Below are 72,089 nucleotides of genomic sequence, written 5' to 3' on the forward strand. Positions count from 1 at the left end.
TCTCTTTGAGCCCAGGAGAATGTAGGATACATAGTAAGAAATGAGAAAATGTTTGTTAAATGAGCTTATTAAATAGTAAAACTAACTATGACCCAGTATTTATCAGTTTTACCTAACTTTTAAACAAGGGTTTTCATTAAAATACTACAAATAATAAACTAATGAAGATACACTTAGAAAGCTAAGGCTGGTGGCCCACACCTTATAATCCTAGCACATGGAAGGCTGAGGAAGGAAAACAGTATGCTGGTCTACATAGCAACTTGGAGGCCAAAAAACTATAGATCAAAACCTGATCTTGAAAACAAACAAAATAAATCTACTTAGATATTTATGGTTATGTTCAAATGTCACGGCTTTCTCTTTGCCAGCATTAACCACACCTCTCTTTATAATTGTACAGCGGTATTTGAGACAGGCTCTCACGATGCACCCCTGGCAGGCCTGGACTTCTCAAACAAGACTGGACTCGCAGAGATCCACCTGCCTCTGCCTCCTACGTGCTGAGATAATAGGTGTGTTCCATCAAGTCCTTATAACTTAATGTAACAAATAAAACCAGGAGATAGAAAGCAAACTTATGAAGTAGCATTTGAAGAAAACATAAATGATTGTATAAAAGTATGTCTTCTTCACAAGTTCCCCTCTGGTGTGATCCAAAGCCGCCACCATTGATATACAAATTTAATTGAAATAACTCAAAGGATCTGACAAAAGACAAATACATTAGAGCCATAACTGGAGTTCTCAGGCCTTAACAGCTGTGGTATAAAAGGAAGCTTGATTTGAGTTACTAGTGTCAATACTCTTGCTTGCACACCTGGTTCTCAGCCATCCCCATCCTGTTCTCTCATCCCCAGAAAGCCCCATTGTTGTTGGGTCTTCAAGGGCATCTTGGACCTTTCCTAATTAATACCATCCTTTCAACTCCTATGATAACTTAAGCTTCGCTGCAAAAACTAACATTTTGAAAGAAACTGTCCCATATCAATCAACATCTCAGTCCCGTTTTGCTTTGGGAGATAGACTTTTCAAGAACTGTGCTTATGTCTTAGAGCTTACGGAATCACTCATGCACACACACATCACCACTTATCACACACATCAGACATAGTGCACATACTTCACACTCCGTCCACATGTCATACGTCACCCCTGCCACACGTCACATATCACATACCTAATTATTCACACACCACACACATATCCCACATCTCACATGTCCATATCACACACAAGCATCATGCATCTTACATTTACATCACGTACATATCACACGTGTCACCTATCACATATCAATACATCACATATCACACACATACACCACATATCACACCCACCCATCAAGCATGTTACACTCAAATACATCACATATAGTATATGCACAACCATCCCCACATATGTATGCCATTCCTTAAAACTCCAGTACCACTTCCGACCTCCACAGAGCTTAAGCATCTTCCAGAAAGGCTGGAAGATTGCTCCAGGTGGCCGACACCATGGTGCATTCTGATCTAGCTCAGCCGTTGAAACCTAAGGCTCCTTGCCACAAGCTTGTGCAGCCCGCTCTCTCTCTCTTCTCCCAGGGCATTCCTCCATGCTCCTACAAGCATGCTTCCAGCAAACATAATATAAAAATAAAAGTCTCATTTGAGACCAGATTCACATATGAAAAACTCAGAAGTGAAGTATTCACATGGTATTATCCACCAGCATTTTCATGAGTATTAGACTTAGATTTAAATCAGATTCAGGGAGTCCACAACAGGGAGCAATTCTTAGAATGACAGGGCTCATCATTTGATGATGGAGTTGGGGGGGGGGGGCATATGAAGGCAAAAATATTAAGAGCTGGAGATACTCCCAGCAAATGAAACCCAGAACCCAGCTGCCGTCCAGGCAGGAACACCTGGCTACAGAGCGGCGAACAGACGGAAGACCTAGACACAAACGTGTCTAGTCGAGGGTCTTCTGACACTCCATCTTAGAAACAAGTAATCATCTTTCCCAGTGAAATTCCATACAGAGGTTTCTTTTCATGGGTTGGTTATTAGTCTTTCCTGTGGCTGGCTGTGTTTCATCTTTAGCCAGTCATAACATGAGTCTGCATGATACTAAACAACCAAGCCAATGCAGCCATTATCAAAGCGCCGGCGACCTAGACAGATGTTTTTTTGTACTGAACACAAACAACAACTGGAGGAACTTCATGCCAGGATTAACGTGGATGGCCAGATGTCTTGGCATGGTGTGAATGTTAGGTGCCAATTGAAATCAGGACTGTTAGCTGTCCCTTTGCATACACTCATAAAATGAGCACTTGCACTTTTCTTGTGACTGGGCCACAACTTCAACAAAGATCCCAGATATGCACAGGCAAACACATATGCATACATGCACTGAAAATGGCAGGAAAGGGGTATGTGTAGAAGGTCACACCACATAGGAGGGAGTGTCACAATTAACCGCTGTGCTGTTTTTTAAAGGTGTGTTTGTTTGTTTGTTTATTCATTTTCTCTCTCTCTCTCATACACACACACACACACACATTCACACATACTCACACGTGTGTGTGTGTGTGTCTATGTGTGAATTTATGTGTATCATGTGTGTGCAACATGCCTGAAGAGGGTGAGACTCATCTGGAATCCAGATCCTCTGCAAGAGCAGTAAGTGTTCTCATAACTCCTGGGCCCACTCTGTAGCTCCTTTTCTGCTTGAGCTTGATTCCATTAAATGTATTCAATATTGCTGTGTCTGCCCAGTGTGTGCTCTTCCAGCCTTTCTTTGCTCTACCCTCAACATGAGGGTGATTCTTTCATACTTTTGCCTGACTGCTTGGGGATATGGGATATATCGCTGCAAGATTAATATCAGAACAGAGAAAATAAATAGATTTAAGAGATTTGCACCTCTTTCTTTGTCTTTTATCATAGATCAGGAAGGTGCGGCCCCTGCCAGGTAGCCCTTCCTTTTTGATGTCTGATTCCCATCCGGAAACCACACTGTAGCCCCTCTTTATCACCAGTATAATTTATTCCCTGGAATGAATACTAGGAGGCCTGGCATCATTATATCTCTGGTGCAATAATGTACCTACTAGCCCTAGGCTCCGGGGAAATCTGGGACTTATTAAAGAGCAGGCCAGATGCTGAGCCTCAAAGGCAGGGAGCAGAGTTCTTCTTCCCTCTCCTCCCTATGTCAAGTCTTCCAACGAGCAGGAAAAAAGAAGAAAAGTGGCTTAATCCTTGCCTCAGCAACACACAGAGAAAAACTGGAATGTCACAGGAAAAAGGATGGGCAGATTCATTCATAGAGACCCATATTTTTCTTAACTATGTGCCTCATAACCTTGAGAATGTGAAAATAAAACCGATTTTTAAATGATTCATCAAAACCAACATCCAATTTTTTTCTAGTGACTCTTATAAGACAGAACACCCAAATAAAGTGACCTGGAGCACTTTCCGAAATCAGCAATGTTCCCTTTTCCTCACCTCCATCCTGAGTGTGAACAGACTTTATAAAGTGGCTCTGTCATTAAGTTGTCTGTTTGTTTGCAGTCTGGAAGAGATCAATAATTACCTCAAATGGCTCTGCAAGTAACAATTTGGAATTAACAGCTTTTCACATTTAATACTGTCATTTATACATTTAGCCAATTGATACATCTTTTAAAATATGACTTTATACTTTTTCTTAATATTTAGTTTTCTCATAACACTTTAATAAATAACATTCACATATTCCCTTAGAATTAATATTGATGGGGGTAATAAACTATCAAAGGAAAAGAGACTTTACTAGTATTACCTTGATATCAAAACCAAATAAAGGAAAAAAACAACAAAAAAGGAAAGAAAGAATGAATGAATAATGAATGGAAAAGAAAGTGGTAGGCCAATCTCATGAGGTTTGAAACTAAACTCAAAAACACAGGAAAAACATCCTTTGCCAGGATCAATCAACACTACTTTGTTTAAAAAATGTAGGGATGATTCAATGTATGCAACTAAATAAATGTAAACCATCATATAAAAAGATAAAAATCACATGATTATCTCAAAATATGAAGAAAAGTCTTGACAAAATTAAACATTCTTTCATAGTAAAATCCATGAAGAAAACAAGAATAAAAGGAAATTATCTCAGCATAATAAAAGCTACATACGTCAAACCTACAGTCAACATTAACTGAGAAAAAATTCAAATCACACTAAAATCAAGGAAAAAAACACAAGGGTATCCACTTTCTTCACCCCTTTTCAACATAGTATTTGAAGTGTTGGCTATAACACAACAATTAGAGCAGAAATAAAAGTGATGCAAATAAGAAAAGTCCTGCAGCAGGCAGGTGAGCCGGTCCGAAGGGCATGAGAACTGGAGAGCTGGCCCCATACCACACCTGGGCAACACAGTAGAGCGGGACCTGGTGGCACAGGTGCAAGAGAGCTGGTGGACTGACCAACTCAGGTTCCACTCAGGCCCAGAGCCAAGGTTCTAAGTTGGCCCCCTGCGTCTGTGAACTGCTGGAGTGTGTGAAATGGCTGGTCCTGCAGATGCAAAGCTGCAGGATCTCCATGACACAGGGCAACAACAACATATCTGAGAGGAGTCCCAGTGACGATCTAGTATTGATTGTATAGCAGAAGCCAGAGGCCTTGAACTAAACCAATGACACACTGTAATGAAAATTTACAAGTAGAGCTGTGTGGCAAGATTTTGTTTTGGGGGTGGGGGTTCAATGAAGGGGAGATGAGTGAGATTGGGTACATGGTGTGAAATTGACAAAAAACCAAAAAATTTTTTAAAGTAAAAGAATCAAAAAAAATTAAGACAAATGCTCATTTTTTGGGTTAAAAAAATTCCAAAATTGTGATGATGAGGGGAAAAAAAAAGAAATCAAAGTATCCTTGTTTACAGATTCTATATATAACAAACATTAAAGAATTTACCAAGAAATTCTTTGATGATAAACATGCTCAGCAAAGTGGCAAGAAACCAAAATAATATTCAAAAATCAGTTGTCTTCCTATATATGATAACAAACAGTGAAAGAATCCATTCACAATTTCCCCCTTCAACATGCAGAAAACACACAATGAAACTAGCCAAGGAAATAAAAGACCTCGATGATGAAAACTTTACAGCACTGAAAAAAGAAATCAAGGAACACACTTGCCCTAGTTACTGTCCTATTGCTCTGATGAGACACAATGACCGAGGCAACATACAAAAGGAAGCATTTAATTGGGGACTTGCTCACAGTTCCTGAGGGTTAGTCCATGACCATCATGGCAGGGAGCACGGTAGTAGCTATGCACTGAATGGAGCAATGGGTGGGAGCTTATATCCTGATCTGTAAGCTGGAGGCAGAAAAAGCAAGACGGGGCCTGGTGTTGGTTTTTGAAACCTCAAAGACCCACCCACCACCTCCACCCCCACCTCCCCCACCCACACCCCCCCCCCTCCCCCCCTCGCCCTTCCCCCCGCTTCCCTCCCCACTCCTAGCCCCAGTGACATACTCTTCCAATAAGACCTCACCTACTCCAACAATATCATACTTTTAGTCCTTCCCAAGCACTTCCACCAACTGGAACCACATTCAAATTATATGAACCTATGGGCCCATTTTCATTCAAACAACCATGACACTAAAAGATGGAAAGACTTCCCGTGCTTCTGCGTTAGAAGAATTTATATTACAAAAATGGCAACACTGTCCAACGCAGTCCATAGATTCAACGCTGCCACATCAATATTTGGATGACAGTATGCAGTCTTTCATGAGAAAACTCCCCAGTTGGCTTGTGTATTTAAGTACTTGGTGGAATGTTGTGAAGAAGTTATAGATAGAGCTTCTAGGTTGTGGAGTTTTGCTGGAGGAAGTATATCACTGAGGGATAGCCCTTAAAAGTTTATAAACCCTGAAATTTACAATGGTGACCCGCTTGCATAATACCCTGGTGCAATAGTGGTACAACTGTTTAGGAAATAACCAACCGCTTTCTAATTGTATTTAAGGCTCATTCCATGAGACAGAGTATGCCTGACATTGATCAAGTGGCCGAGAATTCGAGACTAGATAGGTCATGGGCCTAGGTAAAAAACAAACATTATCGTCCTGCTAAAGAAGCATAGCATTAAAATGACTCCTATTGACATTCTACTATATTCATAGATCAGTGTCTTGCTCAGTCATTATCAGAGAAGCTTTCTCCTGCAGCACATGGGAACTAACAGAGCCCCACAACTGGACAATGTGCAGAGAGTAAAAGACATTGGAACACTAAGTCTTACAACACACACACACACACACACACACACACACACACACACACACACACACCTCAGGGGATATGGAGCTATGTAAAAGGGGAGGAAGAAAGATTGTAAGAGCCAGACGGGGTGGAGTGACACCAAGGAAACAAGGCCTTCTAGACACAACAGGACTGATGTACATGTGAACGTGCAGAGACTATGGGAGCATGCACAGGGCTAAATGTGGTCCCAGAACTGAGATGGGAAAGTGGGCACAAACCCCACTCCTAACCAAGAAGCTATCTTTAATTGACAACTTCTTGCAAAGAAAAATTAGTTTTCCCCAACTGGGTTTCACTGCGTATATAAACCATTGAGTAGGCTCAACGTCAAGCAGTAAATGGACTACACAAAACAAACTCAGTCTTGTTTTATGGATTCTTTATTGTCTCATACTGCTTTATTGGAGCATTTTAAAAAGCCATTTCTTACTTTTTTGTATTTTACTTTTTATCTGTGTCTTTTTAGCTGGTCTGTGGTGAAACTTTTGGTTTCGTCAGAAACCCAATTGGGAGCTGAGCATGGTGGCATGCACTTGTGATCCCAGCACTCAGTGAGGCAGAGGTAGGCAGTTTGTTGTAAGTTTGAGGCCAGCCTGGTCTACAAAGCGAGTCCAGGACAGCCAAGGCTACACAGAGAAACCCTGTCTTGAAACAACAACAACAAAGCCAAAAACAATTATGTTGTGTGAACATGTTTTAATACCAGTGTAGGATATGGGGTTGTTTCAGATTGTCCACAGATGCTAACTGTCTTGCCTTGTGTTCTAGGAGGGGCGTGATTTTTTGCCAGCTGCGGATATTTGGAATTCTGTGGTCTCTTTAAAGGATATAAATTTGAGAGCCCCAAGAGGGCTGTTGGTCCCTGCTACTGCTAGTTCCCACTGCTGATTTTGCTGTTGCCGGATTGTTGGGTTGCTAGATTCCTAGATTGCTGGTATTCTGACAATGATGATTGTATTTGCCTCAAACAGGAAGACGGAAGCGAGAAGACATGAAAAAAGGAGCCCCAATATACCCAAAAAGCATTTTAACGTTTTGTTATAGTTTTAATTCATGAGTGTTTGCCTCCATGTACGTATATGCACTATGTGCATGCCTGTTGCCAATGGAAGTTGAAAGAGGGTGTTAGAGCCCCTGAAACTAAGGGTACATACAGATGGTAAGCTGTCATGTGGATTACAGGAACTGGATTCAAGTTCTCTGCAAGAGTAGCAAATGCTCTCAACCACAGAGCCATCTCTCCAGCCTCCACAAACATTTAAAGATTATTTCTACAACTGAGGGAGCGTTTGGTCTGAAGTATGATGAAAACATAGAAAATCAAGAGCAAAGTGGTAATTAAACAAAAATTCAAGGATGAAATACGACTTTAGAATGATTATAATACAGAAGCAAACTAACCTATGAGTGATTAAATAGCCCTAAAAGTATTAACTCTCTACTGGATTAATTTTAGCTGCCATATAGCCATTCTGAGAGGTGGGTGAGACTAGAAATAGACTGAGTATGATTGAGAAAAGAATCGAAAAGGGCTAATTAAAGTGTCTTCCTCCATTGTGTTAAGTCAAAACATCATTCTCCATCTCCAGGTCTCTCCTCAATGACGTTGTAAATGTCCACACTCCTTCTATATTTTTGCAGACAACAGAGAATATTGAGAATGTGTGCCAAATAAAGTATTTGACTGCTAAACCAGTTGATTAACTACTTAACTGAAGATGAGATATATATATATATATATATTACTTAGGAAATATGACAATATTTGCCCCCTGGTTTCATGTGAAAGGATACTTAGAAGTAGTTTTAGAGTAAAAAGTATTTTTGAAACTATACATAAGATTTTTGAATTAAGTCATGCAGAGGTGATGCGTGCTTTTAATCCCAGCACTAGGGAGGCAGAGGGAGGCATAACCAAAGCACCGGCATTGTCTACAGAGCAAGTTTCAGGACAGACATGGCTACAGAGGGAAACACTGTCTCAAAAAATGTTTAATTAAAATTTACAATTCGGTTTGCAGCAGAAAGAATATAATGTAGTATATAAAAATGCAAGCTATAAATATAATTAAGATAGCAAATCATTTTTATAATATATATATAGTTATAGTTATAATTATAGTTATGTAGTTATCCCCTAAATTCACAGGAAATGCTTATGTGGTTTGCTGTCATAGCTGATGGCATTTTCTCATGGATGGTCAATTAAAGAGTGAAATCCGTTAGCCACAAGCAATTTAAAATACCTAGGAGTGACGCTAACCAAGCAAGTGAAAGACTTGTTTGAAAAAAACTTTAAGTCCCTAAAGAAAGAGATTGAAGGTGACTTGAGAAAATGGAGGGATCTCCCTTGTTCGTGGATTGGGAGAATCAACATAGTAAAAATGGCCATTTTACCAAAAGCAATTTACAGATTCAATGCAATCCCTATCAAAATACCTACACAATTTTTTAAAGACATTGAAAGGTCAATTCTCAACTTTATATGGAAAAACAAAAAACCCAGGATAGCTAAAACAATATTATACAATAAAAGATCCTCAGGAGGAATCTCCATACCTGATCTCAAGCTGTACTATAGAGCAATAGTAATTAAAACAGCATGGTACTGGCACAGCAACAGGCTGGTTGATCAGTGGAATCGAATCGAAGACCCAGATATGAATCCACACACATATAGTCACCTGATTTTTGACAAAGAAGCCAAATCTATTCAATGGAAAAAGGATAGCATCTTCAACAAATGGTGCTGGTCTAACTGGATTTCCACATGTAGAAAAATGCAATTGGACCCATACTTGTCACCATGCACAAAGCTCAAGTCCAAATGGATTAAAGACCTCAATATAAAACCAGAGACACTAAATCAGTTAGAAGAAAAAGTGGGGAAGAGCCTGGAACACAATGGCACCGGAGACAACTTCCTGAACAGAACACCAACAGCCCAGGCCTTAATGTCAACAATTAATAAGTGGGACCTCATGAGGCTGAGAAGCTTCTGTAAGGCAGGAGACACTGTCAAAAGAACAAAGCGACCGCCTACAGACTGGGAAATAATCTTCACCAACCCTTCATCTGACAAAGGTCTAATATCCAAATTATATAAAGAACTCAAGAAATTAAACACCACCAAACCAAATAACCCAATTGAGAAATGGGGCTCAGAATTAAACAGAGAATTCTAAATAGAGGAATATCAAATGGCTGAGAAACACTTAAAGAAATGCTCAACATCTCTAGTCATCAGAGAAATGCAAATCAAAACAACTCTGAGATTCCATCTTACACCCATCAGAGTGGCTAAAATCAAACATTCACGTGATAACACATGCTGGCGAGGATGTGGAGAGAGAGGAACACTCCTTCATTGCTGGTGGGAATGCAAACTAGTACAGCCACTTTGGAAATCTATCTGGTGCTACCTTAGAAAACTGGGAATAGGGCTTCCTCAAGACCCAGCTATTGCTCTCCTTGGAATATACCCAGAAGATGCTCCAGCACACAACAAGAAAATTTGTTCAACCATGTTCATAGCAGCCTTATTCATAATAGCCAGAACATGGAAACAGCCTAAGTGTCCATCAGTAGAAGAATGGATAAAGAAACTGTGGTACATATACACTATGGAATACTATTCAGCTATTAAAAACAAGGAATTCCCGAAATTTGTGGACAAATGGATTGAACTAGAAATGATCATAATGAGTGAGCTAACCCAGAAGCAGAAAGACTCAAATGGTATATACTCATAACTGGACATAACTAGCCCAAGGGGCAGGTCCCATCAAAATCTGCACCTACCAGGAAAGTGGGATAGAGGTGAGAACATCCTATTGAGACTCTAGGTGAGAAAAATATAGGGGATAGGGAAGTAGGTGGATCCAGAGGGTCCTAGAAACCTACAAGAGGAACATTATGATGGGTGGATCTGAGCCCAGGGGTTCTGCTTGATCAAAGGCACCAACCAAGGACAAAACATGCAACCATCATCAAACCCCTACCCAGATCTAACCAAGGGACAGAACATTCTCCACAGTTAAGTGGAGACTGGGGACTGACTTTCACAGGATCTCTGGTGCCCCATATTTGGCCATGTCCCTTTGTTGGGGAGGCCCAATGGCACTCGGAGGAAGGATAGCAGACTACCAAGAAGAGACTTGATACCCTAGCACCATATTCAGGGGAGGAGGTCCCCCTCGGTCACAGTCATAGGGAAGGGGGATTGGGGTGAAAGTGGGAGGGAGGGAGGAATGGGAGGATGTATGGGATGGGATAGAAAATGAGATGTAATATGAATTATTTTATCTTTCAATAAAAATGTGTTAAAAAAAAAAAAGAAGAAGAGTGAAATCAGTACAACAACCAAGGACAATGACAGTGCTCTCTCTCCTTAGAATTGTTTCTTTTTCTTAATCATGCCAGAACATCTTCGCCTTTCCCTGTGTGCTAGCCTACAGCGCATCATCAATCATCAGGAAGAGCTTCTGGTGAGGATGGAGAGGCACAGCCTACACAGTGGGATACCGAGTGCGGACGCCAGCTCAGTCATTTCTGTTTCTCCTTCTGTAAGCCCTTCCCCGTGTTCTCTCCATGCCCTAGAGCTTCTGAAGTTGTCCCTTAGCAAATGAAGAGTCTCCAGAAATTTGAGAAAAGGAGAAGAAGAAGTAGAAATCTCATCAAAGTAAGAGCGAGTGTCCTCCTGACATCCTGTTTGGAGAGCAGTGGCATCTGGAGAAGCGAAAAGTCTCTCCTTGCTCATTCATTTTTTATAATAAGCCTGTAATTGGGCCATTTGGCTTTAACTGCTTCTTTGATTCAGAGATGCAGATTTGTTATAATTGGCATTTAAAAATTTATGTCAAGGGGAATTTTATTAAGAATCATGGCTAATATTTGTGATTGCTAATACAAGAAATATGTTCTACTAATCTCTACTATTCTTCTAAAAAACTTCATTATTTAAGATATAGTAACTAGGAGGTTTAGAACATTTTTAAAGATACTTTAAACTGTCACAAAAAGAAAAAAATATCCCCATTATTCCCATATATCCAGCCTATTAGAAACCTGCAGAAACCAACAGAAACAGAGGGGAATCTGCATTTCATAACCCAGAAAATACTTCTAAGTGCACAAAATTGGGAGTAATCTTATTTGAAAGTTCAAGATACTGTAAAAGACTAATGAAAAAAGAATGTTAAAGTTATTATCCTTTATAGAGCTGTATGAATATATTCATGTGTATATGTTTATATTATACCTTAATAGCATTGCTGTGCTCATAAAAATGCAGCATGTTTTTTTTTTTTTTTTTAAAGAAAGATTTAGTTACTCAATTCTGTGGTGAATATCTTGAGATTTGCGTCAAAGCTAAAGGAATGTGTCAGGGAAGTTTTATAGCAAAAGCTGGTTTTACACAAAAATGAGTTGAAAGGAAATAATGTGTTATTAGGAATTTAAACATTTGACCTCCTAACATGAAGTGAGAAGACTCAAGTTTGTCTTTCATTTACACCCACCATTAAGGCAATTGGCAGAGCTCCTCTTTGGCCCTTCCTGCTAACTGACTCAGAGAGAAAGATGATGACCTGTCTGAGCAGCCACCATTGCATCTGAAATGATGTTTTATAAAATTCTAAAATGTTCTAGAGACTCAAGAAGACAGAGACTCCATTTTATGATATTGCCCACTCTTTCTCATTCTGCAGGCCTCTGTGGCACTTCTTTTTGTCATTACCTAGAAATTACTGATGTGCTTATACATGCATTAGGCTAAACTTACTACGCATGGTTTTTATCATATATTTTGAGGTGTTTTCTTAGTCTTCATAAGCAAAATAGCAAGAATCAGTGTCTTCTACCAAAATGGAGTTTAAAAGGATGGATTTCGCACACTCACACCACACTCTATAGGAAACCATGGTTTGCAGACATTGGAGTAGAAGCCTTGAAAGACCACAAGGCTGAAAGGATGAAAGCTCGACATGCACCAGCTCACCTCCCATAGGCAGTTTCCAGGCAACAAGACAGAGTCAGGCATCTTCTAAGTCAGGAAAGCAGGAAACAGAAGATAGGGAGAGTAAGAAAGAAAAGGTGCAAAATATAGTATCACACAGGAGGGAAATGCACAAAGGGAAAGCCCTAGAGCTTTGCCATGAAATCCACATGACATTACTGGCTGAGTCCTGAGCTAGGTATACATGACAGGAAATGACCCAAACTAGACAGGTAACCACAAGAAAGAAGTCGGGGGCAGGGGGAAATCTCTGGCAGGCATACAGGGCCAGAAATAGTTCTGGTTCTCACCAGCAACTAGTGAACAACAAAACTGTGGCAGGCATTAAGCTAAAATGCTCAAAAGGATCTGGTATTCCAAAGCACCACATATTCAACACGCTAAAAACGCGTGACAAAATGAGACTCTTACACTCACGTGAGAGAAGGAGACAGCGTGATACGCTAACTAATACGGGAAAGAGAACGACTCTTTGCCAAAACTATGAAAGCTGAAGGTATTTAAAGGAAAAACAAGTGTTTACCTAATAATTCTTAACCAAAAAGATCTTTCAAACAGAATACCAAAAAGAAGAAGAAGAAGAAGAAGAAGAAGAAGAAGAAGAAGAAGAAGAAGAAGAAGAAGAAAAGAAGAAGAAGAAGACGAAGAAGAAGAAGAAAAGAAGAAAGAAGAGAAAGAAGAAAGAAGAAGAAGAAGAAAAGAAGAAGAAGAAAAAGAAGAAGAAAAGAGAAAGAAAGAAGAAGAAGAAGAAGAAGAAGAAGAAGAAGAAGAAGAAGAAAATTCAAGGAAAAACAAGTGTTTACCTAATAATCCTTAACCAAAAAGATCTTTCAAACAGAATACCAGAAAGAAGAAGAAGAAGAAGAAGAAGAAGAAGAAGAAGAAAGAAGAAGAAGAAGAAGAAGAAGAAGAAGAAGAAGAAGAAGAAGAAGAAAAACAACAACAACAACAACAACAAGAAAAAGCATTGCCAATAGAACTGCCCTCAATAAGGTTAAAGGATGTTCCTTGGACAGAGGCAAGACAGTAATAAGTGGACAGTTAAGCCTCAGAAAAAACTGAGAACCAGAAGAAACAGTAAATATATAGGAGGGAGGTTTTTTTTTTTTATCTCACTTTTAAAACTACTCTCAGAATACAAATGGGCATTTAAAATAAAAATAAATACAATATAGTAGTGCAATATTTATGGTATATGTACAAATAAAATCCATAGCAAAAGCGCTAAGAGATAGATGTAGGATGCTATAAAGTTCATATACTGCATAGAAACAATCATAGTATTGAAAGTTGACTGTGCTAAGTCAAATGTGTGTATTCCCAACCCAGAAAAATCAGTTAAGAAAATAAGGAGGTATAAACTATCAAAATAAATAAAATGGGATTAAAAATAGTTCATGAGTTTCCCCCATTACAGCAAGAAATGAAGAGAGCCAGGAAAAAGTAGTAAAGAACTGTGAGGATTTTTTTTTTAAGGACAGCAAATTGGTGGATTTAAACCCAGCCATATGCACAGCGGCACTAATACACATATCTAAAGATTCTAAAGATTCGATATAACAGACAAATACCTGAGACTCTTTAAAAAAAGATCCATATATATGGATCAGCAAGATGGATCAGAGACTAAAGAAGTCTGTCACCATGTCTGATGACTTGGGTTGGTTCTCTGGGACACACACATGGTAGAGGGAGAAAACACTCTCACTAGCTGTCCTCTGGCCTCCACACTTACACATATGTACATATACAAACACATGCGCACACACAATAATAGAAGCCAAATTCAGTTACCATCCAATGCCCTCTTATGGTCTCTGTGGGCACCTACATTACTGTGCACATACCCACACACAAAAACAGACACATAGTTAAAAATAATAAAATTTTAACTACATAAAAAGTTAGAAATATATTTATCACCATGCATTTATCACAAGAAAATTTGAGTGACGTTATTAGTATCAAACAAAGTACACGAGAACGAGGAATATTATTGTGAAATGGGACTTTCCATTGTGATAAAGAGATTAATTCTACAAGAAGACATACTAATTCTAGGTGTCTATTTACCTGCAAGGAACTGACTTGTGGCCCCAAATTCATATGGTGAAATCATGTACGGCATTTGTGTGATTACAGTGACCAAACAAACTATTAAGATGGTGATTAGGATTAAATAAAATCATAGAGATTGAGCACTTAATTGTTGCCTAGTAGTCTGTGTTACTTGGCACAGAAGCCTGAGCAGAATACCTACTAAAAGAACTACAAGGTTACAATATCTAAAAGTGGCCAATTAAGAGACTTGGATAATTCTTCCTTTATAGAATAGCTATTAGTTCTGCTCTCTTCAGTTTCAGTTAACCACAGTTATAAACTGAAAATATTAAATGGAAATTTCCAGAAGTAAACTATCTGTCATTTGAGTACTATCATGAAATCTCATACTGTCCTACTCTGTCTTACCCCAGATAGGGGTCTCTTTGCCCAACACGCCCATACTGTATATGTACCCACCAAGTACATGGCTACCCACCCAGTAGCCATGTTGCGTGTCTTGGTTATCACATTAACTGCCGGGTACTGCATTGCTTTCAACAAGTTAGACTTATTTTCTTGACAATGGCTAAAAAACATAGGGTAGTAGCAATTTAAAGATGCTCATAAAATGCTTTCTTCTACAAGCATCAGTTCTTAACCTGTGGGTCACACCCCCTTTATGGGGTCAAACAATCCTTTCACGGGGGTCACATATCAAATACCCTACCTATCAGATACTTACAATATGATTAATAGCAATAGCCAAGTTACAGTTATAAAGTAGCAACAAAAATAATTTTATGGTTGGGGGAATCACCAGAGCATGAGGTGTATTAAAGGTTTGCAGCATTAGGAAGGTTTAGAGCCACGATTTTAAGAGAAAGGATAAAAGTCCTGTGCCATGCACTGACATATCGCCCAAGCAGGCAAACACCCCAAATCAGTTGTTCTCAGCCATGTCATATATCTTCATATCAGATATTGACATTACAATCCATAACAGTAGCAAAATTACATGCATGAAGTAGCAACAACATAATTTTATGGTCAAGGGGGTCAACACAACATGAGGAACTGTATTAAAGGGTCTCAGAAATAGGAAGGTTGAGAACCACAGTTTGAATAAATAAATATTCTTAAAATACATGTACGAGAATGTGAAGAGAAAGCTGAGAAGATAAAAGCACTTCTGCTCTTGCAGCAGACTTGTTCTTAGTTCCCAGCACCCAGGAGATAGTTACCAACCTCCTGTAGCTCCAGTATCTCCAGTCCCAGGAGACCTTCCTACATCCTCTTACCTCTAAGGCACCAGGCCCAAATATGGTACATATGCATATATGTGTGCGCAAAACCTAAAAGTAAAATAAATCTTTAAAAATTATTTTTTTAAAAAGCATGCATGGTGGGGACAAAGCAGAGTTATGCATAAGTTTTGTTTTTGTCTGCAGCTTTAGTCACTTAGTAGAACTTGGGGACACTTTGAGGGGTGGCCACTTAAACTGTGGTAAAAACTGACACTTCTCAGTAGTTAAGAGACAAATGAGTCAGATGTTCAGCAAGGCAGAGAAAACTTGACCAGCAGCATCAACTAACTTGACCAAATGACATAGGACACTGGCCCCAGCAACAGAACACACAAACCTTCCAATGAACACATCAAAGATTCATGAACTCACTATATATAAGCTAAGCCTTAATAAATTTAGAAAGTCTAATATACAAAGTAAGTTTTCTTTCTACAGAACACTTAAACTAAAAGTCAACAGAGAGGTAACTGGGAGATTCCCAAAATATTTGAAAATGAATTATACTTCCAACTAGAATAACTCACGGGGAAATGAGAAATAATGAAAGAAAATAGAAAATATCTGAACTGAATGAAGCTGAAAAAAATGCAAAATGTATCGTCAGGCGTGGTGGCGCATACCTTTAATCCCAGCACTCTGGAGGCAGAGGCCAGCAGTGAATTCAAGGCCAGATCCAGGCTTGCAGTGCTACACAATGAGATTCTCTGCCAAAGGGGGAGATGGGGAGATCAGTATGGATTACAGCTAAAGGAAGATGTAATGAAGAAATTATAATAAACGTTTACATTTGAGAAAAGAAAGTCTCAATTAAAAATGCCTGTAATTCCAGTACTTGGGGTGGCAGAGGCAGGCAGATCTCTGAGTTCAAGGCCAGGCTGGTCTACAAAGTGAGTCCAAGACAGCCAAGTAACATGGAGAAAACCCTGTCTTGAAAACACCAAAAAAAAAAAAAAAGAAAAGAAAAGAAAAGAAAAATCCAAGTTTCTTTTTCTTTAATTGTCTTCGCTTATTGGAAATGTGTTCCTTTCCCAAATTAAATCTTGACTACATTTCCCTTTCTCTCTATCCTTTCCAGTTCTTCCTCACCTCCTGTTCCCTCCAGATTCACTCCAGTTCTGTCTCTAATTAGAAAAGTACAGGCTTCTAGGCCAAACGCAACAAAATAAAGTATAACCAGATAAAGCCAAACCTACCACATCAAAGCTGGACAAGGAAACCCAACAGAAGGAAAACAGCCTGAGTAGGCACAAGAATCAGAGACCCCCTTGTTCTTATGCTCAGAAGTTCCAGAAAAATACTAAGCCAAAAGCCATGACGTGTGTGCAAAGGACCTGGTGTAGACCTCTGTAGGCTCCGTTCTTGCTGCTTCTGCCTCTGTCAGTTTAAAGAAGCCTTGTTCAGTTGATTCAGAGGGCCTTCTTCTCCTGGTGTCCATACTTTCTGGCTCAAACACTCGCTCCATGGGGTTTCTGAGCTCTGAGGAAAGGGATTTCATGGAGATGTCCTCTTTAAAGCTTTCTATTCTAAGATCTGCCCCCACCCCCACTTCTCTCTATCTATCTCTCTCTATCTCTCTCTCTCATGTCTGCTTGTGGGTCTCTGTCTCCTCCATCTGCTGCAGGAGGAAGCATGTGATGATGACTGAATAAAGTGCTGATCTATGGGTATAGCAGAATATCATCAGACGTTTTAGACCAATAGTATTTGGTTTTACTCCGAGTCTCTGGCCTATCAAGTCTCTGGTTCCTGGTCACCCAAACAGTGTCCAGGATTGGTTCCGGCTCATAGAGTGAGGCTGAAGTCAAATCAGACATTCATTGGCTCCTCCCACAAGTTCTATGCTGTCAAATCAGACATTCGTTGGCTCCTCCCACAAGTTCTATGCTACCATTGCCCTAGCATATCATAGGTAGGACATGTCGCAGACCAAAGGTTTTGAGGCTGGGTTGGTGTATATGGTTTTTTGTTGTTGTTGTTGCTGTTGTTGCTGTTGTTACTGTTGTTGTTCCTTACCAAGCCAAGGACGCTGGAGCATATGGGTGAAGGTTTCATATAGGCCCCAGCTCAGCTTCTCTGTGTTCTATGTGTTGTGTGCATGTGTTGCACTCAGCAATAGGGCCCTGCAGCCAGTTTGTAGAGAGGAACCCATTGTCTTGGCAACAGTGAGGATTGTTTGGGGATTGCTATGGGACCTTCCCTTGGCCACCAACTTAATTGAATGCAATCCGGTCCCAGGTCTGCAAGACTTATTTGGTGATAAGGCATGGTCATTTGGGGCTCCATCACCTCCATCACTAGAAGACCTCACTAGGATCACCTTCATATATTTAGGGGAAGTTTCTACTGCACTAAGTTTCTATACCATCTCTCACATACCTCTCACTTCTAGCTGTCTGTCCATCCTTTGACTCTATATCCCCTCCTCCCTCTCTCCCTATCTGATCTTCTAATTTTCATCCTGGTTGGGCCCAGTCCACCCACAAAATCCATTCTGTTTCCCCCTACCAAGGGGATCCCTGTAGGTTCCCCCGAGTCCCTGCCTCAACACCTAACCTCTCTGAGTCTATGAATTGTAGCTTGGTTATCATTTATTTAATGGCTAATACCCACATATAAGTGAATACATGCCATATTCATCTTTACAAGTCTGGGTTACCACAGGATGATTTTTTTTTCTAGTTCCTTCTGTTAGCCTGAAAACTTCATGATATCATTTTTAGAAGATCTTAAGATTTTCCTTAAGAAATTTTAAAGGAAATAAAAAGCAGGCAGAATATATGCCTGGTTGTCCTGGAACTTGCCCTGTAGATCATGTTGGCATTGAAGTCACAGAGGTTTGCCTGCTTCTGCCTCCTGAGCACTGGCATTAAAAGTGTGCGGCACTATATGTGGCAATGTGTAGTTGACAATATTGTAATCATACCGATACTTATAACAATAGGTATGTGGCCTGCAGGTAAAGATGCTGGCCACTAAGCCAGATCCTGACCGCCTGAGTTCAATCTGCCAGACCCACATAGAAAACCCCTCCCGCAAGCATTTGCATGTGCGTACCCTGGCATGCATGTCACTACCTCCATCCCAATCTCAAAGTAAATTAAAATGTAATTTAAAAACCTTTAAAGAAGCTATCGATTGCTTATTATATGCTCAGAAGTCTTCAGTACCATTTATATATGTATATTCATTTAATTATCATAATCCTAATTATGTAGAAGAAGACATGAGAATTGAATTGACTTGAAGAAATTGCCATGGCTGAGGTAAGCTTGAGCTAGAAGTTGAAAGGTCCCTAGTGGTGAAGTTATTCAATCAGGTGTCACTGAACAATATTATTAATGCTTCAGGATTCAACCAGTTTAAACCAATTCCTCAACTATCCCAGCAAATACTTACTGAGCATCCACTCTATTCTAGGTCCTGGGATCACAGAGATGAGCAAATTTGTCCTAAAAATGCATATACAATTTTCATTGATGTCACTAGAGTTATACTCCTTGCCCATAGAACTTTATAATCTAGTTCATTAGGTCTGGACATACACATATATAAATCAATCAAAAGCAGCAAATAATGGGTTAAAATCATGAGCAATAATGCATTTGGCTCTTCTTGTTACAAATTACACATCTATGGATCAAATGACAGATGGAAAACATTTTTAAACATTCTTCTTTGTGGACTTTTTCTCATTTTTCTCTCTAAACAATGCAGTATGGCCACTATTTACATAATATTTGCATTGTATCAAGTACCATAACCATTTAGAAATGACTTAGGGTATCTGGGGTTATGTATGTAGATTATATTACAGTTCACCACTTTATATAAAGAACTGATACATGAACTGTAGCATCCACATTTTCTGGAGCCAACCTAATGAAGTCAAGGTGTAATTGTATAAAGTCCCAGATAGCAAAGTTGTGACATAGCTTCATGGAAGAAATGACCCGGAGTTTAATTTTTCAAGAGCCATGTTTCCATAAGTGAAGGAGGAAGAGAGGACACACAGGCTGGCGACAGCAAGAGAAACACTCAAGTATGAATAAACGCACTAAAGTTGGATGTGGTCAGGAAACATGAAGATAGCTGAGATAAAGCCAAAAGTAGGTAATAAGTAGGCAAACTTGCAGCAAAAATTATCTAACTCATGACATTTTGCCTATGTTGATAAAGTGAGGGCCGAAATGTCAGAGAGACTACACAGGATGCCCAAAACAACGGGGAAAGGGGTTCAAAGATCATCTGTTATGCACGTAATCTCCTTAGAACACAAAATGTCAGAAAAAAAGAATAAGACTTTACCTGATTCATCCTTTCTCATTATTTAAAGCCAAAGGCTTACTTCAGTGATTAATAAATGTGTATTGCCGCTTCCACCAAAGAACAGCAAACTGCACTCGAAACAGGGGTTTTTTGCAAGGCATAGCAGAATCGTTGATACTCTTGTGGGCCAGTAAAGTGACTGCTATGTTCAAATGACAAGTCAACAGGTCTTCAGCGTGTCCATGGGATATTCCCATTGCGAATTATCAGCAAATTAGCAAATGTTCTCCGTAACAGGAGTACACAGCCCAGGAGTACAGCCTTCCCCTTATGCTTGGCTCAAGTCACCTCAAGTGCATTGTCCCTCCACTCTCCTGGATCCTTCTAATAACCCTGACTGCCAATTAGACAGCTTCACTCTCTCTGGAGCTAAATTTGGACATAGGTATCAAGTTTATGCCTGATGAGACCAATTAACTCTTTTGCACAGACACGAAGTTATCAGTCCTAAAAGCGGAAGAACAAGAAGGGAATAAAGTCCTCAGGAGTGAGTCTGAAATGGCTCCTGTCTTTACTGAGCATCCTTAAGATCTCATCTGCAAGGCCATTTCTGCCCTAAATTGAAGGACTGTGTTAACAACAGGAAGCAGTCTGCAGCCACCAGCTCAGCACGGTCACCCCACATTCTAAAAGCGTTTGTCGACACCTAGCGGCCAGCATCAAGTAAGTCTGAGGAAGACATTTTTCTTAATTGTTTGCATGGGGTTCCTGGTAGAACTGGAAATACAGGCATACAGCAACAAGACAAGGTTTTTGTGGGGGCGTTGGGCAACTGAACTGGGGTCAGATACGTACATAACAAGTATTTGACTCACCGTGTCACCTTCTAGGCTCTCTAAAAACAATTTACATTAATAGCATTATTTAATGTAGGAAATATATTTTGAAAGCATTCTTATTTGTTGTAATATATATTTGTTGTTATATATACATACATATATAGAGAGAGAAATTTAAACAGCTTTTTACATTTTTATTTTGAAGACTCACCTTTTTTCTATTCCCACCACAACCACACAGTGAGGCAGAGAAAGACAAAGACAGGTTGATGAATAAACAAACAGCAACACGGTACAGGATATGTCTGAGGCATTTCTCATCAGGAACTGTAAGGATATTTGAAGATGTACGCTTTCAGATAGCAATACTTCTCTGAACGCGGTTTGAGACATCTCTTCTCATTTTTAGGTTAGACTTGCCCAACTCCCAGGCAGTCAGTTGAGGCTGGCATAGAAACGGAAACTAGGCATTCTTAGTTCGTCCTGGGGTGAGATTTACCAGATTGTCCTATAATATATTGAGAAGCTTACACTTCACAAATTTCCTTTACTTATCAAATTTCAATGGATGTCGAATGCTTCACTGGTCAATCTCATCTGGAACTGAGCAAAAGACCTGACTGTAAAATATAAGTAGGCTCTTAGCAGAATCAATCACTTTTATGGGTCAAAGTGATATGTTTGTGGGGTAGCAAAATTAACTAGAAAAGCAAAGTTACAATGACCTGAATAGCCAAATACTTGGCATATATTTGATGCTCTGCCATTGAGAAAGTATTTGTTATACTCATTTTGGCTTCAGAATTTCAAGGCTCAGGGATCTTATGGAATTGTCCCTATGTGCCATAGGAAGCCAAATAGAAAAGTCAGAACTAAATCGTGTTGTTCTAATATCTCCAGTACCTATGGTATCTCAGAATCTACACAGGAAGACAGAGTTCTTGTGGACACTACGAAAGACATGGAGCCCATCGCTATTGATGAGGATTGTGGTCTAAGGCCAGGAGATGAAATGATGCCCTCTGATACCCACTGCATGCTTTCAGACTGCAGTTTAATGAACACATCCCTAGCTAATCTTTTCAGCCCATTTATATCTTAGAAAGATCTTTAACAAAGGCTCAGGATAATCCAAATTTGTTTGAAATGGAATTCATCCTTTCCTAGCCCTCTACACCTCACATTCAGGAAGTGCTCCTAAAAACAGTTGTCCTCCCTATGTAACCACTCAGGGTGGTTTTTAAATTGTCGAGCGGTGACAGCTACTGTTCATAGTATGCATTGCACCTTTGGCCTACACTCCCAGTGTCAATGAAAATGCATGGAAGAGCCTGATCCTGCGAAGCCTCCACATTGCTTGTGGAGTCCTGTTCTGTACACGAAGTCCATGCTGGCTGGATGGAGTCTATCTTCAAACTGAAAAAAGCCAAAAGAACCCTCTTTAAGTTGCATTTGTGAGGTGTTTCATCACAGCAGTGAGCAAAATAGCTAGCAGAATGTACCTTGCCTCTAGCTACATGCAGAGGCCATCTCCTTCTCCTAGCGGATGCTAGGTCCTGTCAGGTTGATAATAGTAACCGTCACACACAGGTATGTAACAGTTAATATCGACTGTGACAGTTAAAGTCACATTTAGATTTGTAAGTCACAAACTAAAAGCAAACAAGCAAACATTAAATCAAGGGCTTCTCTTCCGTGTGTACCAACAGTATAACATCACTGTGATTTCTTTAAGGACATTCATACCATTTATTGACTAGAAACTACAAGATGCTTCCAAGCTAACTGACTTTTTTTTCTGAAAGTAGCTAAAGGGCATGCTGTCTTAATGTGTTAAAATACTAAAGAGCTACTGAAGCTTCCACGCAGGTGATAGAAAAGATGTGTTTCCCATAGCTGAGCTCTGTGATCAGGACAAGTAACAAAATGGTGGTAGACTTTTCTTTTAAGTGTCTTATTATTATCATCCTTCCTTTATTGGAATCAAGCAAAAGTTCAATAAAATCTTTCATTAAAATAACACAGAATGCTTACTCTAAGTTTCTAATATGCTTTAGATCTGCTTAACTGAGCAGAAATATCCTTCTCTGTGCTGCTTTATTAGAACGACTGCCTTTGCAATGCAATAGTTGAGTGCTCGGGGACTCCTTCATTTGCTTAAGTGTGCACCCTTCATTATTGAGAACTAGAAGTCCCTAGAAGAGAAGGACCCCTGATGTCACTTGGGAGCCTCTAATGCAAGCAGCTGTGAGGGGAGATGAAGAAGAAAGCCTCGAGGATGGCATATTCGCTTCCGAAGAACCTCATAATCTGGTACTTTGATCAACCCTTAGCGCTCCATGAATTCTCCCTTACCACTGAGGAGTAGGAACCAACAGAAGGTGGGAGAGGAGACGGGAAAGCTGGAGTAACACTTGAGAGGCAGCCGCGGGCATCACTCACTCTCTTTTCTCCTCAGTTTTGTTCTCATAGACAGAACGGAAATTTTGAAACCACACACTTCCAAGTTCGAATCCCAAATCCCCCGATGCACATAGACCTGTGGCATCTGGTGGCTCACCCTGTGTCTCAGTCTCATTTAGTTTCTTCATGAAATGTAGAAATTCCCACCTACTTATCAGAGTTCTTGGGAAGATATGTGCCAGGTAACTGTGGAACCCAGGCACAGAACATCAGAGCACAGTTGTCATTAGCTGCCACCGCGGCTTCCTCCATTTGATTATCAGCACGTGTCTGTTGATCACCTGTGGCAGGACTCTGGTGACAGTCAGGGAGCAGTGAGGAAACATAAAAATCTCTGTCTTGAGGTTGAGGGGTGGCGGCTTAATACTTCTTTGATTAACGTTGTAACCAAAATTTGATGGCCCACTACTCACTAAAAATCCTTCAGCAAAATCACCCCTCTGTCCTAGTGTTAAAATGAAAATTTTAAAGACTTGTTTGCTTTTATATTATGTGTCTAAGTGTCCTTATGCATGCCTGGTACCCTGCATGGCATAAAGGGGCATCACACCTCCTAGAACTGGAGTTACAGGCACTTGTAAGATGCTGGGAAGGTGCTGGGAAGAAGAGCAAGAGAAGTAGGTTCCTTTAACTTCTGAGGCATCTCTCCAGCCCCTGAGAAAGACTCTTGTTGCTCAATATGACCTCTGTGTTCCACATATGGTATCATTACCTCCCCTGCTCCCCACCCCCCAGCCCCACCCTCTGCTTCTGTCTCCTTCAAGGTTGTCTCTGTTATTACTTTGCTTTATTCTGTTAATATTGCCTGGAGTCCTAACTTTTGCCCCTTTCTGTTTACGCCCGCTACTAGTGGTCCATAGTCTTTTCCTAGGTAAGGATCCTTTAAAGAGTCTGAAGAAACCTGTGTCTTCTCCCTACAGCAGAAACTAGATGCCCTTAAAATTAGACACAAATACATAGATGAATTTCACAAGTTTCTTAGGTCTTGCTTCTATTCCTCAAAGCCTCTCACATGCCTCAGTGATCCCCAAGTCCCTGTCTCCCACATAAGTCACACTTCCAATAGGCCTGCTTTCAAACAACCGGCTGGATGATTCCCCATGAACATCCTTCAGGCTCCTTACAGCCCACATGAACTCATGTTCTCTCTCTCCAAACCTGTTCTCCTGAGAGGCATCAGTGTCTTTTTAAACCAAACAGACCTAGATTTACATCCAGCTATGGATACCTCAGTAGTAAGCACGACCTTTTTGTGTTTTAATTTCTCCACATAATAGTATGTGAATGACAATATCATCATTTTGTGCGTCGTTATCGGGAATAGAATAAGTCCTGGGGAAACACCCAATGATGTGCTATGTAGCATGTGTTTCACAGATATTCATATGGCTTATTCTCAGTGTCAGTAAAAGCAAATCCATTCCCCCCAAGAACCTTAAGGCAAAAATTTAAGGTCTTCAACTTGTCTGCTCTTCCTCATGGGGCATAATCAGGCATTGTTTAGACAGTGTGGATTCCTTGCCTTCATTAGCCCGACTTCAAGCTCTGAACACTGTAGTGGTTCCTGTCTAGTCGATCCCACATCATTCCATTTATTCTCTGTGCTGAAGCCAGGGATTTTTCTAAGGCATAAATCTGATAAAGCCATGATGCCCCTTCAGTCTGCTCACTTGCTTCTTGTTGCTTCCAGCACTATGTCCACCTTGGTATTACACTTAAGGTCTATTATAGGCTCTGCCATCGAAATTCCTGTGCTGCTGAGCATCTCTCAAACTGCCCATAGTGTTTGGGATTTTCACATGGTACTTCTATTGCATGAAATGGCCTCTACTCTGTATATCTCTTCTTGGCATTTAGCCAAGCACCTTCCCATCCTTTTCTATCCTTTTTTGTTTTGTTTTGTTTTTCAAGACAGAGTCTCTCTGTGTAGCCTTGGCTGTCCTGTACTCACTTTGTAGACCAGGCTGGCCTCGAACTCACAGAGATCCACCTGCCTCTGCCTCCCAAGTACTGGGGTTAAAAGTGTGCACCACCACTGCCCGGCTCACCTACCCATCTTTCAAAGCACAGTTCAAGGGCCGCCTCCACTAGAGAGTCATTCCTGACCACCGCCCTCCTGCCTCAGTGTTTGTCTCTGCCCCTTTCCCCTGTCTGTGATTTCCTATTACAGCAAAAATTTCTAACATATGGTCCCTACATTCAAAAAGCTTACAATCATAAGTGAGAAATTCTTTTATATAACAAGGCAGACATGGTAAGTGTAAGTACTACAGCTTGGATGGGAAAGGTACCCTGGAAGTCGGAAGCCAAGGACTACAACAAAGTCACACTGCATAACAAACTTCACACAGGAGTTTATTGGGAGGGAAAATCCCAGGACAGTAACTGCCAAAGAAGTAGCAGAGAGCTTGGCATAACATTCAGTTTATATAGGGTTTCTTGGAGGGGGTGAGCAAATGTTTCCAGGTTGGCCTGGGATTGGAGAGACTATGTGGCTTGATCTTGGAGCAAGTTCAGGGACTGGTGGGATTTTTTTTCTTGTAGGGTGGACCTGGCTACTCTCCTGCCTGGAGCTTGGGAACTGCTTATACCGCCATTAGAAAAAGGCTGTTGGGGGAATTTGGGCCATTAGGAAAGTCTAGCAGCAGGTCCTGTGCTGGGGCTCCTCAGGCAGGCCTGAGGCCACTTGTGAGCCTTGAAGGTTTACAAAGGTTACCAAGAAGAGACTTGATACCCTATGAACATATACAGGGGGAGGAAATCCCCCTCAGGAACAGTCATAGGGGAGGGGAATAAGGGGAAAATGGGAGGGAGGGAAGAATGGGAGGATACAAGGGATGGGATAACCATTGAGATGTAACAAGAATAAATTAATTTAAAAAAATTTTTTTAAAGTTTACAATATATACAAAGCTTATAGAGAGAGTATCTGCCCAGGGTAGGAACTGCTGCTTGAGTTAGTGTGACTAACACAGCAAAGAAATATGATCCACAAGAAAATAATGAATTAAAAAATAATTTCAAGTGAATAGTCTCTTCTCTGAAACATTCTATGTTCCACTCCACTACAAATTGTGTGTGCATGTGTGTCCATGTGTTAATTCCCACAAATAACTCTGAGATAGACAGCAGCATGCTCACTTTAGAAGAAAGAAAACTAAGACACAAAGGGACTAAATAATTTTCCTCATATGACCCAACTAGAGATCCAGTTCAAGAATACAATCAATCCATGTTGTGTGAGTGAGTCTCCATCCAACTACGGTATTCTGCCCTCTAGAAAACTGTAACTAGGGGTGGTGAAAGGCTTCAAACTAAGAATTCATGGACAAACTTAAAAGGTAATCTAGAATTCCCTCCTCAAATCTAGACTTCATTGCATGTCATGTTCCGGCCCGTGGGGAAAAAAAATTAAATCAGGGTTCACCTGAAAGAGGGAGTGGGGATTGAAAGTAGGATACAGAGACATGAGAAATAACGGATCAAGTCAGAAAATTTCTGATCAAGATTCTTTTTCCTGTGGGCGAATAAGACTTTATATGATAAGGTCAATAGGCTCTAATCTGATCTCTCTCTCCCTAGCTCCCAAGGCAAGAAGAACACAATAGCCTGAACAGCTCTCTAAAAGGATTTCCTTAACCCTCCAAGTGTTTCTCAGTAGGGATTTCCCTACTTCTTTCAAAGGTAAATAGTCCAAGGATGGCCTGGAACACAAAGACCTCCTCTGGCAGAGCTCAGCAGCTGCAAGGTCACAGCATGCAGCCTAAGCACAGGATTTCTGACATGGCAGAATTTAGCATGGCTTCTCACAATTGCATGTTGTTGTTTATAGCAGAAAAGTTTGAAATTACCAACTTCCTTGGAGTTAGGTTATGTTGTGACTTTTCTTTCTCTGAGGACCCTGGCATCTAGACATAGACTAAGTACAAAACGTCCCAACTGAAAAAGACAGTTTCTACCTCTTCCTTGGTTCTTTAGCTCTGTAACTACTTTTTCTCTGAGAAAGCAGTTCTTTCTCAACTGCAAATCTCAGCCTAAGACTAATGACTGTAGTAACTGATAGAGCCATAAATTTTCAGAATTAAAAATCAATGATTCCTAGAAACAGTGCCTTATAGTGCCATCAGTGTGTAGAGCCACAGCAAAAGGCACAGCTCTTCTCTCTGGTCACCAGTGATCTGAGGAGTTCCCTAATTCTTGAGGTACCTTGACTCAGGCCAAGCCAGGATTTGTGGCTTTCATGCAGAATAGAATTCCCATGAAGCAGAGTTGAGGACTCATAAAGACATTTTACTATAGGCTTGGAGCTAAGAGAGAGATTCAGAAAAGCACACCCAGAGCAAAGATGTGACTTTCTCAAAGAAAAATCATACTTCACTGTAGAAGCCAGGCCCGACTGGGCTGCCTGCCTGTCTTGCTGTTTCATGGCCTTAAACTGGAGGGCTTCATGCTGTCTCTGCGTTTGCCCTGAGTTAGTTGGGTGAGGCACTTCGGCTACTGGAAAGACTATTCCCCGAGAGGGAGCAGAAGGCTTTGCCAAAGATAATTGACTTTGATAATCTGGGTTATACGCTGAGGGCGGCTCTCCTTTAGATTCTTTTCCTTCAATCTTACACTCCCTCAACAACTTCTTTAGGGCCCGTATCTCAGAGGTTAAAGTTGCCTCTTCCTCCTCAGAATTAGAAGAAGATATATCAGAGGCAATCTCAGACGGGTCCAAAGATTTTACAGATTGCTCCTCCTGCACTTCATTTAGGGTAAGTTCCAAACTTCCTAGCTGCTCTCTTCTTTTCTCGTCCTCGCTCCTAAGTGCATCTCTAACAAGACGCCATAATGAAAAGGTAGTGATAGGAACACTGTTGAACCCTTCATTTCGTAAAGTCCTCTGGAGATCAGACTTCACCTGATCCCAATCTTGTGTATTTAGCTCTCCCGATACCATAAACCAAGGACTACTCAATTCTATTGTTTTTATAAAATCTTTAACACTCTCATACTTAATCCCGGTGCCTTAATCACTAGCCCACCCAAACTGTGGACGAACCTGTGGCACCTATTTCCAATACGCCCATTTCCTACCTCTCTGAGGCGCTGGCCAGCTTTCCTGGGCGATCCGTCAGCTTCCTCCCTTCTTTCTCTGATTTCGGTGGGACCTCCACTTGTGGCGCCCACGCCACCGCAGTACCGAGTTGAGGGCAAGGGACTGTGGATTTAACTCATGCAGACACACGCACACACACATACACACACACACTAACACAGCGGGTCCTTCGTGCTAAGAGAGCAGCCGCAGCCGCAGCCGCAGCCGCAGCCGCAGCGGTTTATTATTCTCTCCTTCCCAGAGTTCCAAAGAGCCTTCTTATAGGCAGCAAAACAGGAATCCTCCTCCCAGGTGAAATCCCTCAAGAGGTGATTGCACACAGGAGGACAAGACTCGAGGAAGGGAGGGACGCGTTCTCAGAGCAGTAAACATGACTAGCTAACCATGATAAACACAGACATGGAAGCTGCTAGAAACAGGACATGAAACAGCAAGACAGGCAGGCAGCCTAGTCGGGCCTGGTTCCTACACTTTACTATTTTTAGAGTACTCATATGTGGCACTTCAGTGAGTTAAAAGTTTGCTGAAGACTAATTGAAATCACACAGATGCAGGAAGATAGGACATCTGACTGCAAATAGTCTTGTTTGAGGCAGCTGCCCACCCCTTCCCCGAAAAATACATGAAAAGGAATTAGCTCTTACTCAAGGTCAAATAAATTGGAACTTGCTATTTTTAAGTTAAACATCCATATATAAAAGTAATGTTTTCTCTATGTTGATGACCTTTATAGCAAATGCTGTTAACACTGCTGGAATTCTTACTTTTCAGCTGGTAAAATGTTTCAACCAAACTCCAGATGCAGGGATGCATTTCTTTTTATACCCCTATACTCTCCCTAACTTTCTATCCTGCCTCAAAGCAACATACTATTCCTGGGAGGCTGAGACTGAAGTATCTTATGTTCAAATCCAGTCTGAGCAACACAGTAAGACTTTATACATAACAAGAAAGACAGAAGAAAGAAAGGCAGAAAGGAGGCGATGAAGGGATGAGAAATGAAATGTGAAGAAAAGACCAAAAAATATGCAACAAAAATAAAGACAATTTGGTAAAAGAAAATGTTGTTTTCCATCCTAGGATTGACAAGCTTTCCCTCACTATAGAAATAGACATGACTCCCAAGGAAGCTGTGGAGGGAACATTTTCCCTATAGGGAGTAGTTTTCCAACATGCCAGATGCTGTTCTAAAGGAAGCTCATAGACTCCCCTTCCCTGGAAAACTTTAGCTAATATGTTCTCTTTTCCATGGGATTGAATATTTCATCATGCTCATTCATTTCAACATTACTTATCACAGTGACTGGATATGGATGAAAACTCTATGATAAGACAAGAAAACACCTATAATAAGTTTGAATAGAATTGCCTAGGAAAAGGCTCAACTTATATAACAACAATTTTCAAATGCCTTCTAAAAATATACTTTGAGAAATTGTTCCTACCAGCTGTTAATCAGATGATTTGAAACAGTCTCTATAGGGAAAAAACGGACACAAATATATAGAAAAGCTTTACTCGTGGCCATCAAAATTTGTATGGGTATTCCTAAAGTCCTGCTGCCATCATGGACTACCAGGTAAGACCCGTACCCACCTCCTTTGCAAGCCCAGCAGTTATGAGCTGTCCCTTGCACACTCTATTTTTCAGCCCACAACTCTGCCTGCATGCCCAGAGGCCTGATGCCATTAGGGGCTACGAGGGGAGACCCCACCCCCCAATCCCTTGCCTGCCACGTCCCCACTGACAAACCCAGCAGCTGTTAAATTCTGCCCTGTCCCTTGTGTGTTATATTTCTCAACACACAGCTCTGCCTCCATTACCTGAGACCTGCTGCCATCAGGGACCACTGTGGGAACCCCCAGTCCTCCACCTGCTAGTCCCACCAAAATACTCCCAACAACAGTAAACCATACCTGTTCCCTTTTGCTCCATTTTCTAGCCCACAACTTCGCCTGCATTACTGGAGGCCTGCCAACACCGGGGACAACCAGATGCCTAAAGGTCAGGGTAAGAACACAATCAACAAGAGTCAGGGCAATATGGTACCACCAGAACACAACTATCTTACTATAATAGGCCTTGGATAGCTTAACACAGCTGAAACACACACACACACACACACACACACACACACACACTGACTTTAAATCCTATGTTATAAAGATGATAGAGGCCTTTAAAGAGGAAATGAATAAATACTTTTAAAACATACCAGAAAATACAATCAAACGGGTGAAGGAAATGAAGAAAACTGTTCAAGATCTGAAAATGAAAATAGAATCAGTAAGGAAAACACAAACTGAGGGAATCCTGGAGATGACAAACACAGGTAAGAGAATATAGCAAAAAACGGCCCATCTTACCAAAAGCAATCTACAGATTCACTGCAAGTCCCAACAAAACCCCAATACTACTCTTCAGAGAACAATACTCAACTTCATGTGTTAAAAAATAACAACAAAACAAAACAAACCCAAGATCACTAAAAACAATCCTGTATAATAAGAGAACGTCTAGAAGTATCACCATCTCTGATCTCAAGCTGTACTACAGAGCAATAGTAATAAAAACTGCATGATATTGGCATAAAAAAACAAAGAGGCTAATCAATTGATTTGAATTGAAGACCCAGAAAGAAGCACACACACACATATGGACATTTGATTTTTGACAAAGAAGCTAAAATTATACAATGGAGCAAAACAAAGAAAGCATCTTCAACACATGGTGCTGGTGTAACCAGATGGCTGCATGTAGAAGAATGCAAATAGATCCGTATCTATCACTCATGACAAAATTTAAACATGCCTCAATATAAAACCAGATACACTAGATATGATAGAAGAAAAAAACGTAGAAAAACCTTGCCTGTACTGACACCAGAGACACCTTCTGAACAGAACACCAATATCTCAGGCTCTAAGATCAACAATAAGTAAGTGGGACCTCATGAAAGTTAAAATCTTCTGTAAGTCAAAGGACACTGTCAATAGGACAAAACAGCAACCTACAGACTAGGAAAATATCTTCGCCAACCCCACATCTGACAGAGGGCTGATATTTAAAATATATAAAGAACTCAATAAATTAGACACCAGCAAACCAAACAATCCAACTTTGAAATAGGATACAGAGCTAAACAGAAAATTCTTAACTGAGGAATCTTTAATAACTGAGAAACACTTACAGAAATATTCATCATTCTTAGTCATCAGGGAAATGGAAATCAAAAAGACTCTGAGATTCCATCTTACACCCATCAGAATGATTTAACATCAAAAACCCAAGTGATAGCACATGCTGGTGAGGCTGTGGTGAAAGAGGAACACTCCTCCATTGCTGGTGGGAGTGCAAACTTATACAACCACTTTGGAAATCAATCTGCCGCTTTCTTAGAAAACTGGGAATAGTGCTACTTCAAGACCCAGCTATACCACTCCTGGGCATATACCCAAAAGATGCTCTAGCATACAACAAGGGTACTTGCTCAACTATGTTCATAGCAGCTTTATTTGTAATAGCAAGAATCTGGAAACGACCTAAACGCCCCTCAACTGAAGAATGGATAAAGAAATTATGGTACATTTACACAGTGGATTATTACTCAGCTATTAAAAACAATGACATCATGAAATTTGCAGACAAATGTACATAACTAGAAAAAAAATCATCATGAGTAATGTAACCCAGACCCAGAAAGACACACATGGTATGTATTCACTCTTAAGTGGATTTTATCCATAAAATACAGGATAACCCTATTACAACCCACAGATCCAAAGAAGTCAAGGAGGGCCCAAGGGAGGATGCTTGAATCTCATTGAGAAGGGGAAATAAAATAGACATCCAGGGTGGATAGAGGGAGGGAACTGGGTGAGAGAGGGGGTGGGAAGAGTAATGGGAGGGATCAAGTGTGGGAAGGATGATGAGAAAGAGAACTGGAATCAGTGAGGGGATATCTCTAGGCCAACCTAGAAATCTAGTCCAATGGAAACTCCCAGGAATCTATGAGGGTGACCATAGCTAAGACTCCTAGCCATCTCCTGTAACCAGGCAAGACTTCCATTAGAGGGACTGGGATACCAACCCAGCCACAAAACCTTCACCTCACAATTGTTTTCATTTCTATAAGAGGGTAACAGATAGAGGGAGCAGAAATGTAGGGAATGGCCAACCAATAACTGGCCGAACTTGAATCCTATGCCATGAGAGAGAGAGACACTACTACTAATATTCTGCTATAGTTACAGACAAGAGGCTGCCATGACTCTCATCTGAATGGCTTAACCCAGCAGCTGAGGAAAACAGATTGAGAGACCCACAGCCAAACATAGAGCAGAGCTTATGGAAGAGGAAGGGGAAAGATTGAAAACACCAGAGAGGTCAAGAACACCACAAAAACTCTACAGAATCAACTAACCTGGGCCCATCAGGGTTCACAGAGACAAAACCACCCACCTGAGAGGGTATCCATGGGATGAATATAGGCCCCCTACACATTTGTAACAGATGTACAGCTTGGTCCTCATGTTGGATTCTTAACAGCAGGAGCAGGGGCTGTCTCTGATTTTGGAATACTTAGTCCCAAGACAGTTGTTTGGGTTGGTTTAGGAAGTAAGGCATTGCTGGAGGAAGTGTGTTACTGCTGGACCAGCTTTGAAATTGTAAAAGCCACTCATCATTCCCAGTGAGCTATTTGCTTTTTCCTTATGGTTCAAGATATGAGCCCTCAGCTTTCGCTTCACCTCCATGTCACCTGCTTGTTGCCACAGTCACTCCCACCCCTCAATTTCGGAGTCTTATAATGGTAATCTCAAATACACGTTTTCTTCTCTAAGTTACCTTGGGCACTGTATTTAATCACAGCAACAGAAAGGTCATTAATACAGTTATCAAAATCAAAGAAATTTCAGAATTCACTCTATGAGCTTTATTTTTAATGCATTAGATAAGCTATGTGCTAGTGATAATTTATGTAATATATGAATGTTTACTAAGCCTATTCAGAGTCTGACAGTGTTACAGAACTGGACAAAAATAATGTCCTCACAAACAACAGTTCTTGAAAACAGTAATCATACAAACAACAAAAGACAATCTCCTGAAAGCTGAAGGAAAAGTCCTCAGGGAGGATAAAGAATCTGTCAAAGGGAGCTAGCTGGAGCATTGGCGTTGGCTCAGCAGTTAAGAGCACAAGCTGCTCTTGCAGAGGCCCCAGGTTCAATTCCCAGCAGCTCACAGCCATCCCCAGTCTCAGCAGAGCCAACTTTTTCTTCTGTATGTACATACGTGCAAGCAAAAACATTTGTATACATAAAATAATTTTTTAAATTTTTAAACAGCAACAAAAACTCTGTCAAAGCTGTCAATGGGACAATGGAGCGAAGATTCGCCAAACACTGGCACTGAGTCCTTTAAAACTTCCCAAATCGGCCCCACCCCGCTTTAATGCGCCCACAGTTTATCTACTGAAAGCATCCTCTTCTCGGAGAGCGACCGACTGCATCGATGCGCTCAGAGTCAACTATTCAGGCCTGGGCGTCAACAGCGGTGCTGCCGGGACAGAGGTAGCCGCCATCTTTGGCAGTGGATGGGCGAGGGCCTGGGCGCGGAAAGGCGCGCGGTGACTGGTACGGATGGTTCTCGCCTGCGGTCTCTTCTGCACATTTAGGGGTGACCAAGCCCCTCCAGTCGGTATTGCCCCCGTCGCACCACCTCTGCCCCTGGGCTTTTCTGCTTGCTCTCCGCTCGGCTCCGCCTGAGCCTGCACTCGGAGCGCAGACCTGTTTGGTCCGGCCCAGCCCGGGTGGCCCCGCGGGTTCCCGGGGACACGCAGCCGAGGCCCGGCGTTGGGGAGGGGCAAGCTGGCACCCCCTGGCCCGAGCCTCTGACCCTTCAGCTTGGTCTGTCACTAGCCTGTTTTGTTTTGCTCTTTCCCAGGGATACTTTGCAAAGGGGAAGAATTTGCGACCGTCTTCACTAGACATGGCTCATGTAAGTCACTCTGAGAATAAAACTTGTTTGGAAACTTGTTAGGAAATGGAGGGACGAATTCATGATGACGTTGGCATAATGCTCGCTGTAATGTAGCAGCAGGGGGAGCAATGGGTGTGAAACTAGTTTGTTGGGTTTTTTTGTTGTTGTTGTTTTTGTTTTTTTATGCTTTGAAATTAGTTTAACAAACGTTCTATTCAATTCTCGTACGATTGTTTCTCCAATCTCGCATTTTCACATTTTATAAACATGAAATTCAATGCAAGCGCCCTTTTAACAATTCTAAAAGTCATTTCAGTAAATACTCAATGTGTTAAAGCCTTTTACAAAGACAAACACTCTTTAGTTAGCCTGAAGTTTTGAAGTTATCCGAGTAGAAAGTGACTTTCCAATTTGAAAGGAAAGAGAGCAAAAGTTCTTATTCTCTCCCACGGACTTTACATTAAGTTTCCAAATACTAATATATATATATATATATATATATATATATATATATATATATGTGTGTGTGTGTGTGTGTGTGTACATAATACACATGTATGTGTGTATATAGTGCATGTATGATATGTATGTAATCTATATGTTAGATAGTTTGTAGGTAAAGGGCCTAAGAAATATGTGATGACTTTTATTAGAAGTAGCACTGTAACTTGCCCTGAAGGGGTGTGAGATGAAGAGGCCTCTTAAGGAGAGAGGTTAGGTGAAGTAGAAAGAGGGCCAAGCTTTTCGGAGCACAAACTGCGCTTGCCCAGGACCCAGGCCTGATTCCTAAAGCCCACAAGGCAGGGCACAGCCCTCTGTAACTCTAGTTCTGGGGAACCCAGCGCCCTCTTCTTCACCTCATCAGGCCCCCAGGCACACATGTGGTACACATTCATGCTTGCAAACAGTTGTGCACACAAAATAAGATTTTAAAAGTAGTACATGATAGTTTGTCAAAAGCTTGAAGAAGGTACAGTGAGAGATCTGTGCATAAGAGAAAAACGGGAGTTTGGGATCACCTCATGGGAAAAGTGTTTACCTGGGGGTTGGAGAGATGAGTGAGATTTAGATCATCAAAGGTTTGAATTAAAAGGTCAGGCATTATTATATACAGAAACTCTCTTCCCCAAGTCTTTTAAGTATTAAGGGTATCATTTTTGCCCATCAGAATGTAAGGGGTATAAGGGACATAGGAGGTGGAGTTGGATTGGGAGATAATGGAATATTCAGAAATCTTGAATTCTGCACTCCGTAATTTAACTCCATTCAAGTTGTAATTTAACCAGAGCTGAAGTAGAAAAATTAATGTGGCAACAGTTAGTGAGGTGGCACTCTTGTTATTGCCAAGTGTTTGAAGGCGTGACTAAGAGGCAAGTCAGAGGAGTAGACTGCCAGGATGAGCCAAGCTTTCAGGTGAAAATTTTTTCAAGCTGTAACTTGCCCTGAAGGGGTGTGATATGAAGAGGCCTATTACAGAGGGAAGTTAGGTGAAATAGAATAGAATGCTAATATTTGCATTTTCCCCCAACACCACCCCACCCCCAAGACATAGTTTCTCTGTGTAGGCTGTCCTGGACTCGCTTTGTAGACCAGGTTGGCCTAAACTCACAAAGATCCACCTGCCTCCGCCTCCTCAAGTGCTGGGGTTACAGGCATGTGCCACAGTGCCCAGCTACTCTGACTTTTTAAAATGAAATCAGTATGATGAATTTATTGGAAGATAAAAATTCTTTGATAGAATGAAATATATTGAATAAATTTAAATGTTGCAAATTAGATACCAAACATAAGTGTTTTGTGTTGGATTATATGTGTTGTAAATTCTAGGCAGATGGTAGTAGTGAAATATGCATTTACATGTGTCTTTAACTGTCTACTTAACATCCTGACTTATAAAAGTGCCCATAGTTTAGTATCTAGGCAAACTGAACTTGACAGTCTTCTGGCCATGCCTATTTTGAACTTTATCCCTTTCTCCCCTGAAACTCATAAAGTTTTAATACAATTTCCCACATTAATGATTCTTGGTGAGAACACACACCTGCTTGCCTGTACAGTCAAGATAATGCAGCAGTCGTGTCAGTGTGCTCAGGGGGCGTGCGTTGGCCACAAATGGCTGTAACTGAGGACCACTTCTTTCATGTGGAAAACCTTAGATTGTCTAAGCTCTGAAATATTGAAATATGGGTGTTCATGACTATGTATGCTATCTCATTCCTGATAATCCAGGCCAGCTAGCAGATATTTTAAGCTTTATGGACCAAAGGCAAATGCTGATGGTGCAGCGTGAAAGCAATCATATGCAATACATAAGTGAATGACTGTGTCTGACTAGCAGTAAAACTTTATTTCCAACACTTGGCTATATTGGGAAATCATTTGGCAACTTCTGCATTAAATATTCCTACCCAGGTATTCTATAGAGATCTGTCTATGCTCCCATATTTACATACTTACCAACTTTAACTCAGGGTGGGAAATAAGCCTAAGATCAGAAAATACACCATAAAGCTATGCCAAGCACAAAGATATGCCAAAGTTAAGGAAAGTGAACATTGCCACCAAAGGAAGAGGGAGAGCGTGGGAGGTGGTTAGCACAGTCTGTAGCAGTTAGAGGAAGATTGGAAAGGAAACATTTGGGCCAAGGATAACGTCTGAAGTATCTGGTTTAAGGACAACAGAATCTTACTAGTTGCTCTACATTTTAGAATTTATTAATTGGGGAAAAAAATTACAATTTTATCCCAAAGTAACATATTATTTGTTCTAATATTTGCTTGTTTGACCTAAGGTGAATCTGAAGAAAAGAATTTATTTGGGAGTGAGTGAGTGATTGCAGGAACCATGGCAAGCCAAGTTGGGCCACAGGCACTCCAGGGGGAAGCCAAGGGTCAAGGACTTGTTCATTTAAAATTAGGAAGGTTGCATAATTTTGGGATTGTTTTTGGCCCTAAGGATCAACACCAGGCAGCATCAGCTCAAAGGTGAACAGGCAGTCACTGGTTAGGTGTCTTCATGAAAGTGTTTAATTAGCTTGGTTTCTGCAGAAGCAAGTGGCCTTTGCGCAGGGCTGTGGTTGGGTAGTCTTTCTGTGACCATTCATTTATCAGATATTCTCAAAGCCCTCCCTGCATTTTAGCATGGCCTCTTGTTAGGGTGTGGCATGTGTGCCCTCCCCTTGATTCCGACAGCTATCCTAGTGTTTTGTTTTAATTGTGAGTGCACATGTAGCTTGTCACATAGTAGGTACCCACAGAGGTAGTAAAATAGCATGTGCTGTTTTTAAATGACACAACACAAGGAAATGAATTAGCTTACTGCATAAATATGAAAACTTAAGTCTGAGCTCACACCTGTGTAAAAGTCCAGGCGTAGCTGCGTGTGCATGTACCAGCTTATGGGGGAGATAGTGACGGGAAGTTCACTGGAACTTGATGACCGCCATAGTAGCTCCAGGCTCAGTGAGAGACTCTCTAAGTAAAAATGTGGCGAGTGATCGACTGGATTCCTGCTGTCCTCTTTTAGCCTTCTGAGCACACCCAGGCACACTGTACACGCGTCACACACATACACCACATGTGTGCACACAAAAAGAGAAAACACAATACAAAGATCTGTCAGAATGTATTACTTATACCCAAAAAATGTCAATTTCTCTGTTATTAGGTGCTCTGTAATAGAGCCAGACTGGTTTCCTATCTCCCAGGATTTTGTTCTTTAGTGAAAAGAGTTATCAATCCAAAAGCCTTTTCAACTGCAGGATCTTCAGGTTCTGATGAGTCTCATGTGGCCACTGCACCTCCAGATGTATGTAAGTAAAAGATTTATTGCTTTTATTTTATATATATGTTTAAATGTTTTATGTTGTATTAGTTCTCTAATAGTTTTTCTTAGAGTTTGTTCCATTGAAAATAAAGTTCTGCCTAGATATGTTAAAAAGTTAAAGTATTACAAAAAATAAATTAAAACAATGTTTCTTATAGGAGTATATGCCAGTAAACACATTGTAACTGAAGATATTATAAGCTAAAAGTCCATCTGATACACTTAATCTCCCAAGCATAGTAGTTTGGCAGTACCGTGTACTGTGTATTGCCTGTTTTTAGGTATCACGTGACTAAACTGAAGCTCTCAGCTAACAAGAGAGATTATTGTGAAGTCTGTTGCCACCTGAAGAAACCGTGAAAAGTCAGTGTTCAGTGCATATTGTATGCATACTGTCATAAAGCTTAAAAAGGCTAAATTGAGCCACTGGAAGTCCAGTGCTGTCTACACTTGGATCTAAAACTTCTGGGCTTTTTTGAAGATTTTATTTTTATCTATGTGTACGTAAGTGCAGGTACTTGCAGAGGCCAAGTGTTTGATCCTCTGGAACTGGAGTTATGGGCAGTTGTTGGTGGCCCTACTCAGGTGCAGTGTGCACTCTTAAATCACTGAGACATCTTACCAGTCCTGAAAACAGTTTGTGAACTTTAGTTTCCTTCTGTCATCTGACATACAGTCTTCCCTCACTCGCCCAGGTCTTCTAATCCTGTAAGCTATGTTGCTACTTACAGCTCTTTGCTAAGTCTCTTCAACGTAGCAAGCACTTTGTGTGTTTATTATGTAGTTGTTGAACAATTTACCTAAAGTCTCAGTGCTTCTTTTAATCTGTTATTTGCATCACTATCATACTAATCATTCTAAGGTACTGTAATTGTGTTACTTTCTTGATAAATATTCTTTATTATTTCTCTCAGCAGCAGTTTCCAAATTGTGAGTCATTGTCCAAGGTTATTTAAAGAGGATGAGTGATGCTTAGAAAGGTTTGAGAAATTACACATTCCATACTTGAAAATTTATAATGCGTGACAAAATACCAAAGGCTTTTAGAAGCTTAACCTAATGTGTCCCAAAATATACATGGAATCCTTATTCCTTCAAAAACTTTACTACGATTTAAGGTCAGCAGGGCATTCAAAGCCCAACAACTTTCTGGTTTTTATTTTTGCTGTTTTTAACAACTCCCTAGCTTATGTCACTTGAAGACTAACTGTGCCTGACCCGTGTTGTTCTCTTCAGGCTCTCGGACAGTGTGGCCTGATGAAACTATGGGACCATTTGGACCTCAGGATCAGAGATTCCAGCTTCCTGGGAATATAGGCTTCGATTGTCACCTCAATGGGACTGCCTCACAGAAGAAAAGCATTGTCCACAAGGCTCTGCCTGATGTTCTGGCAGAGCCTCTTTCAACTGAAAGACACGAGTTTGTGATGGCGCAGTATGTGAATGAGTATCAGGTTGGTTGTTAATATTGTTGCTCTTATTAATGCTGCATTCAATTACTGTGCATATTTTATTGAAAGGGTAAAAAAGAGAAGTCAGATATATAAAAGCAGCATAGCCAACATTAAAATAACCTGACACTGTCCAGTGTATATGTTTAAATTATAATCTCTGTTAAATAGTTCTTCTAAAATATATTTTTAGTAACTACTTATTGCAAATATGACTGCTGATTCCAAATATGACTGTTTTGCTAAAAAGACTAAGATTTCTTGTTTTTTACTTTTTAAACTACCAATTATAGGCCAGTAGTGATGACATGTGCCTGTAATTCCAGCACGTGACCAATAGGAGGAAGATCTCTGTAGGTTCAAGACTAGCCTAACCTACATTGTGAGTTCCAGGCCTCTTGGGGGCGATTATGCTTTGTCAATTAAAAGGAAAGCAATATACATGTTTGACAGTATGGGAAAAGAAAAGAAAAACCAATTTCTAATGGATATGGGGAAGGTTTTTGCAATTTTTGTTTTTGTTCATGTTTTTGTCATATGTATGCATGTGTACACATGTCCAAATGTATGTGTAGGTATGCTTGCTCAAGAGGGCGTGAGTAGAGGCTACAGTTGATACAGGGATGTCTTCCTTGGTTGCTTCTCCACATTATTTTTTGAGGCAGGCTCTGTCACTGGGTCAATTTCCTATTTTGGCAAGGCTGGCCAGAAAGGCCCCTAACACTCAGATACAGATGTGTGTGCCGCCATGCCTAGCAGCTTTGGTGAGGGCTGGGAATCCAAACTCAGATCCCCATGCTTGCATGAGCACACTTTTCAGCCCTGTGTTACAATTGTTTAAACTGGAGTTACACTATTATTCTTGGAAACAGAAGGCTATGTACATCTCAGAGTTGTGCTCAAACTCCTAAGCTGTGACAGTGCTACATAGTTTAAGAGTTTTGTTTTGGGGGAGGGTTGGGTTTTTGTCACAGTGGTGCATTTTGTTTGTTTTTAGTGATTTATTTTTAATTGTGTGGGTATATGTGTCTGCATATCTGCATGTGCACACGGGTACAGGTGCCCATGTAGGCAAGAGATAGCAGATCCTCTGGAGCTGGAGTTCCAGGTGCCTGTGAGCTGCCTGAAGTAGATGTTAGGAACTAAACTCAGGATGGGTGCGAGAGCATTGTGCTCTTACCTACTGAACTGTCTTGGCAGCCCCTGTCGTTACATAGTTTTAAATAAAACTTACTTGGCACACCAGTCTTTCAACGTATGAGTTGTATCGGATACAGGACTTTGGGATGATGTTGACTTGCTGCATCTTTTTATACCACTGATTCTTGCTCAGTCCTCTCATTTCTTTCTTCTTCCTCTCCATACCAAATACTTGATCTTTCCCACACATTCTGTTCTTTATCTTCTCATTTAATTATTCTTTAGTCACTAGTTCATTAGCTTTTACAACAAGCTAAATCTTTAATTCGTAAGTCAGTATTATTTCTGACATTTGCCCAATGAATGTCTTTATTTGGATATCTGGTACATCCTGGTTTTGTGTTTAATACTGAAGTGGTCCTTTTTAAAAAAGATTTATTTATTTGTTATTATGTATACAGTGTTCTGCCTGCTTGTACACCTGCAGGCCAAAAGAGGGCGTCAGATCACATTATATTATAGATGGTTGTGAGCCACCATGTGATTGCTGGGAATTGAACTCAGGACCTCTGGAAGAGCAGTCAGTGCTCTTAACCTCTGAGCCATCTCTCCATCCCCTGAAGCGGTCCTTTTATCCAGTCAAAGTTTGTCCTTATCCCCATCTGATTGTCATATGACTGGTATAGCTCTCTTTCCTCTGTCTTAAAATAAAAATAGTAGGACCATCCATGTGTCTCCTCTCTAGCATGTCCCCACAAATACTGTCAGAATCACATTACTCCATTCTGTGAATTTGTTCCTAAGTTATTTTTGTCCTTTCAACAATGTCAGACTTCAAGATGTTTCTTTTACCTGCATTTCCAGAGACATTATATTATAACATAATAGACATGGGAAAAAGAATAAATCTGGGTTCGAGTGTTGACTGCAGCACTTAGTTTGTGACTTTGAGGAAGAATCTGAGCCTTTGTTTCTTTATATGAAAAGTGAAAGTGTAACAGCAATAATGGATTGCATGCTTTTGTACTCTGCCTGTATTTGATGCATTGTTTTCCCCCTTGAACTCCTAACCTGTATTCTACCTATAAACACCCACAGCACTTGCTGCTGTTGCAGCCTTTCCTGAATTCTGCTAGCAGGGCAGTTTCCTCCGGAACTCCATCCCCAGAAGCTTTAATACTGCAGGGATTTCATGTTGAACTGCAGTTTTTCATAAGTCTCTTTTCTTCTGCTAGATCTGATATATTTGATAGTAAAATCTGGATTTAACAAAATACTTAATTTTTTAATGCTGTCTACTCCTCTCAAAGGGCTAATGTATTATAAGCTACAGATAAGTTTCAACTGGGTAGGAACCTGTAAACCCTTCTGTGGCTAAAGCTATATGATTCAACTATGTTATTTTTTAAATTAGCATCATCCCAATTTTACAATAATTCAATGTCATATAAATATCACAAAAAGTAACATTATAAGAATTTCTTATGGCATTTCAGCCTGTTTCTTAGCCAAATACTGTTCCTGTCAGATGCCAGAATATCAGTATATTTACATATTTGCCTTTTCTCCAATATTTCTTTAAAGCTTTAAGAACTTAGGGGCTGGAGAGATGGGGCTCAGTGGTTAAAAGCACTGGCTGCTCTTCCAGAGGTCCTGGGTTCTATTCCTAGAACCTACATGGCAGGTCGCAACTGTCTGTAACTCCAGTTCTAGGGACTCTGATGGACCTGTGCACGTAAAAAAAATTAAATTGTTAAGAAAAAAAAGAGTTTATACTTATTTTAGGTGAAAGCATTACCTCATCTCTCCATTAGGATCATTTTGTAAACTTTCTAACTTAAATTCCTACCATAGAGCATGTCATTTGAACTTAAGTTTTTCCTTCTATCCTTGTTCTTGTTCCACAGAGCAACGACACACCTCTTGAACAAGAAGTTAACAGTGCAGAAGCTTACTTTGAAAGTGCCAGAGTTGAGTGTGCCATCCAGACATGCCCAGAACTGCTGCGGAGAGGTAGCAATGAACTCAGCATGTGTATTAGAATATGTTATCAGATGATGTGTATTAGACGATGTTAGTTATCAGATGATGCCATGTGTCTTTATCTGCCTAATGTAAGGCTCTGTGGGCGGATATTTATATAAGTTTATATATATAAGTTTACATATAAGATGCAAAGAATAATCTTGAGAATTTCATACAATGAATTTTGACTATATTCATCAACATTTCTCTCCCTTCAAGAGGATCTCCTACCACCTCTCTGAGTTATCCCTCCACCACCCCAATTCCATATCTTTCTCTTTTTAAAAATAAACGGTGGAGTGCATTTGGCACTGCCCATGTACTTCTGGGTAAGGGCCACTTATAAGAGCGTGGTTAACCTCCCAGGAGCCATACCCTTAAAGAAAACTGCTTCTCCTTCTCCCCACAGGCCTTCAGCTCTCCATAGCTGCTGGGTTAGGGTTGGGGACTGGTGAGCCTCTTCTGCTTCATGCTAGGATGGTAATTGCCTTCATCTTGAGCGGGTCTTCTGCACAGCTGCTGTGGGTTTCTAAGTGCAGAAGGTCCTGCAGTAGCCATCCTTCTGAACTCTGAGAGCTGGTGTGATGTAGGTGTCCCATTTGTGGCTGTACACCACAATCCTTTAGTCTCTGCACTTTGACCACTTGTCAAAGAAGTCATAATGGTACATTCATTTGAAAATTATATTAAAAGCAAAACAGTGTAACGTAGCTTAACCTTCAGAGCTGTTTGTTGCAATTTCAGCTCTTTCAATAAGGCTGCATCGTTTTACTCTTTTCTAAAGTAGCATACATTTGCAAACCTGCCTTAGCCCAGTAATTTAACTTAATTTCATCTTTCTGGGTAGGTTACTTTTATGAACTATAGCTCTTTGTATAAAGCTAATTGTTTTCTTCTTGGAATTTATATTCTTATTTTTAGATTTTGAGTCACTTTTTCCAGAAGTGTCTAATAGCAAACTAATGATCCTGACTGTTACACAGAAGACTGAGAATGACATGACTGTTTGGAGTGAAGAGGTGGAACTCGAGAGAGAGATGCTCTTAGATAAGGTGACTTTTCTAATTTCCTTGTAACTTAATGTCGTATTGAAATGTTACTCTACAGTTGTGTTGACACATTTTATGAAAAGCCCTTTTACATGCTGAGAAACTGGAACCTTGTTGGACTTCCTATCTGAACTAGTAATACACACTGAGATCACGTTAGACTTAGACTGCTGTCCCACTTACAGTCGGCCTGTTTTATTAACATGCCTGTAAGATACAGTGTTACAACCACCTTATTCGCCTTGGGTTTCCCATGTAACCAACGCTTACAACCCAAACTACAGCATAGCTATAGTCCTATGTCATGTACTCTTTCATGCCCCGACCTAGCCACCTGACACAATCAATAACTGCCATAAATGATGGAAATAGCATATGTATAATATTTGATAAGTAAATGTTTGTTTTTCTGAGTGCTTCTGGGGCAGTTGGAGTCAGTGACTTAATCCTTTCTTAGAGATTTCTGTAAAACAGCCCTCATTCCTTCCCTATGTGATGCTTCTCGTGTTAAGTGAATACACAGCAAAAGCCCCTTGTGAGGGACACAGGCAAGACAGCATTTAGGCAGGCACAGATTCAGACTCATAGAGCCCACAGATTATAAATAAGCCTGAAGCCACAAGCTACTGGGAGACAAGTAGAGAATTCAAATCCAACTCACCCTCTCACTGTCTGTCCGTCTGTCTCTGTCTCTGTCTCCCCCCTCCCCAAGAGGAAGTCTGATTTCTTTTTATTAACCTAATACCAATGCATATTGGTAACTCTTGAATTATCACTAATGCATTTAAACAATGCAACTACTATGGTTTACACAAGAGAAATTGTGTTTTCTGGCCTGTATTTGTTCTGTAAAGTATTTCAAACACTGAAGAAATGGCACCATTTTTCAAGGAAAAACTACTTTCAGGCGCTGCAGAGATGGCTCAGTAGTCTAGAGCACTTGCTGCTCTTCCAGAGGTGGGTTGGTTCCCAGCACCCACATGATGGCTCCCAACTATTTATCACTGTAGTTCCAGGGGATCCATTGCCCTCCTACCGTTTTTTGTGAGCACCACACATGTGTACTGTCCACAGACATACATGCAGGCAAAATAGCCGTACATATAAAATAAGTAAATAGTGATTTTTAAATACCACTTTTCTGGTATTCTTGAAATATATAGTTCCATTTATTCCTTTTCTGGATTTTTCTAAGACACGTTACTCCAACACTCTGTTCCTTTCCTGCATTTCCCCTATGCTTTGTATAGCATATCAAGTGAATAATGAAAACACCCTCTAAAGAAAAGCAATCACACTGAACAGTGTGGCAGTATACCGCGCTGTGTACATCTTTTTTCCTACCCTTGCTTTTTGCCTGAAGATTGTTTTGATGCCTCTGTATGTCAGTGTATGTAGGTATATTTTATTTCTTATAAAATCTGCATTATAGTATGAGTAAACTTAAAATTTTAAGCTATTTTAAAATTTCTCATGTGATTTGAAAATTGAAAATTCAACTTAGCTATTACTGGCACAGCTGTGAAAAATCATTGTTACATACATTCTTATGGGCACTAACCTCCATAGGCCCCTACATAGAAGATGGCTGACTTACTGTCATTTTAAATTTTGATAGATGCTGACGATATGCCTACCCCAGAAATTGTTAGTGTATATGCTGTGATCCTAGCTTACCTTATCACGTAACATTCCTCTTAACAATCAGATAAAATCTTCAGGTAGTTACTTATATACGTATGTATTTAATAATTTAAGGCTGTATAATAACTTCCTTAATTTTGATATTGGGTAATATGAATCTTTCTGTAGGACAAGAAAGAGTATTCCTCTGTGTGATAGATTGAGAATGACTCATTGAGCACCTTAGCTCACTCCAGTTGAAAAATCCCCTTACTGGTTTCCATGCAAGACAGTGTCAAGCATTCTATACTTCTTAGGGTTAGCTGGATGTTTCTCTTCATTTGGGATATTACAGTTTACATATTTAGCAGTATTTTATGGTGATAACATGCTACTCAAATGTACCACGCAGAGCTTACTTGTGCATGTTATTGTGTTTTAACGGGTGTGAGTATATTTGTTTGTACTAATTAATATGGATTTATATCTTAATTAGTGTGGTAGCCTGTGCTATTGATCTAAAAGCAGAGGCAGGTGGTTCTCTGAGAGTCTGAGGCCAGCCTGGTCTATGTAGTGAGTTCTAGCACAGCCAGGAAACAGACATACTTTCAGATTTAAGAAAATTTAAGTAGGAAGTGACTAACAGACATCTTATTTACACATTAAAAGCTTCATAAATGTATGGTTCTCATCCATGGTGAGGTGCCGCAGAGCTCATCCGTATGCATCCATCGCGTTAGTAGTGCTGGTTTCTGGTCATATTAAGAGTCTGACCTAATTTGGTATTGACTCCAATATAGTTCTTTCAGATTTCTATGACACATGTGACTTTGCACATACTAAATTGTACAAACTAAATTGCTGTGGGAAAACATCTTAATTAAAGTATGTTGATGAGTTAGTTAGTTGGAACCACGTATAGCTTATTCTCCATGTCCAATTCTGATTGTTTCCAGCAGATGTCAGTGTTTGCCTCTGATAAATAGAAATCATAAGCGAAAGTTGCTGGTACTGGTAATGAAATTCTTTCAGTTAACCTTGCACTTGCTTGATTGTGTCGCTTTGTTTTGTTGTTTTTAGTTTTTAGGCATGACTTTTTTCATTAAGTTAGAATATGGTCTAATGACTTTTAAGACTTGCATAGATTATGAAATACAGCAACAAATGTTAATGTTGACTGTGGGTGATAATCGAGAGAACACCTCTTTATTTAATATATATCACCAGCTGACAAGTAGATACAGAGAAAAAAATTAGCGTAGGTGCTATGCCTCTGTAGGCACCACTAAACTTCATGTAAAATGTGTCAAAATAAATTATACTAAATGTAGTTCTGAAAAGAGGAAAAACTTGTGGCAGGTGAATTTACCATTTGAATAAAATGATTAGTGGCCCAGCCCTGAGAAGAGTAAGTTGGGAGACCTCACCTTGCCATCTGCACAGGAGGCATTTATAGACAGAAAGCAGGCATGAAATCCAGAAACGCTATGATGGTAGCTCTGAGTTTGCCTTACTGAGCATGGCATGATCAGTTGGCAGACATAAGTGAGCAGTCCTCAGATGTTACAGAACTCACGCCTCAGGCCGGACTGACACTCTACATTTACAATATGTGAAGTTGAGAGAATGGGAAAGCGGCTTCAAGCCAAGTCCTAGGAACCGCCTTGGTCTCTAATGTAGATGAAGAGCTCTCAAAAACTGCGCAGAGGGCTTTGGCAGTGTAGGCAGAAGAGATGAACAGAGTAGAGGCCAAACAAGGTATAGACAGGGTCTTGCAAAGTTACTTTTACTGCAGGTTAGAATAGGGAGGACTTTCTTGTCATGCTGGCTAAGGTGAACTACGCCCCTTCAAATTGGTTGCTATCAATCTTCTGGCTGTTTCTGAAAACTGACCTATTTAAGGTTCAGTTTGATTGCTAATTATGTGAGTAGTTCCATTCCGGCTTGATCTGGTCTGCCTCACTAGAATCAACATGGTGACTCATAAACTTTAACAAGCCCCAGATATGGTCATCATCTTTATCCACTGATAAGCGCAAGACTATAACTTGATTACAGTGTATTTATATAAGCCTAAGTTAGAGCTTATTGTGTCAGTAGCACATTTCAAAATTAACAAAAATTACAATACTACAGGATAACAATTGTTGTTAACAAAATTGTGCAAATATAGTCTCTTTCAAAATACTGTTTTTATACTTTTTGCTTTTGCTTAAAGAAAGTTTTCTATTTGTTTTGATTTGTGCTGATTGCAGGCATCACTGTCATGGCACAGTGGGATCATTATTAAGGATAATAATAGTTGGTCTGCACAGTTCCTGGCCAACTCTACAGATGAGTTGATAGTCAGGACAGTTACTAAGTGTCTAACAGTATACAGTGGACTGTAGACCAAGAGATTGATTCACATGACTGCTAGACGCTGTGAGATTTTTATCACAATACTCAAAATAGTTTGATATTTAAAACTTAAAAATTATGTTATCATTTCTAGAATTTTCAGATTATGTGTTTGGAGGGCAGTTGAGCACAGATAACTAAAGCCATAGAAAATAAATCCTCAGACAGGGTACTTATGTATTATAGGCATCTTGGACAATCTATCTCAGTTATAAGCTCTGTCTTACACTGTTAAAGCGGCCATAGACATTAAATGACTGAATGAATGTGGCTGTGTCAGTAAAATGGCATATCCAGACAGGCAGTAAGCTTGATTTTCTCTAGGCCTATAATTTGCTAGTGTGTGGTGTATTATACACTCTGCATTCCTAAGTCCTGGCCATTAGAGTCAGTGTCAGGTGAATGTCAGAAGTGCTGTGTCTCTTCACTGTTGATGGACCAGAAATCTATGTTTCCCAGCACTGTGGGACCCCTGCATATTGCTTTTCAGTTCTCAAGTTTCACATCTGGGTATTTGCCAGGTCTGTTAGAATCAACCTTGCCTCTTGCTTACTCAGCTTAGCATTTTGCTAAGCATCCAGGGTGAATTGCTACTCAGGAGCTTGTTGTGTGTCTGCCTCTGCACTGCTCTGCCAGACAAAGTGCAGGTGTTTCAGCAGTCCACAATTCTTTCTTTTTGCCTTCTAAACTCAGTGACATCATCACTTTGCTTAGATTCCACTCTGTCCTAGTTTACTTTCTGTTGCTACAACTATACCAAAACCAATTTGTTTATTTGGCTTACGTGTCCTGATCACAGACGATTGAGGGAAGTCAGGGCAGGAATTCAAAGCAGGAACCTGGAGGTAGGAACTGAAGTAGAGACCATGGAAGGAACACTGCTTACTGGCTTGCTTTCTGAGTCTTGTTCATCCTACTTAAATAACACAAGACCACCTGTGTAGGGGTGCACCATCCATAATGGGTTGGATCCTCCCATATCTATCATTAATCAAGAAAATGCCCCCATAGACTTGCCTACAGCTGAATCTGATAGAGGCATTTTCTCATCCTTTTCCCAGAAGACCCTGGTTTGTGTCAAGGTGAAAAAAAAAAAAAAAAAAAAAAAAAAAAAAAAAAAAAAAAACCAGCATCCACTCTTCCTTTTAAATAAAAGGTGGACATTTGCTCTCATTTTCTCAAAGACCATAATTTTTTGAAGCATAAAAAATAGTTGCCTTGCATATTTTGATCAGTTTATCACTTTCAACAGGTTACTGAGTTTTGTCTCTTTGCTGTGAGTAGACTTAAAGCTGTGCCCTTATATTTTAGATATATGTTGTACCTTTTTGTCAGCAGTTTAGTCTAGACTTAAACTTGTTACTGTCTTTTCAACTTACAGTTCTGACCAACAAAGACACCACAGAAATTAGATAGCAAGACCAAAATTCTGATCTGTACATGTGGTATTTAGCAATCATACACAATATCTATAAAAGACACACAAGTATTTAGTGAAAAGTGGATATCCTGTTTATTCCTCTACTCTACCTACCTATGTACTCAGATTTTGTTGTTTCATTTTCTTAAAGTGCTAGTGATTTATTCTAGGGCCTTGGGCAAACTAGACAAATTCTCTGTGATTGAACCATGTCCACAGTACCATTTTAGTTGCCTTTTTAGAAATATTTTCTGACTATATGAATAGATAGATACACATTTGAAGGACATAATTATTGAATCTTTCACAACTTTATTTATGGGTGTTTTGGCTACTTGTATGTCTATGTCGCACGTGTGTCCCTGGTACCCACAAAGACCAGAAAAGGGAGTCAGATGCCCCTAGTACTGGCATTTCAGACAAGTTGTAAGCTGTCGTGCATGTGCTAAGAATTGAGCCCAGGTCTTCTGGAAGAGCAGCCAATGGAACCATCTCTCTAGCTCTGTTTTACAACAACCTCTATTAACCAATGGATAGGTTAGATCTTTTTTTAATTTTTACTTTTTGCTTACCTATTTGTGATCTTCATTATACAAAAACTAAGCTGAAAATTTAGGACAAAGTTGGGAGTTAGTAGTACAGAACTGACCTAAATGTACTTTGTTAAGTAATAAATAATGTAGAAGAAAAGTACAAAATTTAGGTTTCATTATAGAGGCTAACTTGTATTAACCATCAGTCTTTTGAAGTGGTGAAAATCTGATTTATAGTCTTTTTATTAATCCTATAGTTTCCTCTAAAGCAAAATATACTCACGTAACAATTTTATTTTAAGAAATATAATCCACTCTGAGTGTTGCTGGGTCAAGCACTGATATTACCTTTTCCTCTGCAGTTCATTAATGGTGCTAAGGAAATCTGCTATGCTCTTCGGGCTGAAGGATATTGGGCTGACTTCATTGACCCATCATCTGGTTTGGCAGTGAGTAAATGTATTCTAAAAGCCATATTATATGAAGTAGATAAAGTTCTTACTATAAAATTACAACTGTCCTATTAGCCAAAGAAAAACAAACAAGCAAAAAAATCCGTTTAGACTTTTTAGTAACTCAAAATATCCAAAAAAATATGCTTACTGTAAGTCCCTTGTTTCACGATTCTAGGAGACATTTAGAGCACCATTGTTGTTGATAATAATGAAACTGACATACATGTTTACTCTCTGTAAGCTAAAACTTAGCAATTACTGTGGTCTAGTCTAGTTTCTTAAAGGACCAAAGTATCTTGAAGTTAAGAAAATATGAAGTGTAAAAAAATTAGAGAAGGGACGTTTTGAATGTTTCTATTGTCCTGGCCGTACTTCAAGTGCAAGAAGTAATAAAATTGTCTTTAATTGTAAGAGAGAAGTACATACTTGGGTCTCAGAGTCAAATACAGTGTCATGTAGACTAGAAGACTTTCTCGGCCTTTAGTCCCCTTTTGTAAAAGTGATGAAGGTGAGTCATAGATGATTCTCTTAGGTTTCACTCAACTTCAAAGTTTTATAATGCATTACATTCAATTCTAGGTAGCTTGAAACCTAGATGGTTCATTTCCCATGTCCAGCATGGCACAAGAACTGCAAAGAGTGTGTTAGAACAGGTTAGGTTTTATATGTGACTTTTTATTGGATTAAAAATATATTGAAACAGATGGACATTTATATTTACATAAATATTCCTACAATGTCTTTCTTCCTAATGAAAATATTACTTCATTTCTTATTTCCTCTAGTTTTTTGGACCATACACAAACAACACTCTTTTTGAGACAGATGAACGCTACCGGCATTTAGGATTCTCCGTTGATGACCTTGGCTGCTGTAAAGTGATCCGTCATAGTCTCTGGGGTACTCATGTGTTTGTAGGAAGCATCTTCACTAATGCAACAGCAGACAGCCATATCATGAGGAAGCTCAGTGGAAACTAGTGAGGCCCTGTGATCATTGGAGCACTGCTTGTCTGTAATGATTGCTCCGTGTAAACACTGTCATGGACCCCAGCTTCTAGAGGATTCTTGGTTCTAAGTATTTATTTCATCACTTATGGGTTTACATAGACAGGTGACTTGGGATTTCAAAATTGCAAATGCTAGTTCATATTCTGGAATACATGCTGAACACACCCATGCTCTGCCAAATGAGGTCATCAACATGTAACCAGGGTGTGTAAGGTCTCTTATTGTTAATTCTCCCCTTTATTGGGAAAACTTTAGTTTAATTATTTTTTCCAAAAATAAATCATACATTTGGCTATGCTGGCTTGGGTTTTTTCATTGCAGTAGTTTAAAAAACACAGCTTTTTAGCAGGTAAAAGAAGCTACAACATTACATTTTAAGTTGTTTTTTAGTATACTATTTATAATTCTACATTCACTGAAGACCTACTCTTCTAATCAAACTGGCTCTCATTTATTATTTTGAAGAATTGTCAGGAGGAAATAAAAATAGTACATCTTTTATGTGTGAAGTATATCAGTTTCATTCTTAGACTGAAAACTAATTCTTAACCCTGTGGTTTAAACAGTGAAATATAATTTATACTCAAATGAGTGGATGCCTCAGCTCCAAATCACACCCTAACACCATCACTGCAGAGGTGCCTTGTTTTCTACAGCACTTATTGCACTGCTGTAAACTTTAAATGAATCATCATTCATCGGTGAAGCTGTTGCCAATCAAAGACTTGTTGGTGCTAACAGTAGGAAGTGGTTGGTTATTAGATACTGTGATATGTGAAAATGCCACAGGTATCCATTTCATCTTACACAAAGCCACATGAACATGAAAATGTATAATATTATCTGACTAAACATAGCACAGGAACACAACTGTGATTTTTTTTTATTTATATACATTGTCTGTTCACTCTTAATGGCTATCAAGAGGTCTCCTAAACATGTAAAGAGTTCTAGAACTTAGGTTGAAAGAACTTTACAGGTAACTAGTGCTAGTTCTACATTTAGTAAAGTAACATGAATAGTACTTTGCATGCCTTAAATTTCCTTTAAATTTACTGAAATATATATCTTTAAAGCTTTAATTAGTGCATATCTAAAAATTCGTCTGTAGAATGCTACACTTTACAGAAGTGCTTCCATTTCAATTTTAAAGCTTGTGTGTATTTCTTGAGCTTCCATCACTTTTAACATCAACTGAATTCTTATACTTGAACAAAAATTTGCATTTTTCTTTGGGCTGGTTCTATTATTGCTCCAAAGTAGAGTGTATCCACCTCTGTACTACTTAGACTTTGAGTGGATAAGTCTTTATTTGGGGGCCTATTCAATACAGGGTATGGTTTGTTTAGCATCACCCTGGCCTCTGCCTACTTAGATACAAACCCCTGAGGTAACAAAAATGTTTCCAAATAAAGCAAAATTATATTAAGGGACAAAATACTTTATTTTTTGCAGTCAGTTATAGCCAAGTATAACATTTTTTCTAGCAGCTTTGCCTGCACTTGAGAACCACTGTTCCATGGTACTTTCTACCACAACTCAATTATGAGTGCTTCATAATTTACCTCCACATTCACAGATTAATTTCATTAACCCATGGGGGCTTGAGTATCAGTGTTTTGTTGTTTTGCTTTTAGCTTTCAGCTTTCTGAGTAAGGGGGTTGAACCATTGGTACATTCTAAAATATAGCAGCAGTGGGTGAAAGAAGTATTTAAGGAAATAAAAAGATACTATGGATTGACTGTATTACAGACAAAGATGAAATGAAGGCTCTGGGATTTTACATTAGGAATGATTTATCAGGTGCAGATCAATTCGTGGACTTCTGTAATAGTTAGCCGTCCTGACTGCTTTACCCCTACTGCTCTTTTCTCTTCCCTGGGTAGGATAGTACTTGCTTAACTCCACACTATTTGAATTTTATCTTTTCTTTCTCTTATAATATATAGTCTTTGGTTAACACCATATAATTTTGCTCTACACAGAAAACAATTTGAGATTTTGGGTTTGTTTGGTCTTAAGTTTTGCCTCTCATATTTGGGAAGTAAAACCCAACTCTAGTAAAACAGCACCAAGCTCCCTATGTTACTAATGGGACATTTTAAACCTTGGTAGTTCTCTGTCCCCTTCATGTTAGCAGTGTACCTGTAAGTTCTACCAGTTACAAACACTTAGAATAAGACTTTGAGCATTTGGCTTGAAATTATTCCTCCAGGTTATAACCACCTCCTGCCACATCCCTCCTCCACAGAACACATGAAGTGGTTGGTTGGTTGGTTGGTTGGTTGTTGATGGCTAGAATGGCAGTACAGTGAGAAGGAGCAGTCTTTTCAGGATGTGTTGTGGGCTAGCCAATGGAGGAAAGGAGTGGGTTGTCACATGTACGTTCCACTACATACACCAGTTATTTCCCAATGGGCTGTAGGTCTACAATTAAAGCTTTAGCAAGAAAATTGCATTTGTGAACCTAGAGTAGGCAAAAAGTTTGTTTTATTTTATTTTGTTGTTGCTTTGTGGTTTTGTTTGTTTTTTGAGAAACAATCACTGTTTTATTTAAATAACTTCAATAGTATGTGGCTTTGTTGTTGTTGGTGGTGGTGGTGGTTGCTTGAATTTTTTTGATTTTGTTCTTGGTTTTGTTTTCAAGACAGGTTTTCTCCAAAAGGTTTTTAAAAACAGTATAACTGCAAAGGAAATTTGATCAATCTGATTGTATTAAAACTAGGCTTTGATCAAACCCCGTCATGAAGAGTGAAGAATGCAACTAAGAATTAAAGATTACACACACACACACACACACACACACACACACACACACACACACACACACACACACACACACACAGAGACACGCGCAGTGTCCACAGCTAACAGAAGACTCATGGTCACCTTGATAAGCCCTAAAACTGGTAAGCTAAAATAAAATAAAATAAAAAATTTTACAAAGAAAGATATTCAGATGGTCAATAAATACACATTCTGTCTCATTAAACATCAGAAATACAATTAAATCTACATGCCCTCCAGAATGGCTAAAATGAAAAATTATACCAAATTTTGGCAGAGAGCAAGTGGTAGGAGCTTTAAAAAAAACACCAGAAAACTGATAATTCTTAGGCTCTCCATATCTGAAGACCTAGCAGTTACACTTTGGGGTGACGCATGCACCCAGCTGAACTAACTGCATGTACTCTATGACACCTCTGATGGTGCTTCAGTTATGTAAAAGTACACCAATCATAAGTTGCTAAAGTAAGAAACAGCTGAAATGCTCATGAACCTGGACTAATTGTGTCAGCAGGCTAACTCATAAATGGGTTGGTAAATAAAATAATGCAAAAATGTTTATGATTACTTAGAGCAAATGGGAAGAAATCACAGGAAAGAATTCCAAAGCAGTCAAACAGCAGCTGCTGCTGCCAGGTCAGCGATTACCCAGGCAGGGCAGGCAGTGCTGCTGGATCTGGAGTGTCCCCAAAGGCTCACTGGTAGGAAGAAGCTAAGTGATGGGTAAGGTCCCTTCATGTCTCCGCCTCTGGCCACATGAAATGAATAAGCTTCCTCTCTCACTTGACCCCACCATGATAAACAGTGCTGCTACAGGACCAAACCTGTGGACCACCTAAGCTGGCTGGCACTGCCCAAGTGAACCTTTCCTTCTTTACAGTGACCAGTGTGCTGATGGTGGTTTCTTTCCCATAACCAAAACTGACTAGCCCAAAACAGAAAAAGGAGTCAGGGATGTTGGTAATCTCTTTTCTGGATTTGGGTGACTACTTAAGTGATGTAATTGTGCAAACTTACATGTACTTTTTTAATATGTGTGGTATAATTAAAAGATTTAAAAGAACAACCAAATCTGTTCTTTAAACAGTGGTAGGAACTATTTTTAAAAATTCTAATTTCAGCAAAGGAACTTAAAACTACTCCACTTCTTCAAAAGACTCTAAGATTTGCAGTTAACTCATAGGATTTTGAAATCAAATTACAAGTTTCTTTTAAAAAAATATTTCAGTGTAACTTCAACTATGCATTGGTGCTGCTATTAAAATATCAAATTTATAAAGCATTTAAACTTTCTTGCAATATTATGTTGTACATGCTTTACTTTTTGTGTAAGACATAATTAATTTTTGTAAGAATTATAAAAGATTCCCAAAACCCTCTTAGCCCCTAGATAATTAAATTATCTGCCAGGATTCTCGGTGCTGTCGCCCTTGTAGGTTCCCCTGTGAACAGACCTGGCAATTTGTTGTAGTGAGTTACTCCATGAACGGTGGACACAGTCACAGCTTTACTTTTGGTATGTTCATATGAAGTGACAATAGTCAGAAACACTTTGTTCCTATACAGTAAAATAGGGCTAGACAAGATCGAGGTGTTCTTACGTCTGCTTTGATCTCTTTGTTCAGAATAAAATGTTCTAACTGCTTTAATTTTACTTTATTCGGGGTTACATACATTTAAGCTACTGCTTACATTGTCTAGAATAAAGATTTTGTGTCCCTGTATCAATATAAGGACAGTTATTAAGCTTTTTAGACTCTGGTTTATGTCCATGCCCTTTTGTAACTGTATAGGCCACTTTCTACAGTTGTGGCTTTGGCGCTTTGGAACGACATAAAGCCACCGTTATACATCTTTCAAGAGTACCTCAAAGGCCCATTTTTGTCACCGGAAGAATGCTTACAGAGTTCATGTTTAGTGAACCTAAGGATGGTTCAGAATCATAACTTCAGATTAGTTGAAGTCAAACTGGAGCTTTGTCCTGGAGCACAGTGATCCAGTAGCTCTCTGCAGGGAGATCTCCCTACAGCTTCAGCCTACCTCAGCCAATTGAAATTGTTGCGCTGTTTTGTTTTATCAGCACAGTTGAAATGGGGTGTCTTCTGAAATATGCTGCCTGGCTCCTATATATTAAATGGCATTTACTTATATTAGAAATTTCTGTTCTGAAATTTAAAATTAATCCTACTATCCTCTGTTTTGCTAACTCTGTTGATCTTACGTGAATGACAGCAGTCGCTAGTCAAATAGTAGTTATATTTAACAATAAGATTATGAAAAACATTGAAATACTAAACATGGTTTCTAAATGTTAATATTTAATGAAACTGAAAAGAGCTTTGAGTAACCTGGAAAACAAGTGCTTTGAGCGTAAAGATCACCTCCATGGCTCTGCATGCGTTTGTTTCAGAATTTTGCCCTTGGGTGTTCTTCGTTCCTGTACATTGATTGCCAGCATACCTCCTGTGACTAAAAGCCTCAAAATTAAAATCAGCAATCTTTTTAGAAGAATGTTGTTTTTCTATATTCCCATTTGACTGCAAAGGGCATAAGATCCATTTGTCACAGAGATGTGCTTTTACTTACTCTTGTTTAAAATTTTTGTTTTCAAAAATATAAACTCAAATGTCACACTGTCTTAATTGAAAATTGAAGGTTTATTGCGATTCAAATTGAGTTAAATTACTTGTAGGGTCACAAAAAGGAGACGAGTCCAGCACTGAGTAAACCATCTGGGGAAGAGAAGGGAAGCTATGTTTATTGCTGTGTAACTAAGTTGGAGTAATAAGATTTGTTCTGTATTAAGCTGGGTAAGTTAAAATGCCTTCTCAGAGTCAAGTGGTCACTCATGAGAAATAAATGAACTCTCCCGGGACACTGGAGCATGAATTAGTGACCTGGAAGAGGCAATTAATCTGGAGCAGATGACCGCTTAGCTTTTAGACTGCTCTCTATTTATAGTGTTCCTTAGAGTCAAGTGTAATTTTATGCAGATGCTCAAACTCAACATTGACTCAAGACAGTGTCTCCAAGTGGCAAAATGCTTTTAGCATATTAGAAAACAAATGTTGATAAGACTACTAATATTTGCCAGGTTTCTTCTAACAAATTAGAGATGAGGCAATGAAAAAGAAAAATAACATTTAGGGGTATAAGAGCCTGGCCGACATTTTAAGTCCATTTAAAAAAACACGTTAAAGACTGACTATTCAAGCTTAAGCTGATAGCTACATTTCTGACACTGTGAGTTGCAAGAACTGAATAATTCCAAAAATGACATGAAAATACCAGTCCTTTTATCATCATTTCAGATAATAGGTCCTCAGGATTATAGGTACTTGGTGTTTGGTCCCAAACACCAAGCAGAGGAAGCTGTTGCATGTCCAGAATTGGAGTTGGCTCTCTGTCTTCTTATCAGGACCCTCCAAGTCTTGGAGGAAAGGAGCCTGATGCCAGGGCTGAGTGTCCTTAATCAAAACTAACAACAAAGTAGCAATTTGTCATATATGTTGCCTAATTTAGTATGTTATATTAAAGTCTATACACAAATGTGAAAATCTCAACTCAAAAGGAATTCTAATGTTAACCTGGAAGTTGACTAATGTCTTTGTTGTTTTAATACTTCTCTTGGATGTTTACAAAAATAGGCAGTGATATATTTGACCAGTAGGTGTCACCATGTAGTTAACTAGAAAATCTTCCTGCTTTCTAATACAGAAGGCCAAAAAATAAAGGTTCCCACCATTGTACCTAGTAGGCAGCTTTATGAATTAGATGTGTTTGAGATTTACACAGTTTTGTTTAGAAAGATAGGCTCTTAACATTGTTAATGACTTCTTGGCTTTTTTCCTTTGATGCTCTTGCCATTATTTTAGATGTTATTATCTTGGGTTTAAAGTATTATTTTCAACAGAAACTTCCCCTGTGAACAAATTTGTCAGTTGTTTTTTTTTTTCTTCAAGAAAATGCACTTGTCACAGTAACTCAAATTATTCAATAGTTACACCTCATTCTTCATTTCTTATATTGTGAGTTCCTAGAACAGAGTCTGTCACAGTACCGTTTAGTGTGCTGACTCACAGAAGAAACATACTAGGAGAACTGGCTAGTAAAAATGGGAAAGTGGTAGCACAAGATTCTGTGGTGTGCTCTTGCTTTGCCAGCAGGGCACTCAAAATTCCCCAGGTAGAGCGCAGTGTGCTTATTCAAGAGAGCTGGCAAATTTTTGTATCTAAATTAATTTCCAATTGTTAAGCAACTACTTAGTGCTTCCTGCCCCCATTAAAAAAAGAATCTATCTTTGATGTATAAAGAGGGAATTAGGAGTAAACTTGGGTTTTAGAAGTGTCGTCAGTATCATGATTCTAAAGAGTCATTTAAAAATAGGTAAAATTTAGAGAAACGTGCATCAAAAGGAACAGAATACTACAGGTTATGACAGGATATGTCAAAATTAAGTCTTCTGAGTCATGTTCTGATTTTAAGAATTAGGCACATGGAAATATACAAAGTCTAAACTTAAGATCAGTAGAAGTAACAGAACTATAATGATTCATAGTTCTTCAAGCAAAAACTGGAACATAAAAATAGTGACTGGAGGCTGTCTTAGAAATCTACTAGTTCACCTTTTGTTTTCGATGGGAAGCACTAAGAATAGTAAATAGTGCCCTAAAACGGGTGAATAATCTGCCCAAAGTTGCATTGGAATCCAGGGGTTCTGGGCCTGTCTGGAAGCTAATTCTCTGATTGGAAGTTTCTCATAGTTCACTTAAGTGACTTAAACTTATCTTTTTTTTTTTTTTTTTTTTTTAATCAGAAACCAAGCTCTGTCTCTCTGTCTCTGTCTGTCTCATGTGTGTGTGTGTGTGTGTGTGTGTGTGTGTGTGTGTGTGTCTCTCTCTCTCTCTCTCTCTCTCTCTCTCTCTCTCTCTCTCTCTCTCTGTGTGTGTGTGTGTGTGTGTGTGTGCGTGTGTAGATGCAAGCTTGAGCTACCCCACTGTCAAGAGATGGAAAGACAACCTTTGGTGCCCTTGCCTTCCTCTTTGCTTGGGACACTATCTTGTTTTTCCATTTTGTAAACCAGATAGGCTGGTCTGCAACTTCTAGGGATTATTCTGTCTCCACTTCTTATCTCTCAGTGAGAGCACTGGAACTGCAGATATCACACACACATACACGTCTTGCTGTTTACATGAGTTCGGGGTTTGACTTATATCCTCCTGTTTGTACAACCCTTTCATCCACAGAGCCATTGCTTTCCAACCCCAACCTAAATTTTTGTTGTGCCAGGATCCATTTGAAGCCCTTGCAAACTACATCTCCTACCCAGCCCACCTCCTAAAGAGTCCCTTAGTGCAGCATGGCTATTACAGTGTCACCCACTTGCATTGCAGTCATGAGTGTAACACAGTCTTAATTAGCACCTCCAGGCCCTGTGCGGAGGGCATCCCTCTCCTGCTTTACTGGAGTAGCTCCGCCTCTGTTCCGTATCAATAATGACAGAAATAGCCAGATTCTACCTAATGCTGGTTCAAGTCCTACTACAGACAGAACCCCAGTACATTTGCTATGATAAAGTATTGGATGTGCTTAGTAATTTTTTATAATAATACAGTTATGGCCAAAGGAAAATGCCTTTGTTATTAAAATTAATTCAGTGTTATGAATCTGAAATTCCTTGTTTTGTTTTCTACCTTTTCCCCCTTTGGATCATGCAAGATTTCTTTTTTTTATTCACCGTACATCCCAATTGTAGCTCTTCCCTAGTCTCCTCCTAGTCCTACCCTCCCTTTCTCATCTCCCCTCCCTCCTCCTCTAGTCCTCAGAAAGGGGAGCCCTCCTCCCCTGTCATCTGACCCCAGCCTATCAAGTCTCATCAGCACTGCCTGCATCTTCTTCTGTGGACTGGTAAGGCCGCCCCATCAGGGAGAAGTAATCAGTGAGTGGGCACCAGAGTCCATGTCAGTGGTAGCCCCTACTTCCCATATTTTGGGACTGCTCCCTGTCAACTACATCTGATCAGGGGGTCTAGGTCCTCACCATGCATAGTCCTTGGTTGGTACGTCAGTCTCTGAAGGCCTCCCAGGGCCAGATTTGTTGGCTCCAGTGGTCTCCTTATGGAGACCTGACCCCTCCAGATCTTTCTATCCTCCAACTCTCCCATAAGACTCACTTCACTTCACTTCACCCCAAAGTCTGGCTGTGAGCTTTAATCCCCCACTGGATAGAGTCTTTCAGAGGACCTCTGTGTTAAGCTCCCTGTCCTGCTCCTTGTCTTCACCCACTTCCGGTGTCTATTTGTCTTTCTGAATTTGAATCAAGCATCCTCCCTAGGGTCCTCCTTGTTATTTAACTTCTGAAGGTCTGTGTATTGAAGTGTTGTTATCCTATATTATGTGACTAATATCTGCTTATAAGTGAGTATATACCATGTGTGTCTTTCTGGGTCTGGGTTACCTCACTCAGGATGATCTTTCCTAGTTCTATCCATTTGCCTGCAAATTCCAAGATTTCCTTGTTTTAATAGCTGAGTAGTATTCCATTGTGTAAATGTACCACAGTTTCTTTATCCATTCTTCAGTTGAGGGGCATCTAGATTGTCTCCAGATTCTGGGTATTACAAATAAAGCTGCTATGAACATAATTGAGCAAATGTCCTTATATGGTGGGACATCTTTTGGCTAGATGCCCTAGAGTAGTACAGGTGAGTCTTGAGGTAGAGCTATTCCCAGTTTTTTGAGAAAGCGCCAAATTGATTTCCAAAGTGATTATACAACTTTACACTCCCACCAGCAATGAAGGAGTGTTCCCCTTCCTCCATATCCTCACCAGCATGTGTTGTCACTTGGTTTTTACCTTAGCCATTCTGATGGATGAAAGATGGAATCTCAGGTTTGTTTGTTTGTTTGTATTTCCCTAATGACTAAGGACACTGAGCATTTCTTTAAGTGTTTCTTGGCCATTTGATACTCCTCTCTCTGTTGAGAATTCTCTCCTTAGCTCTGTACCACATTTTTTAATTGGGTTATTTGGTTTGGTGGTGTTTAATTTCTTGAGGTCTTTATATATTTTGGGTAGTAGCCCTTTGTCAGATATAGGGTTGGTGAAGATCTTTTCCCAGTCTTTAGGCTGTTGTTTTTTTCTGTTAACAGTGTCCTTTGCCTTACAGAAGCTTCTTAGTTTCATAAGGCCCATTTATTGTTGATCTTAACTATTGAGATTCTGTTTAGGAAGTTGTCTCCTGTGTCAATGCATTCACGGCTCTTTCCCACTTGCTCTTCTAACAGATTTAGTGTATCTGGTTTTATGTTGAGGTCTTTGATCCACTTGGACTTGAGTTTTGTGGATGATGCAAGATTTCTCACCAGCTGGGCGTGGTAGCACACACCTTTAATCCCAGCATTCAGGAGGCAGAGACAGGCAGATCGCTGTGAGTTCGAGGCCAGCCTGGTCTACAAAGTGAGTCTAGGACAGCCAAGTCTCACAGAGAAACCCTGTCTCGAAAAACCAAAAAGAGAAACAAACACAAAAGAAATAGAACCACCTAGATGATAAGGCTATTTTGTCTTGAGCAAAGCAGAATGCTTTGTCACAAGCATTCTGATCTTCACAACACTTAATTAAAGCTGGTAACAGCAAACCCTTCTCTTTTTTCTCCAGTCCTTGCTTGCTAGTACTGAGTGCTGTGGTTTGATAGAGGTATTCCAAAACAGTATTTGTTAAAACTTAAAACCCAAGGGGATCAGAGGAAGAGGAAGAGCCTTGAGGAAGTAATTTTAAAGAGGCAGCAGGCAGTGCCCCTCCCCAAGCCCCTGCCACCCCGACAGTTTTCAGCCACAGGAGAACAGCGTGTCCCTCCCCTCTGGCTCGGAAGCCGAGTAGTCCTTTGCAGACACAGAACTCATTGTGCTTGAGGTTGGACTTCCCGAGCCCCAGAACTATGGAGCCAGGAGGACGGAAGTGTGAAGTATTTCATCGTAGCACTAGTGCTCGAGACATGAATTTGAAAATAACTGAGCCGTTTAAGACATTTTAATTCGGAATCTTTCTTCAACTCCACACCTCTGCTTTTTTAGTTTACTCCACCCTGATGTAGTGAATTGGTGTTTGGCTCTGGCGTCCTTTATTTCTGCTCCAGGATGGAAGCTGTGCGTGTCTCGGGGCTCTGGGAGGAGAGGAAACTGGGGATGGCCGTTGTGGCAGGTAGGGTTTGAAGATGGAAAAGGCAGACCTTAAGAAGCCTGTGTGGGGAACAAAGAAGGAAGTAGACTGCTGTAAGCTGTGGGAAGTGAAGCGGAAAGGTAGGCCGGGCCTGCATTCAAGGGACTTTTAGTTCCAGAATGAGGAATGCCTCATGTGCTGGGCAAGTTTGCAAATAGTGAGACCATTCTAAAAGACAGACCTGCACCGTGGAAGAAAAGTAACAAGAAGACTGCTATTGTAATGAGGCAATCAAGGATACTAAATTGGGTTGGGGATAAATTAGGAAATTGTGTATTCTAAGCAAATATGAAGCATGTAGTTCCCTGAGCTTTTGCCTCCACATCCCCGACACCTGCCTGTTACTTCCCAAAACCCAAACCAGAGAATACGGTTTTCACCTTAGACAATTAAGGGACTAAAAATACTTAGTAGTTCAATAATCAGCATTTCCCTGGCTGTGACTGTGCTCTCAATGCTTGTTCCGTCTTTCCCACAATCCCATGAAAGAGCATTAGTAGTCCCACACGGGAAATGAATGACAGAGCCAGGACTAGTCCCTCTCAGTGGTCTCATCAACAAGTGCTCATGTGACACAGATCCTTCTTCTTGAAGCTAAAGTAGAAAACTTAGGAACATGCAACCAAGCCAGGCATGGTGATACACACCTTTAATCCCAGCACTCAGGGAGGCAGAGGCAGGTGGGTCACTGTGAGTTCAAAGCCACCCTGGTGTACAGAGTGAGTCCAGGACAGCCATGGCTACACAGAGAAATCCTGTCTTATAAAATCAAAAGGGACAAAAACAAAAACAAAAACAAAAAAAAACAACAATAAAACACACACACACACACACACCATGCAACCAGTAGTCAGAGATGGGAATGCCATGGTCAACCTGAAATTGGAAAACATCACATCACTGAATGTGAGCATGGAAGTTAACACATCGTTTCCCACTTCCTAGGAGAGAAGGTATGCTGGGGTGGAGGGGGGGCACATGAACAAAATAATGTTTTCAAACCCATTGGAAAGAATGTTGACAGATAAACCTCTCAGTTCATGGTTTTTTCCTTCTGGTATATATTTCCTCGTGTACTGTACACTGTACTGATTTCCATTTGAAAATCAGGTGACTTGTAGTGTTTCATGCTTATTTCAAAGGTTTCATCTTCACCTGTTTTAGAATCTGAAATTCTCAACATAACAACGTATTATGGAATATTTTGATGAGTTTCAGAGACTCAGACACCTGGAAGTAAATAGCATTGTGTTGAAGAGATTGGTTTTAGGAAAATGGTTTTGGCTCTCTGCTTTGTGGTTTGCAACTTTCTTGACCCTGAGGAAGCATCTTTCTGTATCTCTTACACCCACCTTGTGGGAGGTTTAATGGACGATGACACTCACATGCCGTTTGTTGGCTGTGGTGCCTGTGGAAGATGTCAGTAATAGCTACACTATTAGATCACTGAGCGTGAACAAATTCCACAGTGCTCTAAAGCGAAGTTATTAAAACATTCATTGTAAGAATACAATACAAAATCTTCAAAAGATAAGTTCACTAGAACATCTTAGTTCTTAGTCTAACCACAGCTTTGAAAAGGGGAAACAACAGCAGCTCAAACAGTTCACATTAAAACCAAGGGAAAGGTGCCCTGCCATTAGCTGTTCATACACAGCTGTGCTGCTGGGTAATTATGAGGTTCTCTGCTTTAGACTTGACCAGCCTTTGCATGCCAGAGATGCTTCTCAGAATGTTTTTATTGACATTTAAAGTAGTTTCTGCTGTTGTTAGCTTTCCTGATCTGGTGAGAAGGTGTCCAGGAAACCTGCAGTTCTGAGGCCTGGGAAGGTATCCCAGCTCTGAAGTGGGGCAGAGCCCCAGGGAAGGGTATCTGAGTCACTGTACCAAACGTTGTTTGGTTTGTTTTTCTGGTACTCAGATGGAAAGATATCCTGGGACTCGGAAGCCCAGGAATCACACTGCTCTGGGGTGAGAGTGTCCCAAGGATATTCTGAGACATGGGAGCCTAGGAACCACCCAGCTCTGAAAGGAGGCTGCCTCAGCAGAGATGTTGTAACTCCCAGGGGAGCTGAGGAGCTTAGGAGCCTGAGTCCCACTCCTTCAGCCATTGCAGCTTCCAGGGAAGGGATTTCCAGAGTGAGGGTCGAGTGGGTTTCAAGTCCTGAGCTTGGGTAGCTTAGGTATTTGTGGGATTTCCTGTTCAGGGATTGGTTGGTTCTCCTGCTCAGGGATTGATGGGTTTTAGTGGGAAGCTTGGGGATTGGTCAGTTCTCCTGCCCAGGAATTGGTGGTGTTTTGTCAAATTTTCACCTCAAATTAGCATAACTTTGGATGAGTCCTACTGAGGGACTGGAGATAACAGTTACAAAAGTCTGTGGGAGGAGCTGGGCTGCTGGAGCTTTCTCAGGCAGGGGTCTGTCCAGTTTTTCCTTGAGGGGTTATAAAGTTTACAAAATACAGAATTTACAAAGAGTTCACAGCAGAGAAGCCTTTCCCTGCAGCATCAATAGCTGACAGAGATTGAAGAGGAGGTGCTGCCCTTGTGAGCAGCTCCTGCAAAGGCAATAGGCCTTCTGAGGCAGGAAAGCTGTCAGCTCCCATCATAGCAGTAGGCTGAGTCAGGAAAAGTTCCCACTAAGAAGATGACAGGAGCCTCCAATTTGTCTTGGTCTCCACAGCCCCAGGGGAGGGAAGGAAAGGCTGACCACCCTGAGGTGGGAAGGAGGGGTTGGCAGCAAGTCACTTAAAGCTGTAGTGGCCTGCTGCTCAGGGGCTAGACACAACACTTGGGGAGGGGTGCATTGGCCTGTCATGTCTTGATATAATGGTGTCCCAGCTTGGAGCAGCGGACTACCTCAGCTTGGAGGGCTGCTGCCTCAGTGATGGAAGCCCTACAGTCTCCTGTTAGTAAGATGAGTTACATCTGTACTCAACACAAACCCTAGACTGAACACAACCCCATCCTCTATTTAGAACATGTGCTCTATGAGAGAAATAAAGCTTTTAAAGCTGCCAATATTGATAGAGATAGGAGCCATCTGTCTGTATGGTCCAGCCTACTCCATAGCAAAACATTTCCCTCTACAGAGATTTTCCTAGGGATGTGTAAAGGTCAAATTACTATTCATATCTGTGATGATGACTATAAGTCAGTAGGAAATTCAAAAGTAATGATTTTGCAAACACATTATATGTTGATTTACATAAATATCTCATTTAATATTTGAAAAAAACAGCATGGAACAAGTTATAGCATCGGCAGTTATAGAGAAGGAAGTTAAAACTCAGAAAACAGTAAATTGTTTGAGGTCACAAGGCCTTTGAGTAATGAACCGGCAATCTAAATTCATTTTTAAAAATATGTAAGTGACATTTATTCAATACTGCTCCCCAAACCAGTGATGCAGCTTCTCACTGCAGGGAGTGGCCTTTGGCTTATTTTCTTAGGAAGGGCTGATGATTCTAGAGATGCCCTCTGAGCTGATCTTTTTTTAAATTTTATGATCATTGGTCTGCCTACATGCAGTCTGTATTGTGGCTCAGAAGCCCTACAACTGGAGTTACAGGCAGGGATAAGCAGCCAGCTATGTGGGTGCTGGGAATCAAACTCACACCCTTTAGAAGAACAGCCAGTGCTCATATATATCTAATGAGCTCATTAATATGTGCAAACCGGAGTTCTGCTTATAACTATTTCACAGCTGGACATGCTAGAGCATGTCCATTGACTAGAAAAGGTTTTAACTTTGGTTGATTTAATTGCTCATCAACAAGATAAAGGTTTGTAATACATGTGCATGAATAAATGAACACTGCCTTTTAAAACATCAATAGCATATATGAAACCCAAGATTTTTGTAAGAAAGCATACAAACATACTTTAGTTGATTAATGCTGTCTAGTAATTGCCTTTGGGGGTTGGAGGGTATTGCTAAGAACACTGGGTTAAAAGGTAGCAAACTTTGGTTTCAGCTCTAGAATCCTCACAGGTGTTTAGAGGGAAATTATGCCACCTGAGTTTCAACTCAAACATTTATTTGAGACCCCTCAAAGTTCATGAGACCCCCTCCTCACCCTGAAAGCACACATAGAGAAGACAATTGCCTGAGTCAACATGCTCCTACAAGTATTCCCAATAAATCAATTAGTTCATCAGTTGGATGAACTGGATGCAACTGTTCTTTGGTCTGATGGACCCCTATCTTGAGTAAAGTGGTGCTTCTGTTTATCTTACCAGGAAAACTAATACAATCAATGTCTCTTGTTACAGCAGCAATGTGAAACTAATGCAGCCCCCACCTAACAAAAGAGAATCATAAAAGAAAACTATAAAGTTTGTCTAGGAAAGCAATTTGTGAAAATAATAAATCAAAGCACATATGTGTAAATAACAGTGATTTTTAGGGGGCTTTGAAATCCTCCTTTATTAAAAGGAAGGCAGAATAATTTAGCCACTTATATACTTTGTGAAGCATCCTCTTTCATTTTTCTGGTCTCAGAAGATGTTTCTTTTTTAGAGTAATAAATACTACAGAACGTTACCAGCATATTTTTTAATTGTTTGATGGCTTTAACAATGATTCCAACAAATTAGCCACTATGGCTGTACAGTGACTTTGGGAACTCAGAAAGCAACCAAATTAAAGAGGACATTTATAGCCATTTCAGTCTACTGTATTCATCTTAGAGATAAGTGATAGAGATCCAGAGCTAAAGAAACTTGTCCAAAATCACTCAGTTTTTAGTACTAAAATGGTGAGTAAGGTGTAATTGCTACCTAGCTATCCAGGCTAGGATAACTTGCCAGTGAGAGGGGGTAAATGAGGGGAAACAAGCAAAGAGGGACCTGCCACACAAAGGCATTTGGACTTGATGTGAATGCAATAGGAAGCAATAAATCCAGTGCGTGCTTCAATGCTGGAATTTAATATAGCTGGAATAATGTGAATATACAAATTTAATCCTGTAGAGATATACAAGAAGGAAAGGAAAGCGACCCTGGCTGCAAGTGGCTGTGGTGGTTGAAGTGGCAGATAATGGCAACTTGGATGAGACTGGCAGGCCAGATGATAAGGAAAGATGGGGCAGCACAGGACCTACCCTGGAGTTATAAACCATAGAAATTGCTGATAGGCCAGATGGGTGTTTGGAAGGAAAAGAATGGACTCAGATAGCAGGAGCACATGTGGCTGAATGGTGCTTGTAGTGAAATGTGGAAAATCAAAGGTGTGGAAAACAAGAGTTCACTGTGCCTTTTAAATTCAAAATAACAGTTAAACCACACTGTACTATGTCTTTGTTTGGGCATCTACTTATGTCAAAGTATTCTATGGATGCTAACATATATCCTCCCCCTTTATGTAGCTTATAATTGAGGGAAGGGGTAGGTGGGACTCTATTGGCTAAGCAGAGTGCAAAGGTGTCAGAGAAGGAAAGCAGGATGAGAGTTGCCACGAGACAGACAATAATAATGTGATTATAGAAGCTTAAATGACATTGTTCTTTGATAGATTTGTGGAAGAAAGAGATCATGACAAACAAGTATCCAAAATGGGTCTTTTTAGAAAAATTGAGATGGCATTCCTGATGAGAAAATATCCTAAAAGACAAGCCAGTGTAATAATTCAGTGAATGCCTCCAAGAGACAGTATAATTTGGTTTCAATTAACTCACGTATCCTTACTTAACAAGTATTTATTGAAAACACAGTATCCATAAAGTAGTATGTTACCTAATGAAGACTCAAAAATGTTGAACCTCTCCCGGGCGGTGGTGGCACACGCCTTCAATCCCAGCACTCAGGAGGCAGAGGCAAGTGGATCGCTGTGAGTTTGAGGCCAGCCTGGTCTACAAAGTGAGTCTAGGACAGCCAAGGCTGCACAGAGAAACTCTGTTTAAAAAAAAAAAAAGTTGAACCTCTGCCCCTGAACCCGGGCAGTCCAAGCTACCACACAGTCAGTGCCATGCAGATGCAGTAGGAGAGCCAGTCCACTCCACTCTTCCCCCTCAACACTTCCCTAAACCACCCACCCTAATATCCCACATTGGGATTTTTGCCCAGTGGGTTGAAAACTCATATCAAAAGACAACCAACACCCTAACTCTAGAATCCCAGGTCTCATTACAAAAACAAGAACAATATAAAAAAAAATCCTTCCCCCAAATAATTATTAGTCCCATAACAATGGTCCTCAAAGAAAACAAAATTTAATAAATAAAATTGAGAGAAGAATTATAAATGTAAATTTCAAAGAGTTCAACACACACACACACACACACACACACACACACACACACACACACACACACACACACCTAAGTGAACTTAAAAAATTCTGGAATAAACCAATTGAAGCCCAAGAAAGCACAAATAAATAGTTACATGAAATGGAAACAATGTAGAATATGAGAAGTGAGTTTGATAAGGGACTATAAACTGAAAGCACAGTGAAATGAAGCAGAATATGAAAAATTCAACAAGTCTAATAAAAAGCACAGTAGAAAGCCTTACCAACAGAATGGATCATGCAAAAAGACAATCAGGCATTGAAGATAAAGTACAGAAGATGGATCACTCATTCAAAAGAAATGATAAAAACGTTAAAAATGTATGGAACCAGTAAAATGGCTCAGTGAGTAGAAGCGCCTGCCACTGAGCTTGGTGATCTGAGTCTGTTTCCTGGAGCTCACATGATGAAAGGAAAGAATTGACTCGCACCAGTTATCCTCTGACCTCCACAGGTACACCCTGGCATGTGCACACCCACCCACCTGTACCCCGCCCCCCACACAATCAATAGCTAAATGAATGTTTAAAATGTTGAGTCATGAGGGTGAATCGTGGTGGGGGGGTGGTGGCAGGGAGGGACTGATAGGAGAGGAGAGGGGATATAAAGTAAAGAAATAATTTAATAAAATTGTTAGAGTCACATATTGAATATGCAGGACCTTTGAAATGCCACGAAAAGACAAAAACCTATGAGTTAATTAATTAAAAACACTATCCTTTAAAGAAACAGCTTCTTGGATTTTTCAGATGGGTCACGTCAGTGGTATCTTTTATTCAGAAATATCCTCACATTGTTTTTACTAATGTTTATTTGATTTCTTACTATCTCATGCATTTTATTCATTTTAATGATACATATTTTTTTTCCAAACTAAACAAAGCAAACAAAATGCTTGAAGAGAAGGATCCTTGTGTGTGACTGTTGTAGTGCTGTATCAATGAGAGGTCACACAGGGTCCTGAAAACTGTTCCTCCACTGACAAGCTTCTCGGTAATTTGCTTATAATCAAGCTGTGTCTCAAAACAGTATTATTAAAATGTGTTCATGAATTTAAAAAAAAAAAAAAAAGGAGAAAGATACATAGTTCCAATGAAATCAAAATGAAAATTTGCCAAACCTAAGAGCTGTAAGAGGGACACAGAACATTAAACAGAACAAGAGAAACCCCTCATGCCATAGGATAATTAAAACACCAAGTTAGCAGAACAAAGAAAGGGAATTGAAGGCTGTAAAAGAGAAGAAATACATAGTGGCGTATAAAGACATATATTGTTGCATATAAGAATAGCAGCTGATTTATCAATGGAAACTTTAACAGCCAGAAAAGATCTTGGAGTAATGTGTTTAAGACCTGAAACAACACAGCTGCCTCTCAGACTACTTTGCCCAGCAAAGCTATCTGTCATATTTGAAAAGAAAAGGAAAACTTTCCAAGATAAACACAGACTAAAGGAATATATGACCACTAATCCAGCTCTGTGTAGAGGATATACAGGATACTGAGAGGAAGTAATACTCCTGACTAAAAGGAGGGAGAAATGAACTAAAAAAAAAATCATAGGGGGAAATAATACTAGGACAGTTCACGCAAAGAGATCTGAGAAAACACCACAAAGCCAATGAAACAAAAGAATAATACATATCTTTAAAAATAATTCCAAATGTTAACGGTCTTAATTTTCCAATAAAAAAAAATGCAGACTGGGTTAGAAAACTGGCTCCATCTTTTTGAGGTTTCCAAGAAACATACCTCAACATCAAAGATAGGCACCACCTTAGGTTAAAAGTGTGGTGGCACATGCCTTATCCTAGCACCCAGGAAGCAGAGGCAGCAGATCTCTGTGAGCTCAAGGCCAGCCTGGTCTACAGAGCAAGTCCTAGATAGCCAGGGCTTTTACACAGAGAAACCATGTTTCAAAAAACAAAAAACAAACAAACAAACAAAAAAACAGAACACAAGAAACAAACAAATAAAAAAAATGGAAAAGGTTACTCCAACTAAGAAACAAGCAGGTGTAGCTAGTCTAATATCTTAACAAAATATGAGCACACCCAATTTCATAAAAGGAATACTACTAAATATAAAGCAACAAAAACCAAACACAATAATAGCTGGTTTTAGTAGTTCACTCTCATCAATTTGACATGACATCAGGACAAAAAAAATGGAGAATCACTGCAGGTCAATGATATCATAAATCAAATGAGCCTAACTGAAATCTATATAATATTTTACCCAAACACTACAGAATATCATTTTTCTCAGCAACCATAGAACCTTCTCCAAAATAACCACATATTAGACCAGGAAACAAGTCTGAGCAAATGTAGAAAAACTAATTAACAGCCTATATTCCATTTGAACACAATAAAATAAAGCTAGATGCTAATAGCAAGAAAAACTATAGAAAGCATGCAAACTCCTAAAGATTAAACAATATGATATTGGACAATTAATGAGTCACCGAAGAAATTAAGAAGGGAAAAAAAATCCTAGAATTGAATGAAAAAGAAAACACATACACACAAAAATATGTGGATTCCAATGAAGGCTGTCTAAAGAAGAAAATGTGTAGCACCTAATTACCTACATCAAAAATCCAGAGATTTCTAACAAATAACAGTGCTGTACCTAAGGCTTTGAAAAACAACAAGCCAAACCCTAAAGCAGTAAAGAGGAGAAATAATTACTTTCACAGCAGAAATAGATGAACTAGAAACAAACAAAATTGCAAAGAGTCAATGAAAGAAGATTGGTTCTTTAAATAGGTAAACAAGATTGACAAACTTAGCTAAATTAAAGAAAGAAAAGATGCACATTAATAAAATTTTAAATGAAAAGGAGATATTAGAGTAGATAAGAGTGAAATTCATAAAGTTATAAGCGCATATCTTAAACCAATAGCCACTAAATTGGACAATAGAAAAGAAACATGAATTTCTAGATGCAAATGACCTACTAAAATTAAACCAAGATGAACTAAGTAATTTGAACAAATCCATAACCAGGAAAAAAAGATAGAAGCAGTGATTAAAAACTCCTTTAAAAAAAAAAAGAAAAGAAAAACAAAAGCTGAGGTCGAGCATCACATGATTGATGTAGTCACTGCAAAATTCTACCAAACTTCTAAAGAAGAACTAACATCAGTGCAAGTCAAATCATAAGAAAAGAGGAAGGAATATTTCCAAACCCTTCCTTTGAGGCTAATATTACCCATTACCAATACCAGATGGAGACACATATAGCAGATGCAGGTTCATTCAAAGAACAATTAGTCAAAATGCAAGTAATAAGTTCAAGAAGTTCCTAACCCAACTGGAGATCTGTAATACAATCCTTATGCCTAAGACTTGAGAACATCGTAGAAGAGCAGACAGAAAGATAGTAAGGGCCGAAGCGCCAGGACACTGCTGAAAGAATGTCTTCTGGCCGTGAGATATAGCCTTGGCCTCTCAACAGTATGGTTAACAGTCAGCAGTCCTGAGCAGAAATAGGACTATGGTTTGTTGGTGTTTATTT

At 39.8% G+C, this 72,089-nt stretch overlaps 1 protein-coding gene across 2 annotated transcripts; it reads left to right on the plus strand.

Moving 5' to 3' along the window:
* Positions 1–33,879: 33,879 nt before the first annotated feature.
* On the plus strand, positions 33,880–51,563 carry Mmadhc (metabolism of cobalamin associated D). 2 transcript variants are annotated; one of them, XM_051166811.1, is made up of 8 exons: positions 33,880–33,991; positions 34,302–34,355; positions 38,004–38,148; positions 39,399–39,616; positions 42,661–42,766; positions 43,700–43,830; positions 50,166–50,252; positions 51,044–51,563. In XM_051166811.1, the coding sequence occupies exons 2-8, from the start codon at positions 34,347–34,349 to the stop codon at positions 51,236–51,238; spliced, it is 891 nt and encodes a 296-aa protein (XP_051022768.1). In that variant the 5' UTR covers positions 33,880–33,991; positions 34,302–34,346; the 3' UTR covers positions 51,239–51,563. The 2 variants fall into 2 exon arrangements, with proteins under 2 accessions (XP_051022768.1, XP_051022767.1); XM_051166810.1 differs by having other exon boundaries at positions 33,901–34,055.
* Positions 51,564–72,089: the final 20,526 nt, after the last annotated feature.

This window comes from Acomys russatus, chromosome 24 (assembly GCF_903995435.1).
Source record: "Acomys russatus chromosome 24, mAcoRus1.1, whole genome shotgun sequence".
Lineage (NCBI taxonomy): Eukaryota > Metazoa > Chordata > Mammalia > Rodentia > Muridae > Acomys > Acomys russatus.

Bases quoted from the DNA above. Each gene is read 5' to 3' on its own strand.
- Mmadhc (XM_051166811.1), top strand. The intron at 42,767-43,699 runs GTAGCAATGAAC...TCTTATTTTTAG, and splicing joins CCCAGAACTGCTGCGGAGAG to ATTTTGAGTCACTTTTTCCA. The intron at 43,831-50,165 runs GTGACTTTTCTA...TTTCCTCTGCAG, and splicing joins GAGAGATGCTCTTAGATAAG to TTCATTAATGGTGCTAAGGA.